Source organism: Micromys minutus (genome assembly GCF_963924665.1).
Source record: "Micromys minutus genome assembly, chromosome: 13".
Lineage (NCBI taxonomy): Eukaryota > Metazoa > Chordata > Mammalia > Rodentia > Muridae > Micromys > Micromys minutus.
In genome coordinates, this window is record NC_137982.1 from 43,763,625 (window position 1) to 43,824,572 (window position 60,948).

General features: G+C 42.2%; 1 protein-coding gene across 1 annotated transcript; it reads left to right on the forward strand.

The window, feature by feature from the left end:
• Positions 1 to 27,806: 27,806 nt before the first annotated feature.
• ERICH2 (glutamate rich 2) lies at positions 27,807 to 60,392 on the forward strand (the record flags this gene model as incomplete). The annotated part of the gene is given in 14 exon segments (XM_080927312.1): positions 27,807 to 28,269; positions 28,360 to 28,405; positions 31,568 to 31,593; positions 31,596 to 31,623; positions 42,173 to 42,208; positions 43,553 to 43,583; positions 44,112 to 44,160; positions 44,390 to 44,426; positions 48,153 to 48,245; positions 51,025 to 51,173; positions 53,551 to 53,732; positions 56,218 to 56,275; positions 59,237 to 59,308; positions 60,232 to 60,392. Coding segments are annotated over 14 exon segments (1,392 nt in total). The 3' UTR covers positions 60,354 to 60,392.
• Between the last annotated feature and the right edge of the window lie 556 nt (positions 60,393 to 60,948).

Consider the following 60,948-nt stretch of genomic DNA (forward strand, 5'->3'; position numbering starts at 1 on the left):
CCTGGGAATGAGCAAGGATAGGCCATGAACATTGTCAGCAGAAGAAATGGAACACTATGAACAGAGGCCAGCTGCCCATCATGTTTGGGAGCCAATGAATGCTACAACAATAGTTTTTGTTTTGGTTTTTGGTTTTTTTTTTTTTTTTTTTTGGCAAAAGAAGAAAACTTTATCACATTCCAACAGACAAATAGATCAGGACTCTGACCAAGCCAGCTCAGTCAGTCAACAGGGTCTCAAGGGAAGGAGGAAGAAATAAAAAGAAAAATACAATTAGACAACACTATAATGTGACTCCAGCCAGGGCTGAGCAGGTTTATTTTTCTCCAGTCTGCTTTTATAGCATTTTAAGTACATGCAAAGAATAAGGTCAGTTCTAGGAAAAGGAACAAACAAGGCAATAAACAAAAACAAACAAGAAACAAATAAGAAATAAAGTCCCATGGTACTCAGGGACTTATCAAGACGATCAAGACCTTGATCCTAGCCCAATGTAAAATTTCTGATAAATTTCTAAAAGCAGCCCCAAAAGCTCTCCACAGGAATAATAAAGTCAAATCTGCCACTGAGATCAGTTGCTATTAGGGTAATGTATAAAGGGAAGGGGAAGTCACATACTGGTTGGGTGGCTTGCCTTTAGATAGGACACGTTGTTTTTTATGGGGTGGTAGGAGTTACCTTCTGCATGAGTTCTTGAACTTGGGATATATTGGCCAAGCAGACGTTTTCTGCTTATCTCCATTCTTGAACTATCAATTTCAAACTGTAAGAAAGGCTTTTTCTAAATAATAATTAAAGACTCTGTTATTAAGATTTTTTTCTGGCTGTGATTTGAACCCAGGCCCTTGCCCATGCCACGCTAGCTCTCCACAACTTTGCTACAGACCCCCACATCAATATTACCCCCGCACACACACACATCATACTTAGTTTTTTACTGTGGGGCTTTACCACTTAGCTTGGCTCAAGATTAGCCTGGCTCTGCCTCCCAAGTATTAGATTGCTGCTATACCTCCTCATACCCTTCTCCTCCTCCTCCTCTTTCTCTTTCTTCTTTAAAAAAATAAAATAAAATAAAATAAATCTTTTTGTAAGTACACTGAAGCTGTTAGACATACCAGAAAATGGCATCAGATCTCATTACAGATGGTTGTGAGCCACCATGTGTTTGCTGGGATTTGAACTCAGCACCTCTGGAAGAATAGTCAGTGCTCTTAACCACTGAGGCATCTCTCCAGCCCCCACTCATACCCTTCTGTGTAGGGGATTTCTGTCTATGTTGAAGCTTTAACCCAATTTAGTGCTTGTCCTTGCTGAGTCTTAAGTCATAAAGAACTGATTACAAGCTGTATGCTGTTGGTCTGTTTTGGGTTGAGGGATGGGTCTCTAAAATGGGGTAATAATCATTAATGGGAGGCAACCATTTGTCTGGTCAATCTAAAGAGATAAGTGCTGCCCAGACTAAAAATTACTGCAGACTCGGAGAATAGAAAGGTTAACCTGGTCTGGTAGAAATCAACTGAAGATAACTAATAGTGAGAGGAGAGACCAACCCAAGGGGCCAGGGCATGGACCTGTTACTGACTTTTCTTATCTTAAAGTCTTAGTAACTGGGTCCTGAACCCCTGTCTTGAAGAATAGGCCGGGCCAAAGATGCCAGGAGGCCCAGCACCATTAAGATGAGCAAGTGAGTAGTGGAAAGAGAAGAATGATGTTTGCACAATGAAGAGAGGCAGAACTGGAGCTGTGAGGAGCAGCCTGATGTCAGAAGCCTACGCTGCCACCTGGGGCCATGTAAGGTCCTAGCCTATGCTGCCACTGAGGATCATGGCTGGGTCTGTGGCCATGTAGCAGTGGGGGATGGGTTGATGTCCAGAGCCCATGTTACTACCCAAGGCTATGCAGACATCCCTGGTCTGGGCTGCCACCTGGGGCCATGTTGATATTTGAGGGCTTGGAAAAGGTGACCCCACCCCTCATTGACTGCATCACTCCAGGAGAACAGGCTACATCTAGTCTAGGCAGTACAGTAGTGCCAGCCCTAGTTGTGGGGGTTGCAGGTGAGACAGCCCCAAGGGCATGAGATTGGGAAAGCTGGCCTGCCCCTTATGGGCCATGAGGTTGCATGGGCTCAGGAGACATGACCACCACCTCCACCACCACCCCCCAACACACAGGGCCTGCAACTGGCCCTGCCCCTTGCAGGGTTCAGCACTAGGGGGTGCAGGCCCTGAACCTTGCCTGGGCAGCATAGTAGAGGAGCCCCTGGTAACATGGGTGCAGGAGAGCCTGCCCTGCTGGCATAAGCGTGGAAGAATTGGCAGTCTGACCAACTCAACTACCACCTAGGCCCAGATTCAGGGCTTTGAGTTGGCCCACCCCAACATCTACCCCATCTGTCCTAGTTACTGCTGTGAACAGACACCATGACCAAGACAACTCTTATAAGGACAACATTTAATTAGGGCTGTCTTACAGGTCCAGTGGTTCAGTCCATCATCATCAAGGCGGGAACATGGCAGCATCCAAGCAGACGTGGGGCTGGAGGAGATGAAAGTTTTACCTCTTGTTCTGAAGGCGGCTAGGAGACAACTGGCTCCTGAGTCATTAGAGGAGGGTCTCATTGCCCACCCGCCACAGTGACATTTCGTTCAACAAGGCTACACTTCCTAATAGCACTTATTCACTGGCCAAACATTCAAACCACATACACACAATAATAATTTAAAAAATACTTGTGGGCTGGAGAGATGGCTCAGCAGTTAAGCGCACTGACTGTTCTTCCAGAGGTCCTGAGTTCAATTCCCAGCAACCACATGTAATGGGTAATGGGATCTGATGCCCTTTTCTGGTGTGGCTGAAGACAGCAACAGTGTATATAATAAACAAATCGTTAAAAAAAATAAATACTTGGGCAGGTGAAAGTTCTGAAAATTAAAGCAAGGATTCTATCAGATATCTAGGCAATAATACTGAGCCACAATTACTAATAATTACTGGCAGCAGTCAAAAGTTAATTAGGTATTGGTCTGAGTACTTGTAGGATTACTCTCTGAAAATATCTGAGAATATTCAGAGCCCAGAAAAGTCATTTGTGACAGTCATCTATTAAGCAATCATATATAAGACCTCTTCATAATTCCCTAGCTTTATGTACTTTTATGTATTTTTTTTGGTCCAAATTAACACACATGACTCCATCTTAATTCTGACAGTGTTCGTTTCTTTACCCATCTCTCTTGTTCTATGAAGACATTTCTGGGAGTTGACTATACCTCACTGCCTGGATGGACCCGACCTGGTGGTAGGTCTGATCTGGCTCCGCAATGGAGGGAAAGTCATTGATCATTTGGAATCATTTGTAGTGATTATTTAATGTCAATCAGGGGTTCATACCCTGCCATTGATCATTCAGTTCCCAGATAACAACCTTTATGCTTATAATAAGCCTTTAAATTAGCACTAGAACTGGGCAGATGTCTTCCCTCTAAGCTAATATGTCTACCTGTTTGCCAATAGCCCAGAGATATGACTTGCCGTATTCTATGTGGGCCACTCTTACTCCGACTGGCCAGCCCACATGGTCAGTTCTTACAATCACTTACCCTATGGCATCTTCTCTCCATCTTTTCTCCTCTCCTTCCGTATACTCTTCTCAGACCCCAAGCTCAGGAATCAAATCCCCACCTACTTCTCTTCTGCCCAGCTACAGGCTGTTGGCATCTTTATTCAACCAATAGTATTAAATTAAGAAACAAGGTTTACACAACAAAAGTTAGTAAAACTTGAGAATTCACCAGTAGGCCTAGATCTTGGGATACAGAATTTAGCATTACAATACTGTGGAGGGCCCTTTTGGGACCATTTGCTTCTAGACACTTGGCCAAAATTTGACATTACCAGGTGTCTTAATCAGGGAGGTCACTTCTCCAGTTCTGCCCTTTGTAGCAAACACCTTCTCTTTTAGGCTCCAGCTGCCTGTTCTCCAATGATGCTGCTGTTCTTGGTGGTCATCTCATGGTACTGGAATCTCCAAAACACTGCTGTCTTCTGCTGCAACTAGGCTTCACCAATAGGCTCTTTCTGGTGCCAAGCCTCAACTCCTTTGCATGAACTCGTTAATCCTGGGGCATTAATTGCAACTGAGGCTTTCCAAGGTCTTCACCAATGTCCTTCCATGGTCTCTCATAGTGCTGGGCCTCAGCTGTTCTTCATGATTCCATCATGCCTTCAAAATCAGAACCATCTGGGTGACAATTACACATTACCAAGTCCAGCTACAGCACAGGGTAAAACCTTGACTATCTCTGGAACACAGCCTCTTTGTGCTCCCAGGAAACATTTTCCAGAAGATTTCACCTCAGTGATGCTGGTCTCTTCCTAATCACCAGTAATTTCTTAGCTCCAGCTGACCAGCATCAATAATCCCAGTAATGCAAAGGTTTTGCTTTAGTAGTTCTGGTATCTTGTTAATCGCAGTTGATTCTTCAGCTCCAGCTAATCAAAACCACAGAATCTTCACAATCAAAACAGCAACAGCCCTGATAAGAGTCTTTAATCTTCCCTCTGAAATTTCACAAGCCAGGCCTCCATCTTCTGCACTGTTCTCAACATTATCTTCCAAGCTCCTACAGACATCCTACAGAGCTCTTAATATCTCAATGGCTCTTCTAGCTCTAAGTTCCAAAGTCCTTCAACAGTCCTCCCCCAAAACATGGTCAGGTTGTCACAGGAATACCCCACTATCCAGGTATCAATTGGTCTTAGTCAGGGATTCTATCCTGCACAAACACCATGACCAAGAAGCAAGTTGGGGAGGAAAGGGTTTATTCAGCTTACACTTCCACATTGCTGTTCATCACCAGAGGAAGTCAGGACTGGAACTCAAGCAGGTCAGGAAGCAGAAGCTGATGCAGAAGCCATGGAGGGATGTTACTTACTGGCTTGCTTTCTTATAGAACCCAGGTCTACCAGCCCAGGGATGGCACCACCCACAATGGGCTGGGCCCTCCCCCCTTGATCACCAGTTGAGAAAATGCCTTAAAGCTGGATTTCAAGTTGACACAAAACCAGCCAGTACACCAGGACAAAAGAAATAAACTCAGGGCCAGAATCAGACTCTGGGCCAGGGCTCAGGAAACAGGCCCAGATTAAGAGCATTTACATTTGAGTTAATGCAAAGCTCGGATTTTGTTTATTGCCTTGCTTGTTCCTTGACTCAGAACTGATCTCATTATCTGCATGTAATTAAAGTGGTGTAAAAGCAGATTGGAAAATAATAAACCTGCTTCAACCTCAGATCTGGCACCCACATTATCAGCCTTCATAGCAGGTACATTGACCTGCTGAGCCATCCGAACTGGGTTTAGCTTTGTCAGAAAAATGCCCATGTGGGCTGGAGAGATGGCTCAGCAGTTAAGCGCACTGGCTGTTCTTCCAGAAGTCCTGAGTTCAAATCCCAGCAACCATATGGTGGCTCACAACCATCTGTAATGGGATCAGATACCCTCTCCTGGTGTGACTGAAGATACCAACAGTGTATTCATATACATATAATAAAATATTTTTTTAAGAAAAGGAAGAAAAGAAAGAAAAGAAAGAAAGAAAAGAAAGTGCCCACAAGTTTGCTCACAAATGCACCAACCTAAACTAACAGCTGAGACATAAGGCTCATGTTTAAATTCAGATGAAAGCTCACCTTAGCCGCTAGCAAAAGACATTCGTTATTTTGATGGCTTAGAAAGTAAGAGCACTTGCTGTTCTTCAAGAAAAAAATCAAAACAAAACAAACAAAAACACTGATTTAGATAAACATAGTGGCTAACAAACAGCTGTAAGTCCAGCTCCAGGAGATCCAGGGCCTCTTCTGTCTCCCAAGATACCAGGCACACACAGAGTGCCAAGACACATATGCAGACCAAACACTCATGCACATAAAAGTTAAAACAAACTTGATTGACAGCTATCTTAGTCAGGGTTTGTATTCCTGCACAAAAAAAAAAAAAGAAAAGAAAAAGAAAAGAAAAAGAAAAAGAAGCAAGTTGGGGAGGAAAGGGTTTATTCAACTTACACTTCCACATTGCTGTTCATCAAAGGAAGTCAGGACTGGAACGCAAGCAGGTCAGAAACCTGGAGGCAGGAGCTGACGAAGAGGCCATGGAGGGATGTTACTTACTGGCTTGCTTCCCCTGGCTTGCTCAGCTTGCTTTCTTATAGAACTCAGGTCTACCAGCCCAGGGATGGCACCACCCACAATGGACTGGCCCCACCCCCTCATACCCCCATACCCCCACCCCTGTTGATCACTAGTTGAGAAAATGTCTTAAAGCTGAATCTCATGGAGGCATTTCCTCAACTGAGGCTCCTTTCTCTGTGATAACTCTAGCTGTGTCAAGTTGACACAAAACCAGCCATTAGATTTTTACACCTTTCTTAAAAATAGGTTAAAATTTCATGAAATCCTTGTTGCTTTGTGTATAAAGACTATAAAGTTTGTTTGTTTTTAAAGGAAACAATGTATGTCACTTTCTAATTTCAGCTAATTTGATCACTAAGTTTTCCTTTGCAAAGCTTGTCTTTTAGAACCTGCTGATGATGGTTCAGCGGGCAAAGGCATTTTCTGCTAAGCCTGAGGTCCCTGGAACTCTTGAGATGGCAGTAGAGAACCTGCACCTTAGGAAGAGAGAACTGACTCCTCCAAGGAGTCCCCTGACTGCCACTCTTGGGGAAAGACTGCCGTGTGTGGGTAAGGCATGCTTAAGGTCTGTCATCTGCTAACCTAAGAGGTGTTAGTAGGCCAGATAAACCATTTTATATGACTTGGAAAACCCCCAAATCCAGGTGTGGGCTCAAGTGTGGGGGGACACAGGTGGGAGGTTAGCACAGGTGTGGGATGACTACCACAGATGTAGAGTGGCTCAGGTGAGTAGCGCAGGTGTGGGGTGACCACTTGCAGTGCAAATCTCCCAGGTGAGTTAGTTATTAAAGACCTTCCACCCCTGGAGCAGAGTGTGCTAAAAACTGCCTCCCATCTTGAGAACTGTCTTCTTTGATGCTCCCATCCAGACGTAGTTACCTGGGGGTGCCTAGAGGCAGCCAGAGGGAGCATTAGTATCTCTCTGTTTTGTATAGCATCAAAAGACCGTCATTGACATTAATTTCTAACAGGAGTATTGCTACAGCCACTAAATTCCTTCACCTCTGTCAGTCATCATAACACAGACTAATAAAACACAAGTAGACCCTAAAAAGCATTTTTTAAAAATTGCTTCAAATCAGAGCACAGTGCAGTCCACCCCGGACTGAATAGCAGATAAACAGTCTGCAAGCATGGGTCTGCCCCTGGAACCCAGGTACAGGAGACGCAACTGGACTCAAAGGGTTTGCTTGACCCCTGAAAATCAAAAGCTGAGGGACCATGTATGTCTCTGAGCGTGAGGTGCAACTTTGAGTTGAGCTGGCTTCCTCACTCAGACCCAGGGAAGCTTCTTTCCGCAGGATGGAAGTCAGAAGTGCTACAGTGGAGAAGCCCAGATCCCAGACTAGCCTCAGCCGATGTGGCCACAGTGGGTCAGCAACCAGAGCCAGGTCCAGCTGAGGAACCCAGAGCATTAGGAAGGTAGAAAGACACTCACTGTCCCATCCTGTTGCCAGAAATTGTTCTGAAACAAGGGTCCATGACCCAACATGCGCAGAAGCTAAGACTATCCTACTGGGATTTTGAAATGGGAAAAAAAAAAAAAAAAAAAACATTTATTTTGTGGCCAACAGGTAAAGAAGGTGGGTGCTGTTAAACCCAGAGCTGCCTGACCTGTTGGTAGAAGGACTGTGAAGGAGGGGGAGGGGGCAGTTGCTGCATGGTTCTTCCTCTCCAAAGAGTGCAGGTTTCATTGTATGGGGAGTTACACTCAGCTCAAGGGAGTTTGAAGTGTGGTATCATTGCCACAGTGACCAGACTGGCCAGCTGCTTCTGCTAATCTTCCTTCTTCAAGGGTTAGTTCAAAACAGAAATACTCGTTAGCAGGATGTCCGGAGGAGTCTGATTTTGTCTACACCTTGATTTTTTTTTCAAAAGATTTACTTAATATTCAATTATATGTTTGTGTCTGTATCTCTATGGAGGTGTGTTCAAGTGAATTCCAGTGCCTATGGAAGCTGAGGTGTAGGATCCCCAAGAGCTGGAGGTGCCGGGAACTGAACTTGGATCCTAGAGAAGGTTGACTGAGCTCTCTGCCAACCTAAGGAAATGAATAAAGTGAGTTATAACTTCAGCTGACTTCTCAGATAGTCTCACGTGGTCAGAAAAAGACACACAGTAGAAGGCAGGTGTTCAGCAGCCCGCCCCTTCACTGTCACAGTTTCAAGCCCAGTCTCTCCCTGTAGAGAGATCATTTTGTGTATGGTATGGATGCCTCGCCTGTCAATTTAAAAGCCCGTGGCCTATGGCTTAGGTAGAAAATAGAGATGGGACATCAACAGGAGAAAGAATTCTGGGAGAGAAGGAGGCAGGAGAGGAGCCCAAAAAGAGGTGAGGAGAAGCACGCACATGATACGTGAACACCAGCAACCAACCACATGGCAAAATATAGGTTAAAAATAAATAGGTGTCTTTAGTTTGGATCTAGTCAGAGTAGAGCCTACTATATGGCCAAGGTATCTGTAAATATACCTGTAAATATAATTTGAGTCTGAGTCTCATTTCTGGAAGCATGACGCTGGGAGGCAGAACCAGGACTTAACTTCAACACCGCCCTTCCTTGCTCGCTTTGCAGGAGCAGAAGTTATCCCACTTACAACAATGGTGCTGGGGCTACTATCACGTGGTAGCCCTGCCTGTACCCATCCACTGGGAGCTGTGGATACCCAACGAGCCTACCCCCATCTGAACCTCCCAGGTGACAACCATGGGAGGTAGCCACTGATGCAAAGTGCCACCATCTCCTGTGCGCTGCCCTGGGAACTGGGAAAGGTCCTGTTAGTGTCAGACCTCTCCAAGAAGGCAGCTTACAACAGGTCTAGCCTCAGCACCAGCTGCTGAGATTCTGTAAACCCCTCCTCAGTTATCTGACAATAGGCGGGTATGCTCTGCCCCGTGACCTGACACTATAAAAGGGGATGCTTGCCCCCTCCTCTTTCTCTTGTGTTCCTGCTCTTTGCTATCCCACTCTTGCTCTCCCCCCTTTTGCCCTCCTCTGCCCATTCCCTTCCCACTTCTCTCTCCATGGTCAACCTCTACTTCTCTACTCTCTTCTCTCTCTCTGCCTCTAGTACCCCTTTAACTCCCCCCATGCCCTGAATAAACTCTATTCTGTACTATACCGTCATGTGGCTGGTTCCTCAGGGAGAAGGGATTCCCACCACGGGTCCCCCAGAGGCAGTCCCCTTTCCCCTAGGCCTCAGTGCACTTCCATGGGCCATATCCACCCCACTCTCTTCATCCTTTTCCTAACATTGGTGCTGGAAACCGAAATGTCATCTTTTAACAACATCAGCAACACTCACAGGGCAGAATTAGGGACAGTCTATTTTCCAATCCATGATTTTCAGACTGCATCTGCTGGCATCACATAAGCCTGCTCTGAGGAAACAGAGGAAGGTCTCATACATGCACCCGCACGTGTGTGTGTGTGTGTGTGTGTGTGTGTGTGTGTGTGTGTGTGTGTGTACTGGCTGGTGTTGTTATCACAGAGAAAGGAGCCTCCCTTGAGGAAATGCCTCCATGAGATCCAGCTGTAAAGCATTTTCTCAATTAGTGATCAAGGGTGGGAGGGCCCATTGTGGGAGGTGCCATCCCTGGGCTGTTAGTCCTGGGTTCTATAAGAAAGCAGGCTGAGCAAGTCTGGGGAAACAAACCAATAAATAGCACCCCTCCATGGCCTCTGCATCAGCTCCTGACTCCAAGTTCCTGACCTGCTAGAGTTCCAGTCCTGACTTCCTTTGGTAATGAAGGTGATGAACAGCAATGTGGAACTGTAAGATGAATAAACCTTTCCTCCCCAACTTCTTGGTCATGGTGTTTCATTGCAGCAGTAGAAACCCTGACTAATACGTGTATTTCATCTCCCATACTGTCTCAACCTATTCTACATTTCTCCTCTCAATGAGAGCCTCCCTCCTAGGACCTAGAGGCAGTCCCATACAAGCCCAGCAGCCCCAGAACCACATAGGCTAAGCACATGCCCCAGAGATAAAATATCCAAGGGAAAGAGATGGGTACACTGAACTAAAAGCAGAAAAGTGACCCTACCCTTTTCTCTCCACACAGACACACACCCATGCCTTTCCACAGACATAAATGTGAAGTTTAAACTATGAAATTACTACCAAAAAGAAAAAGAGAAAGAAAGAAAGAAAGAAAGAAAGAAAGGAAGGAAGGAAGGAAGGAAAGAAAGAAAGAAGGAAGGAAGGAAGGAAGGAAGGAAGATAGAAAGAAAGAAAAGACAATAACAAAATGAACAAGCCCCCCCAAACAAACATGGGGGACACACTTCAAGGCACTGGTGTCAGACATTGTTTTTTTAAACCAAGATTCCCAAAGGCACAGACATTTTGTTAGGATTCAGCTTGGGTGTGTATTTAACATAACAAAGCAGAAGTGGCCTCCATGTTCTCCCAGCATCCCTCAGTTTCTACCTGAACTTTCTAGTCCAGGGGCTGGGCTTTTCCCAAAGGCTCTTCACAATAAAATCCAGACATTTTGGTTCTCTGTCTCTCTGTCTCTGTCTCTCTCTGTGTGTGTCTCTCTGTTTCTCTCTCTGCACATGTTCTTTCTTTCTCTTTCCCCTACTCTGTCTCCCTCCAGGCCTAGAAGACCCTCTTCAAGCCTCACTGGGTACTAGGTACACAAGCTGTGCACAGACATACATGCAAGCAAACATATTTATGTATATGTATAAAATCAGCATTTTTAGAAACAGAGATAAGCTATAAATTGAAAGAAAATGTTTGCAAACTCATTATTTGACAGAAATTAATGCCTAGCTTGTATGAAGAACTCAAAAAGCGAGCACCCAAGAAACACATTTTTAAAAAACTAGACTGAAGAAGTAGACACTTCTTAGAAGAAGACACAACTGGCTAACAGGCACATGGAGGAAAAAAAGCTCAAAGTCACTAACTGGTGAGGGAATGTAAATCAAACACACAATGGACTATCATCGACACCCCACCACCACCCCAAGCCACCCCAGACAAAATGGCTATTATCAAAAAGACAAAGGGCAGTAAATATTGGCAAAGATGTGGAGAAATGAGAACTCACTGTTGGTGGGAATGTGAATTGGTATAAGAGATATGGAAACTTTATGGATGCCTCTAAACTAAAGAGGAAGGAAGAGAGGGAGGGAGGGAGCAAGGACAACCACACAACCCATCAGCGATTCTATCACTAAGTACCAATCCAAAGGATGTGAAACTACATCAAGGAGACACCTTTGTCCCAGCTTTATGGCAGCACCATTCAGGGAAGCTAAAATACAGGCTCAACCTAAATGCTCAGCAGTGAACTAAGGGGTAGAGAAAACATGATGTGTACACACAATGGACTGTTATTCAGCTATGAAGAGAATGAAATCCTGTTGTTTGGAGGTCACTGTGCTAAGTGAAATAAGCCAGGAATAGACAAAGATCACACATTCTCATCTGTTCATAGAAACGAGTAAATCCCACAGAAGAAAAAAATTGTAGTCCTTAGGGCCTGGGAAGAGTAAGGGGTAAGGAGCTACTAAGAAATTCTTTAAGGCGTGCTAATGCAGGGAGAATTAGTTTAGTTTTTGTTGTTTGGTTTTGTTGTTGATTTGTTTGTTATTTATAAGTACTGGTTAAAAGGATTTATGGTATGTTACAAAGTGACAAAATTTTCAGCACTTGAAAATGATTAATGTTTAAGGTCTCATGGTTATTACCTACTGTATAGAGTTATCAGATTACCATAATGTAACCCATAAAGAGGTACAAAAATATGTCTCAATAAATGTCTCAATAAAACACAAGTGGATATAATTAGATTTGAAAGCTCTGGCCCTCCAGATAGTTTAAAGAAACTATCCTTTCCCAAACCCTCAAAGTCAGGCAAGTCTTTATGTTCAATTAACAATATGTGAGCTGTATGCCTAATTTAATTCTGTATGTGTAGCCTTGAATTTTTAGATTTAGAAAACCAGGCCTAAAGCAAGCTCACAACATACAAACATAGCTAAATTCAATTTACCAAGTAAGGATATAATGTTGTCTGCAGTTTGGCAAACAATGAGATAATGTCTGCAGTTGGGGTATAAGATACAGTGAAGGCTCAAAGGTGAAGGGAATCTTTTAAGAACTCTTGTGTGCCAAAAGAGAGAAACCGAATGCACAGAGGACCAGAATACCGGATGAGTATTCTAGAAGCAGCCCTCCTAAAACATACAAATGTCCTCAACCCAAATGGGTATTCTGCTTGGAAGAACAATCCACAAGCCACACCTTCAGGATTCAGAACATAATTCAACTATTACCCAGAGATGACAGTTCAAGATTGACTGCTTTTTCATGCAAAAACATCAGTGGGATTACATGCTAGAAACACAAATTCAGGGGGGCCTGGAGGCATAGCTCAGTAGGGTACATGCCCAGCATATACAAGGCTCTGGGTTCTATTCCCTCCCGAAGACTACATGAAGCCAGATGTCATGGAGCATGCCTGTAATTTCAGCACTTGGATGGGGTGGAGGTGATAAAATCAGAAGTTGAGGCTCGCACTGCCCCAGAAACAACTCACAGACTGTAGGAAGTCCAAGAAATAAACAAAACAAAACAAAACAAAAAAAAATCTTTACACAACAAGAAAACTTTGACTATTTTCATGTTACATTTTGTTTTGCATATACTTTGTGCTCATTGTAACTATTGGGTTTTTGATGCATACTGTCAAACCTTTAAAAAGATCAAGTACTGACTATTCATATAGATGTATGTAAAAATTATTTTAAAATCTGAAAAAAAAGTACTGACAAAAATGTATTGTATAATTTTACGCAAAAAATGCTTGAAATCTGTACATTTATCTTTGTTTTGTAAAATAAAGATGTTTAAAAAAAAAGAAGTTCAAAGTCATCTTCTGCTACATAATGAGTTTGAGGATAGCCTGGGCTAATGAAATCTTGTCTCAGTGAGGAGAAAAAAAAGAATGAAAAGGCAAATCCATAGATCCAGTCTATGGACTTACTGACAGCCCATGTGTCTTAGCAAATCCTCCAAGCATGCTGATTTGCTTAACCAGAAACTAGCCTAACACATTTCTCACAAGTTACTTTGGAAATGGAAAATGAAGAACCTACTTGGCTGAAATGTTCCCTTAACTAAGACAATTGAGATTGGCTGCCAATGAGAAGACAGTAATAAAAGTCTTAATCACAAAATTATTCCTATGAGCACAATATGCAATTACATAGAGAGTCCCTTTATAGTATTTAATGCCAATCAAGGTTAGATTTTAAGTTATAAATCATGTATTTTATGTCTTGTCTTATTTCTTCTTTCTTTTCATTTTAAGTGTATGAAGTCACCTATTTGACACGTTAGTGGCACTTTCTTTATAAAGTGGAATGTGACTTTGTAGCAACATGTGTTTTCTTTAAAGAAATCCTCAACCAATTCATCTAACTCAATGTCACTGGATAATTAATAGCTAAGAACCACAGGGCACACATTAGCTCCACCACTAAGAGGAGAAACCACATGTTTGTCTCATGCCCGCAGAACTCGGTGGCATGCAGAAAGATCAGCACCACTGGGAGCCTCTAGTTTGCTCAATAGCTTTTAAAACCCACCTAAGGGAGCTCAGAGGCCAGGCTCTGCAGTACAGACAAAAACCTGCAGCGATTTTGTAGATAACTGGACAAACCCAGACCCTTCACTCTGTCTGCTGCTATCTCAGCTCACATTAGCCTCTCTTTTTCATGAGATCTTTTCTGAGAGCTAGCTCTGGTCTGTTTCTTCCATCAATGGTCAACGCACAGTTGAATAAAAGTTCTTTGAGAAAGAGTTTATTTCTGACCTTGGAAATAACAAAAAGTCTCAGGAATTACCAGGGTCGGTTTTTTGTTTGTTGTTTGTTTCCAGTCCTTGAGTCCCTCTCTCTGCCCTTAGGCTAAATTACGAAATTACCATTAATTAGAGGTTCTTTCTTTCTTTCTCTCTTTCTTTCTTTCTTTCTTTCTTTCTTTCTTCCTTCCTTCCTTCCTTCCTTCCTTCCTTCCTTGCTTGCTTTCTTATAGGATTATTTACTTATTTTATGTATATGAGTATACTGTTGCCATCTTTTGATACACTGGAAGAGGGAGGGCATCAGATCCCATTGCAGATGGTTGTGAACCACCATGTGGTTGCTGGGAATTGAACTCAGGACCTCTGGAAGAACAGTCAATGCTCTTAACAGTTGAGTCATCTCTCCAGCCCACTAGAGGTTCTTAAGAAGAACCACAGTAAATCACAAAAGGGATGTTGAGGCTGTCTAGGTTGTATCACATACAGACAAAGACACACACACACACACACACACACACACACACAGAGAGAGAGAGGGGGGGGGGAGAGAGACCCCAGAATTCTGAGAGATCTGTTCATGACTAGATAACTATAACCATCAATTCTGGTTGGTTAATTTAACAGATAGGGATTGGAGATCTTGAGGACCATTAATCAAACCTTCTCAATATGCAGCACAGGAAACAGCATGCTGGATTAGGAAAACAGCCACATAGTCTGCAATGCCCTGAGAGCAAGCATCCTAATAGAAACCCAGCAGCCAAGAAAAGGGAGCTAGGTTACTGGAGACAGAGACCAGGAGACACTCAAGAAGTTGTGAGAGGTTTGATCTGACAATGCTAAGGGCCTGGGAAGAGTGATGTTGGCTTGTTATGTGAAGGAAAATTGTCAGTCATACTCATTTAAATATGGTCTTGAGTTATGACACTACAGCTGCTCAAGAAGTTCAGGGGTGAGGCCAGGGCTAGTATCATTATAACCATCTCCCCAGTGATCTAACACAGGCAGCTGTGAGAAACACTTTAACACCTACAGAGGAAGTGTCTACTAGTTGAGAAGATTCCTGGCAGATGCTCAGAGGTGCAGGTGCCCAGGAAACCATCCTTTATGGAATCTTCTCCTTTTTAAAGTCCACGGTGTGTAGGGAGCATGGGGGGTGGGAGACACTGGAGAGAGCTCGGTGGTTAATAGTGCTTGCTGCTCTTACAGAGCAACTGGATTCCACTTTTACCACCTAGACAATGGCTCACTGTTGCCTGTAACTCCAGTTCCAAGCGATTTGACACCCTCTTCTGACCTCTACAGGCAGCAGGCATGCACGTGGTACACATACAAACATACATGAGGCAGATGGTCATATGTGTGATATTTAAAAAGTAATTAAGCTCACAGCTGATGTGCTGGGACCCAAAATAAAAGGTACTGTTGAAGATGAAGAAGTTTTCTCCTATCAGCACACCGTTGCCCAGTGCTGAGCAATCATGAGCCTTTCTCTGTCCAAATGTAAGAATTAAGACACCAAATGGCCACTTCTGTGGCTAAGTGCTCAACCCAAATCCAATACATTCTCAGCAGGAGTCAGAAACATCGATTAAATACCCGTGTCCTAGGCATAAATCTTTTTGACTAGTCAAACCAAGAAGTTATCAGGATTTATGATTAAGGTGATTTCAGAGTCCACCAAACTGCAGCTTCACTGTAGATACGGAGCAGACAGTGCTTATCAGGGAAGGTCAGCAAGCAGGCGTTGGGAGGAACTTCAGCCTCTGTATTCTCATTGGTCATCTAATCCACGATACTTTGCAACCAGGTTGCTCTCCAGCCGTATCTATGAGAGTTTTCTATTATAAATCAGATAGGACATCAAATAGGGAATCCTATGTTCACGTGTGGACAGAAGTTCTAATCAGTCAATCAGCCACAGATGAAGCTTCTTCCCAGCCTCAGCTAGACTTTTTAAAAATGAGAGCTAGAGTGTCTTGTTAAGTCTTGCTCTGTGGTGTCTGTTACAGTAACTAAACACCCTGACTGGTAGATCCCATGGCGTTTCTAGGGCAGCTATTAGCAGGGCTCCTGCTGAGTCTCCTGGGGCAGCTGTAAATTACACCCTTTCAGGAAGCTGGTTTGATAGTCCTTGTTAACCTCCTTTCAAGTCCTAGGCTGGCAGCATCCTTAACTTGAGTTCTCATCCCCCTCCCTCAAAGCATGTCCTTTCAGGATGAGGCTGCACAAAACAGCATTGCTTCAGCCATTGCTCATACTCAGGTGCCTGTCTTAGTTAGGGTTTCTATCGCTGAGGATGAAACACCATGACTCCTCCCTCCACTGCCAAAAACAAACAAACAAACAAACAAACAAAACCCCAGCAAGTTGGGGAGGAAAGGGTTTATTCAGTTCACACTTCCAGATCATAGTTTATCACTGGAGGAAGTCAGGACAGGAACTCCAGCAGGGCTGAACCCGGAAGCAGGAGCTGATGCGATAGCCATGGAGGAATACTGCTTGCTGGCTTGCTTCCTATGGCTTGCTCAGCCTGCTTTCGTATAGAACTCAGGACCACCAGCTCAGAGATGGCTCCATTCACCACCGGGCCAGGCCCTCCTCCATTGATCACTAATTGAGAAAATTACCTTCTGCTGGTTGGAGGGATTTCCTCAACTGAGTCTCCTTCCTCCCTGATGACTTAACTTGTGTCACGTTGACACACAAACCAGTCAGTACAGTGCCGGAGAGACTGCATTCAATTCTTCAGTCCTGCTGCATATTAGAGCTCTTCTCATGAGTCCTCACTGTGTTAGGCATGAGAAAAACAGCCATGAAGGAGAGACAGACACAAGCCTGACCCTTGCAGAGACCAGGAAGTCAGGAAAGAAGAAACAAAAGCAAGAGAGTTTCAGGGAACTGAACATACAATAGGACCACCTGGCATTCATTGGGTTTTTTGTTATTTTGTTTGCTTTTGTGTGTGTCCCTAGCAAGATCTCATGGGAAAACTGAGTGCCATTCATATTCTTGAATATCTTAGGGTCTCACTAGTAGCCAGCCTCCAAAAAAAAGAAAAAGAAAAAAAAAAAAAAAGGCAGCTTTGTGTCATATGTTACTACTCACTCTAAATGAGGGACATACGTGACAGGCCTTCAGTGAAAACCCATTCCATGGATCCTGAAAGCACAGAAGAAATACAGCGGATGGTTACCTGTTAAACCCTGACTGTGGTTATTTTCTGCCAGCGCGATTATCATAAAATTCAGATAAACACAGGAGCCATAAAGGCAGTGACATTATCCTTACCCCTCGTCAAGAACTCCTGTGAACACCCACACACCAAAAATCGTTTTTTAACTTCCCATAGTGTGTGGTAGGGACATGTGCTTGAAGGTAGATATGCTAGATAAGGCTGTTTCAACGTGTCCCCCAAACTTCAAGGTCAAAAACTTAGTCCCCCAAAGCCACAGTGTATGAGATGGGACTTTCAAACAAGTCACCAGGTAACTTAGATGTCACTAAACAAGCAGGATTTGGTGCTACATGCTTTAATCCCAGCACTTGCAAAGTTGAGACAAGAGAATTGTGAATTGTAACCAGCGATACATAGTGAGTCTGAAGCTAGCCTCAGCTACCTAGTGAGTCTGAAGCTAGCCTGGCTGACTTAATAGAACCCTGCCTTAGACAGAGAGCGAAAGGTCATTAGGTAAGGAGAAATCTGGTCTAACAGGGATTAATGTCATAACAGAAGAAAGCTTGTTCTTGTCAAAGAAGGTTTATTATAAAGTATGTTTGGCCTGTTGCCCTGTCTCTCTTGCCTTCAGCAAGAATTTTCCTTGACAGACGCCACCTCCCTGCTTGGAAGTCCCAACCAGAATATTTGTTCTTTATAAATAGCCCAGGTTTTCTGCAAACAAAGTAGGATCAATTCTTACTCATATGGTTCCAGTTAGGTGTGTGTGTGTTTGTGTGTGTGTGTGTGTGTATGTTCCTCATTTTGCATTATGCTTCTATTATACCTCACTGTGTGACTTCAGGCACCTTAACTACTAGAGACTCAGTTTCCTTATTTTCAAAATGGGTATAATAGTGGCCAACTTATAGGGAGGGATATTGTCAGAATTAAATTAGAGAATATAAATTAAAACAAATTTTAAAAAATGATATATAATAAATAATAAGATTTGGGTACTGGGCTGGAGAGATGGGTCAGCGGTTAAGAGCACTGACTGCTGCTCCCGAGGTCCTGAGTTCAATTCCCAGCAACCACATGGTGGCTCACAACCATCTGTAATGGGATCTGATGCCCTTCTCTGGTGTGTCTGAAGACAGCTACAGTGTACTCATAAATAAATATACTCATAAATATAAATATACTCATAAATAAATAATTATTTTAAAAAAGAATTGAATACTGATAGTAACCAATTATCTTATAAAACAATTGTCTTTTAAAATAATATACAGTACTATTTTGTGGTATAATTAATTTTTGAACCCTTTCAACAACACTGCTCTAAATTTCATTTTAAAACATAGATGAAGTTAAATATTTTTAACGTTTGTGTCCACTGGGAATTTATGTCATATTTAGCCCAGAGATTCACATACATGGAGTCCATATATGTTTTTATGAACAAAATGTTTGTGTCACATGTTGGAATGTGACATCCACTATGGGAGCATCGAGGGGGGTATTTGGGGACATGATAAGATTGTGAGCAGGGGATCTTCACAGGTGAGATTAGACCCCTCAGATGAGAGGCTGCAGCCAGGGCTCCAAAGGAGAACAGAACTTATAGGAAGAATGCAAGTATCAAACATGGGTGGTAAATTACCTTACACTATTTGATCTGGGCACCAGCCACAGCTGCCTGCACAGTGCATTAGCACAGAGCCTGGTAGCTCCTCAGTCCACAAGCTGCATGCCTCAGCAAGCTCAGTGTAGTGCTGGAAGACCTGGTGGATTCCTGAAGAGGTGCTGACCCTCAGTCTACTTGGAAGGCTGGAGAAGCTGAGTTCTGCTATCAGTGAAGTAATGTAGTGGACAGGGGCCACCGCAGCAACAGATTACCTGTACCTTTCATCAGGACAGGAAAGCAATTAGTGTTTGATTCAGACCTCCTTGCATCTGGACTGCTATTCAAAAGGTACCACCCAGTAACCCTCCAGAACTGTGGGGACATTTCTGTCTATAGCAGTTCAGAAATGATATATGAAAAAATTATAATGTAAAATTTTTAAAAAGGTTACACACACACACACACACACACACACACACACACACACACACACACACACGAACATGCACACATAATCAGAAGAAATCAGATCCCATTACAGATGGTTGTGAGCTACCATGTGGTTGCTGGGAATTGAACTTGGGACCTCTGGAAGAGCATCCAGTGATCTTAATTGCTGAGCCATCTCTTTGGCCCCTAATGTGAACATTTTAAAAGAGGGTAAACTAATAATGGAATTCTAAAAGACTCAACAATCTCAAAGTGGTTAAGAACTGTGGCTGAAACGAATTAACCGTTTACCTTAAATAATTTTACATTTGTGTTTTCCATCTGTGTTTTTAGTTATTTCTCTGCCTTAAATACGAAGAACTAAAGAGAACACTCAAAAACCGGAAACAAAGCCCAGATTGCAGTCCTAGCTTTAAAACAAATAGTTCATTGCTATTCATATTCTCAGCTCCCCAGCGGGACGTGATACTTATCAACTTCTTTATCCCAGGCAAACAATCTCCCCCTGAATTTAAAAGTTGAATTCCTGCTCTCCTCCTTTGCAACATTATTTTCTTTTTCTATACGATGCGATGCAGAATACAGCATCATATAGTCTCCTTCCCCTTTCTAGCCATTTAAATCAGCATTCCTGGGAAGACTCCTGTGCTCCACTGAACATCCTTTAAATGTGATCTCAGTGCTCTGTTTTATTGTTGCTATCTGCGGAGTCTAAATTTGCAATGGGAAAATGCACTGTGAATAGCAATGAGCTTGGCATTCACTCACCATAGATAAGACTTCTGCAGAGAGAACTGTACACTGTTTAATTCTTGGAGATCCTGTTTCTGAGCTCTACTGGGGGCAAAACAACCAGGTTAAAACAACAACAACAACAACAACAAAAAAAAAAAAACCAACATTTTCTGAGATCAGTTTACACATGTATAACTGGAATGAATTTCCAGAGTTTCTCAAGGCAATTCCTTGGAAGCCCTAGTGACTGATAACCTCTGGAGCCTCTTTGTGGACAGGTACCCTGATGCTCATCTCCTGATTTTCTTGGAAACCTACAGCCCACTGCATGACCCCTTTCTTTAAATCCCAGCACTTGGGAGGCAGAGGCAGGTTGATCTCCATGAGTTTGAGGCCAGCCTGGTCTACACAATCAGTTCTACGACAACAAGAGCTATGGAGAGAGACCTTCTCTCAAAACAACCAAAATGACACACATAACTTCTGCTGTACAGCTGGGTCCTAAGAAGGCCATCTGGGAACTGCACATTCCAGCAGAGGCAGAGCCACACTGCCCTTTCATACTCAGCTGCTGGTTGACAGAGTATTTTGATGCGAAAAATTAAGGAAAAGGGAAGGGGAAGTGGAAATGGCCAGCAGAGAGGGAGAAGTCACAGGGAAAAAAATAGTAGCCACTTAAAACCATTACTTTGAAGGTAGAAGCCACTTTTTAGTAGGAGGTAGGCAACATTTAACAATCTCTAAAACAAGAATTGATTTGATGCATTACATAGCTCATGATATGAATAAAAAGGGTACTGATTAATTAGTTAATAACATATGTCTAGCCTGTAAGACATCACACAGAAGCGTTTGCGGTAACTTACTAAAAACAAGCAATTCTGGAAATTCCAAAAACATTGAAGAATCAGAGTCATGGGCAAGAGAGAGCTCAGTAGAGTAGAGAACTCAGTAGTGTAGAGCTCAGTAGTGTAGAGAGCTCAGCAGTGTAGAGAGCTCAGTAGTGTAGAGAGCTCAGTCGTACAGAGAGCTCAGTAGAGAGCTCAGTAGAGTACTCAGCAGTGTAGAGTACTCAGTAGTGTAGAGAGCTCAGTAGTGTAGAGAGCTCAGTAGTGTAGAGAGCTCAGTAGTGTAGAGCTCAGTAGTGTAGAGAGCTCAGTAGTGTAGAGCTCAGTAGTATAGAGAGCTCAGTAGTGTACTCAGTAGTGTAGAAAGCTCAGTAGTGTAGAGAGCTCAGTAGTGTAGAGCTCAGTAGTGTAGAGAGCTCAGCAGTGTAGAGTACTCAGCAGTGTAGAGAGCTCAGTAGTGTAGAGAGCTCAGCAGTGTAGAGAGCTTAGTAGAGTAGAGTACTCAGCAGTGTAGAGTACTCAGCAGTGTAGAGTACTCAGCAGTGTAGAGTACTCAGTAGTGTAGAGAGCTCAGCAGTGTAGAGTACTCAGTAGTGTAGAGTACTCAGTGGTGTAGAGAGCTCAGTAGTACAGAGAGCTCAGTAGAGTAGAGAGCTCAGTAGTGTAGAGAGCTCAGCAGTGTAGAGAACTCAGTAGTGTAGAGAGCTCAGTAGTGAGAGCTCAGTAGAGTAGAGAACTCAGTAGTGTAGAGAGCTCAGTAGTGTAGAGAGCTCAGTAGAGTAGAGAACTCAGTAGTGTAGAGAGCTCAGTAGTGTAGAGAGCTCAGTAGTGTAGAGAGCTCAGTAGTGTAGAGAGCTCAGTAGTGTAGAGAGCTCAGTAGTGTAGAGTGCTCAGCAGTGTAGAGAGCTCAGTAGTGTAGAGAGCTCAGTAGAGTAGAGAACTCAGTAGTGTAGAGAGCTCAGTAGTGTAGAGAGCTCAGTAGTGTAGAGAGCTCAGTAGTGTAGAGAGCTCAGTAGTGTAGAGTGCTCAGCAGTGTAGAGAGCTCAGCAGTGTAGAGAGCTCAGTAGAGTAGGCTCTCTTCCAGACAGCCTGGGTTTGATTCCCAGCACCCACATGACAGAATCAGTCAACTCCAGTTTTAGGGGATCTAGTACCCTCTTCTGACATCTATGGGCACCAGGCACACACATGCTGCACACATAGACACACAAAAAGGCAAAACATTTATACACAAAATAAATGTAAAAGAAATTTTATTAAGTGCCGTTAACTTACACTGACTTTCTATTCAGTATTTGTTACATTCTAGCTACAGACATAGCTTTAAGGATGAGTCCTGAGAACAGCTAAAAACACCTGCTGTTTAGGTATATCTACAAAACCCCTTTATTATCGATTTTCACTGTCTCCCCACCAACACTCACCAATATTCCTCATTAGTCTTTTCTTTGTTCTCCTGGACTCTCCAAGAAAAGGGCCGTTCTTAACAAAAAAATTAAAGATGGGGGGAAACTAGATCTTTCAACAAAAATTGTCATGTCTCCTGTCTTTCCATTCTAACCATGCATGATGACTGAGGACATATCACGGTGACCAGTGACTTGGTGTCACTTTAAGGAAAGTACACTTAGAAAGCAACAGGAAGTGTGAATGTTCCTGTCTTCTTGATGAATCCTGAGAAGAAAAGTGTGTGTTGACTGTCGCAAGAGGCGGTTAACCCTAGGGCCACTTCTGTGATTGGATACTCTATGAATGGTGAGAAAAGAGCATGCGCACTGTGGATACTGAAGGTATGCACTGTGAATACCAGCACAGTGTCAGGTGTGGGGTGCAGTTAAGAATTCATACAGATGTGGAGGATGGGTAGCCAGTTACAGGAATCGATTTTCTTCTCGAAAGGCATATCCTTTGGACGGAAACACTAGGGCAGGATAGAATGCAGCTGAGCAGCTGAACAGGAATAGTGTGGAGTAGGTTCAGACCATGGGAGAGGCTGGGTAAGAACAGAAATGAGCGCACTGCTGCTGTGTCCTGTCATCCAGCCTCACACAGTCTACAGCTCCTGACTCACACTCTGCGAGAAGGCTTCTCATAACTCCTGATGAGTTCCTTAACCTGCGCAGAAAGGTAAGGAAGATGAAAAGAGGGGGCAGGGTGGGTGATGGCATGTGACGTTGACAAATAAGATGAACTATGGGGACCTGGGATAGGATGGGGATGCTCAAAGGAAAGGTGACCACATTGGTGACCACATCGGTTAGAGGTCCGATAGCACTAAAAAGGTGTGAGCTGTGAGTCTCCTGGGGAATGAGCTGAGAAAGTGCTGGTCAGACAGCAAGAGGCTATAGAAGGTCAGATGCATCATATAGGAGAGTTGCTGCTATTTGTAATAAGCTCTAGGAAACTGCTTTTTTCCACCCTCAAAACAAAGTTTCTCTGTATAGCCCTGGCTGTCCTGAAACTCATTTGTAGACTCAGAGATCCAACTATCTCTGCCTCTTGAGTGCTGGGATTAAAGGCATGCGCTACTACTACCCAGCCTCAGGCACTATCAAACAAATACAAATGAAGTAGCAAGAAAGGCTGCTCAAGATGCTTGCTGCCAAGCTTAACGACCTGAGTTCAATCCCTGGAAAAGGCATGATGGAAGCAAATAACCGATTACGGTATAACCTCCACATAGCACCATAGCACACTCACACCTACACATGTAGGCACATACATAGCAAATGAAGAAAAGTAACTTCTTAACATAGGAATTATGAAGTAGCAAAAAGGGACTGTCTTCCTTTTGTATTCGACAGACAGACATGTCACATGTGAGAAGTGGCCACTGGCTTGGGCTCTGGTATGGGCAGGAGGCATCTTTAACATTAAAGAAAGTCACCAAGTCTTTAGAAGGTGTGGTAATGTAGTAGGTGTCCTCCTAGAATTCCGTAAGCATTCTGTGGGATGACAGAGCTTCCCTGCATGTCTGGGGGGACAATCCACTACCCTGCAGCGCAGTACAGTTAGGACACCAATATGAAGACACTTGAGTCGGAAGTGGGGACTTATTTTCAAGTTCCGACAAAGCTAAGTGTCTTGACAGTATGCCCACAGAAGTGAGAGGGAAACCTACGCTGTGCTCTGAAAAAGGGAGAAAGTGTTGCACAAAATCGACCCCAGTGGGATATAGACTTCTGAGTGGTTTCACCGGGCAGGTCAAAATTCGTGAACTATCGGCCAGCCACCCTCTGGTCTTTTAAAAAGAGATTAGATAAGAAAATCAACTTTAAAGTCATTGCTGCAGTTTACAGATACACCAGTTTTTCAACTCACCCATACATCAAGAACTGGAAGACGATCATGATTTGTGTCTGTGATAATAATCTTTTGGCTCCAGGCTCCCTCTACTGACTCCAAAATAATAAACAAACATTTCACAGGCATCCTCCTGACTAGACTCAACCATATATGAAAGCCAAGGCAAAGGAGCTTGTGCAGTAACAAAGGATATCCTTAATAGGAGAAGCAGGAAGTTCAACATTTGAAGATACATCCAAAATATAAACTGACTTGCAAAGTACCTGTATAGGTAGGACTTTATTCAATTGTCACAATTTAACCAATTCTTAGGCACAAGTGACAAAACTGCATGTGGTTTGACTTAATTTTTTAATTGTCAAAGAGAACACGGGTGTTGTCTGAATCACAGGTATATAGAATGTGCTGTCACGGTGGTCACTGTGGTCAGTAAAACCTCTCTCTAATGAAACTCTCTAACTGCAACAATCAACGTACGTTTCTTAACTAGAACTGACCACGGGATGTATTGAGTCAAGTGCCATGCGAGAGTGTATATATGGTAGTTTTATGGAGAAGTAAGCCTTAGGTTAGGGTAGAGATGCAAAGTGCCTCCCGTGAGAAGGTAAATGAAAGCAATGCTCAGCAGCTCTGTGTTTACAAGAGGGCAGCTGGAAATTAAACAGCACCCTTAGCGAGTTAGCTGTGAGAAGAGGAAGTGGGGTAATTTGCATAGACTTCAAACAGTCTCACAACTATTGAGCAAACCAGCAAATCCTGGAAAGAATTAGAGCAAAAAGCCAAAGTCAATACACTTCAAACCCCCTCGGTGTTTCCCAGCAACTAGCAAGAAAGCAGCTTCTGCTGGTTCACACTTTGGGCAAAATAAATATTAAGTCCGTTGTTGGTGCTTTTCCAAAAAGTTAATATTTTACAGTTCAGAATTTTAGTTTAAGGCTGCCTTTGAAGCTCAAAGAATGTCTTTTTGAAGTTATGTTTTCATAGACCTAGGAATCTGTTCTGACAATGAAAGATGTCATCAAAGATTTATTTACAAAGATGGTCATCAAAACCTTCTTTCCATCTTTCTTTTCTTTCCCTCTTTCTTTTCTTTTCTACTTTCTTCCTTCCTTCTTTTCTTTCTTTCTTTCTCTCTCTTTTTCTTTTTTTCTTTTTCTCTTCTTTCTCTCTTTCTTCCTCTTTCTTTTTTCTCTCTCTTTCTCTCTTTCTCTTATCTTTCTCTCCTCTCCTTTTTTCTTTCTCTCTTTCTCTCTTTCTTTCTTTCTTTCTTTCTCTCTTTCTCTCTCTCTTTCTTTCTTTCCTCCCAAGACAGGGTTATCTTTTGAGACAGGCAACAGGGTTTTCCTGTATAGCCCTTTCTGCCCTGCAACACTGTAGACCAGGCTGCCCTTGAACTCACAGAGATCTGCTTGCCTCTTCCTCCTGAATGCTGGGTCTAAAAGAGTGTGCTAACACCGCCCAAAACCTAATTTCTTACAGTTACTGTTCAGCTCTTGCATCTCATGCCCAGAATACAGCCTCATTCTCAGCTCCCAACAAAGACATTCAGAAACAATGAATTAGCAGAAGGAAAGTTAGAAATTTCCAAATCAAGGACTGTGGGGGGGGGGGAATTAAGTTAGTTGTAATATACATCATATATTTGCCTTTAAAATATTTTGAAGACTAAACACATTGGGAAACATTCAAGAGAAAATGTTAAACAACAATAAACAACAACAAAAAGGATACCAACAACAGAGACCATCAAATACAAATGTCAGTAAGTAAACATGTGGCCCAAAGCAAAAGTTAATATGTACACAAAAGAGGACTAGAAGTAAAAAATAGAATGATGACAGATTACTATTGGGCAATTAGATCCTGGGTGGTTTGTGTTTTTATGATTGATTTTGGTATGTTGAAAATTGTCCATCATGAGTGTATCAACAATACCGCCCTGGGTTTTTGTTTGTTGTGTTTTCAGTACTCAGCTTTAAGCCCAGGGCTGCAGAGTTGCTAGGCAACTTCTTCACCGCTCACCTCCATCCTAATCTCTATATTAGTCTTACACCCAGAAACACTAAGTGTTATTTAAACTTGTTTTTGTTTCATACTCTGCTAACTCAGATCTGTAATTAAAAAAAAAAATTACCCATTAAAAATCGTGGAGATGGGGCTCGGATGGTAGCTCAATAGTAGACAGTTTGCCTACAGTAGGTATACAAAGTCTGGGATCCAGTCCCTAGGATCACCAAAACCAAAGCACCATGGGGTGTGACTTGAGTAGCTTTTGCATGAGCATTAGAACAACTCCTCACTAGGAAGATCCTGTAGGTAAACTTATTCATTGTCTAAATACAGGCCAGAGCTAAACTTCGCTTTATATTTGAGCATTGTGTCAACAAAAAACCTTCTGCCTAGAGGTTATAGAGATGGGTAAATTATTTCTGCTCTTATGCCGATGAAGACAAAATTTAACGCTTTTTCATCAAAGTGAAATATAAGGACCGTTGTGGCATCGAACAGGCACTGGGCCAGGTACTCAACTAGAGTGACCTTTCTTCTCGCCCTTACCCTGAAAGTTGGCGATTTTATTTAGCTGCATAAGACAGCAGAGCGGGTGCTATTACCTGAGTCACCTGTCAGATGTCATTTAGTCTGTAAAAAGTTTCTCTCTCTGTGTTCTGAGAAACCGGAACTACAGACACACCTTGAGAACCCCGCAGTGTGTAAACTGGCTTGAGCAAATCCTTGCGATGTCAGGTCACTTTGATACTGCCCTACACTTCCTTACAGTAGGGCAATGTGTGCAGCAAAGGCGCCAGTACCTATTTAGCAACACCAGGCAAATTTAACGAAACTCAGGACACCTGATAGGTAAAGTGTTCCCTGCCTTTCAATAGCAAAGTCGGGGCTTGCTGGGTCCTTATCAGACAAGGCCTGCATTTATGAATGCTTTCATCGAGTTCATTAAACTTGCATTCTAGCTTAAATAAATAAATAACGGAAACTTTCTGTACTGTTGGTTCAGAAGGATTTGGCTGGTTCTATTTTTATAATAAGGTCATAATTAAATCAGTTTCTAAACACTAAAAAGTACACGTTTTCACCATCAGGTAAAATGCCTGTCCCCAGAGGGCCCTTAAGATAGTGATTGTATTCTGGCCACTATGTGAAATTCGAATCCAGGTTTGATTCCAACAAACGTGTCCCCCTTCAAAACTCGTTGCCTAGCAACAAGTTCTCCGTGTTCAAGGAGAGAGGTTACCCATATTCCCCGTAGAAGATAAGCTTGAGAGACTATTGAAATTTTCTAACAGTGTCCTCCCACCCTCTTTTGTGACGGAAGCAGTGAAGCATCCGACCTCCAAGTGGCTGAGATGCTTCAGTAGCAGCCCGGGAGCAAAAAGGGAACCCAGACTTGCCGGGGCTGGGTGGGAAAGGCGAGCGGATCTGGTTCTAAACACCTGAACCGGATCTCTAGGAGAACTGTTGTCGAGATCCCCAGGAAACGCATAATCTTCTCCGGGCGATCTCGGGTGCAGGGGATTTTTGTTCATTCATATCCAGAGGCACCGTCCCTCCCAACTCAAGGCATCTTTTCCTCCACAAGTTGTAACCCCCCAATGAGGCCACCTCGCCCCTTTCCCTCCGCCATCTAGAGTCAGGATCAGGTATGGCCACCGACCTTCCAGTCCCCCTGTCTCCGGCCTTTCTCAAAGTAACCAGGGTACGTGGTCAAGCCTGCCCCAGGGTGTGCGCCCCCAACTTGTCCCGCAGCGTGGCCCCCAGTTCCTCAGGGCGCTGGGCCACCCGCGCCGCCCGCTCCGTCCCTCGCCTGGTTCCTGCCGCAGGAACGGCTCCCGCCCCGCTCCCGCCCCGCGCTCTGCGCCCCGCCCCGGGCCCGCCGCGCTCCGCCCCGCTCGCCCCGCCGCCGCGACGGGCAGTCCTGTCGCTGGGCAGCTCCCGCGGTTCCCGGGGCTCCTGCCGCAGCCCGTCCTGTCTCCATGGCGACGCGGCGTCCCAGGCTCGCGGCTTGGAACCCAGCTCGTGTGCGGAGCGGGGCTGGCCTTCCTGGTCTGCCCTTCGCGGAAACTTCAGGGCAGGGCGGCCAGAGGGTAAGCAGCGCCATGGTGACTGTGAGTAACTTACCCGCACCGCCCAGAAGTGGCGGGTCCTAGCCCGCACCTCGGACGGCACCTAATCCTGAAATTTATCTGCCACTCCAGGTTGGGCCTCTGGAACCCCACGGCTGTCGAAACATCGCCCGAGAAGGTAGGATGCTCGGCTGAAAGGAGGGAAAGCCTGCCTGTGTAGGGGTATCCTACCCTACTGCAAAATGAAAACGGTCGCTTCCAGTCCTAGGGCCTCCAGCTCCGCCCAGTTGCTCACGATTCTTTGACTTATTTTTGCAAACAACGTAATGGCTTATGGGCATGAGCATCTGCAGGCTTGCTCTCTACCTATAACTAGTTTGGCACTGTGAACTTTGGCCCTCCTGGATCTCCCAGGAGAAAAGTTCGCACTATGAACCGCCCCTAAATCCAATCTGGATGACTTGGAATACTTTTGACTCCTTCAACTACTCTGCACCACACCCCAATCGCATTTAAATGTTGCGCGGTGACACCAGTACAGTAGGTGACATACTTGCAGAAGCAACTTTGTTCTTATCCCAAGAACGTTGCTTTTTTTTAAAAAGGAGATCTGAAAAAACAAAACCAAGATAAGAACGTTGCTTTTTTTGTTTTTTAAAAGGAGATCTGAAAAACAAAACCAAAAAACCCAAAAAACTTTAAATACTTTCATTCTCCTAAAAAAACCAAAGTCAATGGCTCCCAAATCCAAATATTTGTATGTTACTGGAGTTTGGGGGTTTGTTTTGATTTCCAGAAAACAAACCACCTCCCAGAAATGATCTCTGTTAAATTTCCAGTGCTAAATCCCAACACTCTAGGGATTCCTACTGTTCCCTCTCCACAATTCCAGTCTCTCACCCCTCCCTACAGTGAAGCTACACACTTTAGCTGTGCTCCCCGCTTCAGTGTCCAAGTTCAGTTAGAACTGGTTTCATTCCTGAATACTTGGTTCAAGGCTCTCCTTACAAGGCCAAGGCGATGGGTACTGATAACATCCTGAGGAGCTGAGGTGTTTACTTCGGTCCCCAGTTAAGATCTGTTGTTATGTAAGTTCACCTGTACTGGAGTCACGGGGTAAGCGATTGATTGACTCAAAATTACAAGATCTGTTGAAATTTGAACACAGGCTGCCTCCAGCAAACTACCGTCCTGTCAAGGAAGAAAGGCATGCTTTATATTTTAAGTACTTCTTGGTGTAAGTGATGTGTTGTAGAAATTTTTAATTTTAACCTGGGGTTTTTATCATTCAGTTTTTAGACAAAACACACACACAGCTTTATATTTATAATAAGCCTTCATTGGCACTAGAGCTGGGCAGAAATCTACCCTCTACGTTATTAAAACTTATTTTTTATCAATAACCCCAAGTTGTTATTTACTATGTTTTATCTGGGCTGCTCTTTACTCCAATTGGCCATTCCTCAGGGACAATGTTTTTTGACTCTTAAACCGCGGTGTTTTTCTCCTCCTTCCTCCCTTCTTCTCCCAGTCTTTGTGGTCTCCCTCAATTCTCAAGCTGGGAACATCAAGTACCGCCTGTGTCTCTTCTGTCCAGCTATAGGCTGTGGGCATCTTTGTTCACCAATCAGAAATAACTTGGAGATAAGGTCACATGATGTCACTTGGGTCTATGTGCAGACTTTCTTGTCTCTGGGGCAACTAGGTCTTGGTTGGGGACCCACACTTAGCATTACAGTACATACCAAGAGACCAAACTTCAACTTTTTTTTGTCTAATTAAAAAGGTTTTTTAAAAATATGAATTGAATAGTTATAATAATTATGAAAATTATAAGGTCTGATATATATTTATAAAATCCAGTCCATTATATTTGGCAATTTAGATAAAGTATTTTTTATCATTTATCTTATTTTCCTGAATTAAGATTTCATATGTAAATTATTTATTATTTTAATTTGTATTATTTTAAAAACATTTTTTAAACCTAGAACATTTTTTTATTTTAAACAACTTCAGTTTAGTTGTAAGAGTATAATTATTTAGTCTTTAAACCCATCAGAGATTTGAGAAGGAATAAATACGATTTGAGTATGTATGAGACGTTCAGGGAAGCAGCTTTTAAAAATTACAGAAATGACAGAGATAGCTTATCGATTAGACAGTCTCCAATATTTTTTTATAACGTTGGAGCATCTATCTTTAGCCTTTTGGCCCAAAACATTAGACAGATTTTAAGTGAAACAAGAATTATAAAGACTAGTTTACCCTGCCTTGGCAGAGTTTAGTAGTTGATTATTTTGTGTCCATCTGTGCCTTTTTGGACAGCATTTTGTATGTAGATAAGTTTGGGTTTTGTTTTTTTTTTTTCTTCTGTCCAGTAGGTACTTAGCCTGTCACAATTGAAGCAACTCAACTTTCTTTGTAGGTTGTTGATGGTTTTTGGTTTTTTTTGGTTTTTTTTTTTTTGTTTTTTTTTGAAGTGAAATTGGGTTACTATTAGAAGCAAATTTGTCTCATAGTCAAAAGATTTTTTAATAATGAAATAATTTTTAATGTTATATTTTGTGGATCTTTGACACTTTTGAAGACCATTTATCTATTTATAGCATATTTGAACAAATAAACATAGTTTTTTTAGCTATTTATTATATGTATAACCCAGGATGTATATTTTTTGTAATAATTTAGAGTAACATTTAATAAGACTATGAGTTTGATTTTTAACTTGTATTACTTAATGTCTAAGAGTAACAAATTTAATCTTAAATTTTGTATTAATATACAAAGATTTAGATCAATTAAAACTTTAACCCTGTATTAATATATGAAAGTTGTATTCATGTAACAAAAGATAATCTTAATTTTGTATTAAAATATAAAGATTTTTATTAATATAAGATTATGACTATAAAATAGTTTTTATGGTTTTTTTTTGTGACAGTTTCTTTTCTTTTCTTTTTTTTAATCCTAGAACTCACTCTATAGATCAGGCAGGCCTTGAACTCAGAGATTTGCCTGTTTCTGTCTCCCAAGTGTTGAGATTAAAGGTGTGTGGCACCACTGTTTGGCCTCCGACTCAAAAGAAACCTATCTGTCTTTGCCTTTGTCTTCTAAGTATTGAGATCAAAGGCCTGGGTTTATTTATTTATCTATGTATAACTGAAAACATTTTAATCTTTTTTTTCCTTTGCAGCTTAATACCTCTGTGAATAAACTATACCCCCTTTCTCTTTATATAAATTAATTTAATATCTTTCTTTTGTTTAACTTTATTTAAGTTCTCTTCTATTTACTATATAACATATTTTCAAGCCATCATATATGTGTCATGTGCTAGGACAAGAAGTCCTAGTAGTCCTTTGAGGCCACATTGAAGGAAACCAGTTGCTTAAGGTAACATAACATCTTACTTTATTTAATTTTTATAATTTTTGATTGTGGGAGGCATGCAGCCTTGCTTTTTAAAAAAAAATTATTTATTTATTTTATGTATGTGAGCACACTGTAACTCTTCAGACACTCCAGAAGAGGGCATGGGATCCCATTACAGATGGTTGTGAGCCACTATGTGGTTGCTGGGAATTGAACTCAGAACCTCTGGAAGAGCAGTCAGTGCTTTTAGCCACTGAACCATCTCTCCAGCCCCCAACAGCCTTGCTTTTTGTTGTCTGAACAGCAGGATTTTGCCAGCTTCATTGAGTAGTAGGGTCTTCTAGCATCTGCAGTTAATTTGCCTCTCCAAGACAGCACAGAGCAGCATTTGGGAGGACCCCAGGCTGGAGTTTGAGCTGGTTGCTTGTCATGTTGGTTTGGTTTGGGAGTGCACTGTGTCTGTCTGCAAACCCCAGAATCATGTATGCCAAATCAGCATGTATTTTAGCCCTATTTCTGAACCCTACATGGCTTGGGGAAAAAACAACTTTGTTAAGAAACCAGGTCTCCATAGTCTTAAAGGAACAGCATGTGTTTTTTATTGGAGAATCTGAAATTAATATTTTTAAAGTGAGTTTTTGCCCTACATTGGATACCAATGTGTTTTCCAGATTTTTAATTTTAACCTGAGGTTTTTATCCTGCCTTTAACCATTTAGTTTTCAGACAAAACACATGCTCAGCCTTTATAAGCCTTAATCAGCACTAGAGCTGGACAGATATTTCCCCTCTATGTTATTAAAATTTACTTTAAAATCAATAGACCCAGATTATTACTTACTATATTTTATCTGGGCTGCTCTTAACTCCAGTTGGACAGCCCTTAAGGCCACATTTTTTTTTTGACTCTTAACTCATGTTGTCTTCCTCCTCTTGTTCCTCTTCCTCTTCCTCTTTCTCTTCCTCCTCCTCCTTCTCCTTCTCCTCTTCCTCTTCTCCCTCTCTTTGTGCTCTCCCCAAGCTCCAGGCTGGGAACCTCAATCACCACCTATGTCTCTTCTGCCCAGCTCTAGTCTATAGGCCTCTTTATTCTCCAATCAGAAGTAACTTGATGGGCAAGTTCACACAGTGTCACTTGGGTCTATGTGCAGACTTTCTTGTCTCTGGGGCAACCAGGTCTTGGGGACCCACACTTAGCCTCACAGTAGCAGCAGGGCAAAACCTCTACGGTGATGTGTGATCATTTTATGTACATTTGAGGCTGTACAGTAAAATGTGCCTGGGTTGTACTCGGCACCCCCTTCCCCCTCCCCCACAGCCACTGAGAGCCTGAGTGACCCCCCCCCTGCTGTTAGTGGCGTATGCCTAGGGGTGTGTGAGATAATTGACATCGGTTATGGGTGCTACATCTTCTAAATGGGGTGTTAACTGTCAGTTTCAGTTGACCACGTTTCACAGGCTCAAGTCCTGCATGTGGCTAGTGGCTGCCATGTTGAACCGCTAAACTCTAGTTTATATGTTGTGTTCTCTGTCTCTTTCCAGTTCTCCTCATTCAGCAAATGCTTACTGAGCATCATCAGATCATGTGCTATGGAGTGCCCTAGACCCTAGAAATGGGCAAATACCTGAAGTCCCTTCTCTCACAAAACCCCATCTAGTAAGAAGACAAAGAAAGAATAAGGGAATGAGGCTATTATGAGCCCATATGAAAGACCGCTAGACCTCCATTTTTTTCTTTTATTCTGTCTTTCTTTTCTTCATCCTTCTCAACCCTTCCCTTCCCCCTCCCCTCCTCCTTCTCCTTTAGTGTTAGTATAGTATTTAGCACAGGTTGACCTGGCACTCATGGTCAGGATACTCCTGCCTCAGCCTCCTGGGATTGTTGGCATACACCACCATACCTAAGCATGCAAGGGAGTTTTCCTGTTTGTTTGGTGATGCTGGGATCCAGTCCAGACAGTCCCTGATGACAGGATGCTTTTAAGCTGATATAGTTTATAACTAAGAAACAATTTCCCTCTGTGTGCCTCTCTTCCTCTCTCACACCGAAGACTGAACATGGGATCTTGCATATGCTACACAAATGACCTACCACTGACCATTTTTGTTTCAGACAGAAGCAAAGTTCTCCTGGCTGGCCTTAAACTTGTAGCCCAGGCTGGTCTTGCATTGGCAATGCTCCTGCCTCAGCCCTCCTGCAGTTAAATGCATTTTGACACTACCCTAGGCTAAGAACCAGTTTCTTTTCTCAAAATCGTTCCTCTGTGGTTGTGGTCATTCCTGAATTCTCTAGCCACACCTCCATCGTGGGGAAGTGCATATTGGTATGTCTTCCCATCTTCTTCCTGGAAGTTATGAACCATGATTCTGTCCTTGGGCACAGATGATGCAGCCTTGTTCGATTCTGTTTACAGACTTACACAGTGTATCACCTACATGCCAGCACCTTCTCCAAACTCTTATCTGGTCTTCTTGCCTCTGTTCTCTCTCAAATTTATCTTCCACCAAATTTCTGGGGTCAATTTAATCTTCTGGTCTTCCTCAGAGCCTTAAATTTGGTTTTTACTGTGCAATAGTTACAGTCCTAACTCCTTAGCATGTGGCAATTAATGACACTAATATTTCATTCCCACAGACATTTCTAACTTCCTCTGCAGACATTCTCTAGCTCTGAACTGGACAATTGCTACTGCTACCTAACTGTGGCCCCAGTTTGGATAAATGTCACCTTCACAATGAAGCTTGACTCAGAGGCATCCTATGGGGAAAGATTGAATCTTAAACATTGGGGTTCAAGCTTGTGGCTGGGGTTCAAGCTTGTGGCTGGGGTTCTTTCCATGTATTCAAAGTTGACAGGTAGATTTTTTTTTCAGTTGTCAAGATTTTAATGGTCTTCGATTTAAAAAGGAAAGAATCCATTATTCACTCAAGGATATTCAACTTACTGAACACAATTGGACAGGTATACCAGAAATCAGAAGCAGAAGTGAATGGAGTCCTATGAGTTTGAAGTTAAATTTATGAGTTTCAGGACAGGCAGAGCTACATAGTGAAATCCTGTCTTTTCAAGCAACAATAATCATCTCATCTTTTTAAGCTTTCTAAAACACATAAATAGCACAAATAGTTCACTATATCTTATATAGTATAAATTAATATGCTGTTTTTAAATTATAAATTGATTACTTGAAGCATATACTTTATGTCCTTCAAGGAATGTGTGACACTAACAAATATTCTTAACTAAACAAAGAAAAAAAAATAGAATTGAGCTTTGATACTGACCAAAGTTCAAACACCAGGTAAAACCAAGTGTGAGTTAGTTGAACAGCCTTAGTTACGTTGACAGGTAGATTTAACTCTTCTCGCTTGACATGCTCAGAGACTATGCAATTCTGTTATCAAGGCTCTTATCACAGTATACCAAAGAGAAAAAAAGAACCGTGGTTCGAATAACAAAAAACAAAAATCCTTAAAACTCAGATTTGTTTCAGGTAAATAATGAAAAATTAACTTGGTAGGGGCAGAGATTGAGTGGATCAGGGACTCAGATAGTATTAGATATGTATGAGTTTGCCTCTTAGATTCGTGTTTATTCTCTCTACTTTCTCTCCCTTCTGCTCCCTCTCATTCTCTCTCTCCTCCCCCCTCCACCAATCTCTCTCCTCTCCTTATTTCTCATCCTGGAGTTCTAGACTCACATGATCCTAACTTTATGACAGTCTTACTTGGAAACCCTCTGGGAAAGATTGTGACAAACTAAGCATGGGTCACAGACACAGGACTAGGCCTGGCACTGTTAGCTTATGAGTTACCACAGTGAGTGTCCCAGTTAGAGTTAGTATTGCTGTGATGAAACATCACGACTGTTATGGTTTATGCTCTGCCCAGGGAGTGGCACTATTAGAAGGTGTGACCCTGTTAGAGTAGGTGTGTCATTGTGGGTGTGGGTTTTAAGAGCCCAGTCCTAGCTGCCCGGAGGCCAGTATTCTGCTAGCAGCCTTCAGATGAAGATGTAGAGCTCTTAGCTATTTCTGCACCATATCTGCCTGGATGCTACCATCTTCCTGCCTTAATGATAATGGACTGAACCTCTGAGCCTGTAAGCCAGTCCCAATTAAACATTGTCCTTATAAGAGTTGCCTTGGTCATGGTGTCTGTTCACAGCAGTAAAACCCTAAGACAATGACCAAAGCAATTTAGTGAGGAAAAGGGTTTATTACACTTCCATATCACAATCCATCCCTGAGGTTAGTCAGGGCTGGAACTCAAACGGGGCAGGAACCTGGAGATAGAAGCTGATGCAGAGGCCATGGAAGGGTGCTGTTTACTGGCTTGCTTCTCATGGCTTGCTCATCCTGCTTTTTTATAACACTCAGGACCACCAGTCCTGGTACCAACCACAATGGCCTGGGCCCTTCATCAATCACTAAGTAAGAAAATACCCAACATGCTTGCCAATAGTTGGATCTTATGGAGGCATTTTCTCAGTTAAGGTTCTCTCCTCTCAGATGATTCTAGTTCATATTCAGTTGACATAAATCTAGCCAGCACAGTGGGTCGGCTTGGGAACTGCATTACAACCTTTGTAGTCTGACAGCTAGATCTGCCAAAAATCTGGGAACAGATTATATAGTACATTGTTTATACATTCTGGTAGAAAATATGGTTAGGGAGGAAATATAGGAAACAGAGAGCAGGTGCCGTGTCTGGATTGTGGCACTAGAGCGTGGTTTAGGCACAGCTCACTAATGCTCTTCTTCCTCCCCAGTCTTTCACTTGTGTCTCCACTGCATACAGCCTCTTCCTGCATATGCCCTCAGAAGCCTTGGGTACAGCTCTCTGAAGCCTGGGCAGGAGGGGAGAACCTGTTTCTTCCTTGAGATGCTGAGCTTCTCAAAAGCAGGAAATTCTTGTCCTTGTGTCTCCACAGAGTAGCACAGACTTGTGTAAGGCATGGTTGGTGCTCGCTGAAGGCTTTCTTTTCTGTTTTTGTACTGAGGATGAAACTCAGCACCTCAAGTATGCTAACTACATGGTACATTCTTCCCCTAAACTACAGACCCAGCCCCAAGTTTCGTTTTAAATAGATGTTGAATGTTACATGTGAATTGGAGACAGTCTTAATTATTCCCATTGCCAAAGGGATTGTTGACAGACATGAATACAGTCAACCCTTACTCCAATATCCAGAGGGTACTCTGGGCTTCCATGTTCAGCGTTTCATCATTCTTCATGGGCCAGTGATCTTTGTTAGCATGTAACAGAACTCTAGGGCAGAGTTGGCTTTCTTTGTAAGTTAATTTTTAAAAAAAATCTCCAAAGCTAGTTTGCATCTTTTTGTTGTTTGTTTGTTTTGTCTTAGTTTTTTTTTTTTTTTTTTTTTTGAGACAGGATTTCTCTGTGTAGATTTGGCTGTTGTGGAATTCATTCTGTAGACCAGGCTGGCCATAATCTCAGAGTTCTACCTGCCTCTGACTCTTGGATGCTGAGATTAAAGGCATATGCTGCCCCTCCCCCCAGCTAGTCTCTCATCTCTGTCACAACCTGTATTTTGCTTCCCCAAACAATCTTAGCCCAAAGGACCTTTTTTGCTCTTGCTTTTTAAGATTTATTTATTATGTATACAGCATTTTGCCTGCATGTGTGCCTGCAGGTCAGAAGAAGACACCAAATCTCATTATAGATGGTTGTGGGCCACTACGTGCTTGCTGGGAATTGACCTCAGGACCTCTGGAAAAACAATCAGTGCTCTTAACCTCTAAGCCATCTCTCCAGCCCCATGTGTTTGTTTTGTGTATGTGTGTGAATGTTTTTTTTGTTTGTTGTTTTGTAACAGTGTCCCCTCATGTAGTTTACCCTATATAATATCTAGTTATCCAGATAAGTCAGCCCCATTGATAATCCCCATTTTTCAGGTGGAAGAGCTGAAGTTTAAAGAAACTAAGTCACTTCCAAACTCACCCAAGTAATGGAAGGATCAGCTTTGAATCCAGTCTTTTACCAAGAACCCAGGCTCCTGAGTATTACTGACTCCTAAGGAATTCAGTGTTAGAGTGAGACAGGTCAAGTGGACAGACATCTCCTCACAAATGGTAAAAGCTGGACTGAGGACAGTCTGGGTCTCCTTCAAGATCTGAGCTCTGGCCATCCTGATTTTTCTTTCCTCACTGAAATGGGAAGAGAATGGTACGTCTGATAGTGTAGTCCAAATAAGGGTCAAAGTGCATGCAGGTCTGAAGCTGGAGAGGAGGGGAGGGCTCTAATGCTCCGCCTCTCTTACTAGTGTGTCCACAAGACTACGGCAATCTGTGGAGCCTCTTCAGTTCATTGTTGCACTGTCTCATCCTGGCCTGAAAAACTAGAGGAAATATTTGCACTTGTCCTACTGTTTGCCTATAGTTTTCCACAACTGGCTTCCCTCAAAAGATCCTTGTTTTTCTGATACACTGTAGCTCTCAATTAGCTCTGCGGTGGAGAATCAAGTCAATAACCTATTTCATGTCTGTCTTGGTCAGAATTCCCAGAATGCAAAGCCCTGGGTGAAGGTCTCTGCTTTGCTCAAGACTGAGAGTCTGTGTGAGAGAGACAGTAGTGGTGAATAATTAATCTGTCTTAGGCTCCTGGTGGGGGGTGTGCACATTTCTTCTTAACCCCACCCAAGAGCTCTGGAATCATGAATGAAAGACACACACACACACACACACATACACACACAAGCTAATTTTGATATGACTTTACAATTCTTTATTACTAATCAAAGCCAGCTGGGGGCAGGATCCTCTGTGTTTGGAAGTGCAGCTGTTGGGAGCCAAATTAAGATTAAAACGTTGGAACCATTTCCCAACATCTCATTCTTTCTGTCCAATAAAAAAAGGCTCTTTTCTTAAACATAAATTGAGCACAACCATAACAATTATTTAAGTTACAAAGTATGGTATATGATTAATATCTATTCCACCATATTTGTCAATTAGATAAAGTACTCTACCATCCAAAGAGCTTACAATTCTCTACTTGAATTATGTTCTGATTTTACCTTTCATTACCATCTGAAAACCATCCTTTCAAATCTATATCATCTCTCTCAAGGCTAAACAACTTGAGTTTGATTATGAGACTATAATTAGTTTTCAATCCTGTCAGAAATCCAAGAACAAATTATTACCTGAATGTGTAGGAAGCACAAAAACATAGCTTCCAAAACTTAAACAAGAGACAGCAGACTACCTGAATAGTCCCCTATTGCTCAAAACATTGGAGCGTCTGCCCTCAGCCTGCTGGCCCAGAACCATCTGACAGACTTTGAAATGAAGCAGGACTAGTTCACTCTGTTTGGCAGAGCCAATCTGTCAACTATTCTGCCTTGTGTGCCCTTTTCCTGGACAGTACTGTTTTGTCTGTAGATGAACAGGGCAATTTTTGTCCAATGGCTATCTTGCCATAATAGGAGCAACTCCATATAGAGGTTTTGGTGCTCAATTTCTTTTAACCAAGAAGGGGGAACTGTCAGGAACAGACATGTCACTAGTTAAATGATCCCTAATATGAATGAATATTAAATGTCATATTCTTTGGATTTCTGATGTTTTGAAAGACTATAGAAGTATATTGGAATTGTTAAACCTTGACCATTCTTAGCTATTTCTATTTGAATACTGTAGAAAACACTTTAATATAATCAGATCAGAATCTACTATAACCATGAGTTTATTATCTGGCTCTTAACTTGCATTTTTTAATCATCCCAAATAGTTTGTAACAGCAGCTATTAGAAGGTCTGGGTCTAAGCCTTGTATTCTTAAATGAGTTGCATAGACACAATGCCTATCTAAGAACAACAATATTAATTTCAATTTTTCTATCAATATAAGAAATCTGTACCAATGAAAACCTTAAATCTGATTCAACCTATAAATTCTGTATCAATGTAAAAATTATAACCTCATTTTGCATCAGTTATAAAGATTTCTACCAATGAAAAATTGTGGCTATACAATGCTTTTTTAAGAATAAGTTTAGTAAATGTCTCATCTATTTTCTTCTTGTTCAAAATCATGACCATTTTCAAATCATTTTTTTAAAATGACAACCTATCATAATTTATAAAATAATCATAAGCAGACACCCAAATCCAAGGGATTGGGATGACAACTCTCCGCAACTTCTTCCTGTTGTATAGGGGAGATCAGGATTTCTTTAAAGGGATGGGGAGGGGTAGGAGAATTTGAAAATTTGATTAGACTCAAGAAAGCTAGCCTTAGCATCTGTTATTTAGTCTTTCATGTTTAGAAGGCTCAGGAGTTGGAATTCTGACTGGATCCTTCCAAAAGGTTGCATGAAGCAAGAGCATCAGTTTCTGAAGCTGTTTGGGAAGCAGCCTCTGTACAGCATCAGGAAGCAGAGCTGAAACAGCAGGTCAGCAGGCCACCTCAGCATCTCAGGGGATGAATCCTGACAAAGCTGTACATTCTGTAATGTGTGAATCTTACAACTAAAATTTTAGTACTATTCAAATATCTGTATAAATTGTACAATGCACAGATGAGGATGAATTTTGTTCCTTCTTTGAGCAGGTGAAAGAGAGCTAGTCTTTTATGAGTTAATAAGATCAATAACCAATTGTAATAAATCTTTATTTGTGCCATATGAAGAAGAACTCAAAGAATTTTAAGGATTCCATAACCAACAAGATTTATTGTCTAAATTTAGCTGAATGTTTGGCTAGAGATATTTTCATTTTGAAGCCAGTTATTGGGCTGTTCCCATGTCAAGGAATCAGCAGATCAAGTTACCTGTCCTGTTTGATTTTCTCAAAATTTCCTTTTCTGTAGCCAATATCTTCAGGGGGTCTTCCCTGTCATATCTGATCCATGTCACTCTGGAAGGGGTCCAAAGCCTTTTCTCCTTTCCTGTCAACAGAAATATAGAGCCTCTCTCCTAAAATAGCATGTCCTTGGTCCAGTAACCAGAAATCATTAAAGGTATAGAATTAATTAAATTAATAGCTTGACTTCTCTCACAGGATTTTTAATATCATAAATACCACCGAACTTATAATCATCTTTTAATAATCAAAACAGCTCAAAGAAGTTAAAGCAATCTATTAATATTATCTGTTGAGATAGTGCTCTTCCTCCATTATCTCCTGGGTTTTTTTTTTTTTCTTACACACATATTTTTTAAAAGTGAGATCAAAGCCTAAGTTTTACTGTCTGAGATAGGTTAGGCTCACTATCCCCTGCTTTTTGACCTACAGTTTAAGATTTAAAAACTCAGTTATTTATCCATCTATGTATACTTGAATCCTCCCTTCTATGGAGCTATATCTCTGTGGGTAAATGTGTCCCCTTCTCTTTATGCAACTTGAATTAACCTATGTTTCTTTATCTGTCTTGAGATAAGTTTTTTCCACCTATCCCCTTTGACCTATAATTTAAGATCAAAATTTCCAACATGTGTTCATCTATGTATTTAACCTAAATTAAATTTCCTCCTACTTACTATATAAGCCTATTTCCAGGCTCTATTTTTGTCATAGCCGGGTGAACAATCCCAGAATTCCTGTGTAGACCACATTCAAAAGAATTCAAGTATTTGCCTGGACTATTTTCCAAAAAATTTTAAAACAATTTTTAAATTCAATCTCCCTTATATCTGTAAGCTTTTGCTTATCTGTCTGTGAGAGGAGAGCTGCTTCTGTTGTCTGCCTCTCTAGGTCTTCCTGCAAGCAGTCAGCCTGTCTCTTCACACAGCAGGGGTCCCAGCACCTTTGCACTCATGCTCTTTGTATAGGGGAAAAATCCTCTCGTGACTTGGGCAAAATCTTCAGCCTCCTAAGAAGCCAATTCTCCCCAACTCCTAATCTAACATCATGGCGTGTTTGTATTCCATCCAAAAATCTCTAAATAATTTTTAATACTGAGTTCTTGCCTACCACATTGGGCAATCTGTAACAGTGAATGGTTAATCTGATTTAGGCTGCTGGTGGGGGGTATGCACGTTTCCTCTGCACCCACCCAAGAGCTCTGGATTCAAGAATGAAAGACAGACAGACACAGTCAGACACACACACACAAGCTGATTTTGATATGCCTTGACTAGCTCTTGAATGGAATGCCTGGGCACTTCCAAACCGCCCCATGGCTAGTTTGGAATTCAAACTCCAGTATTCCTGTTTTAACACCTTCTAAATCTATATTTTATCTCTGCTGCCCTGTTACCTTCTGGACAGCTCCTCCCATAGGGCTACTTTCCCTGTAAACGACATTGCTGGATGATTTCTCTCTTGCAGCTCTTAAATCTTACCGCTCTGCTTGTGAGTCATGTGGATTCTCCTCTCTCCCTCAACCCCTTGCTTGTGCAATCTAAAAGTCCCACCTCCATCTCCCTGCCCAGCCATTGGCTGTACAGCAATTCTTTATTACCAGTCAAGTCTAGCTGGGCCCTTAGCATCTGGAAGCTCAGCTATTGGGAGCTGAATTAAGACAAAGCATTAGAACCATTTCTCAACAAGAGCCATTTGAAAAGGAAGCATACCAAATAACACCTCTGTGCTTTGTTGTTCACAGTCTTGGCCCTGAGTTTTGTATTCCTGAGATTCCCAGGTAGGTAGTAATAACCATTTTAAAAGTCTGGTTTGAGGCCCCGGGCGTGATGGTACATATCTGTAATCCTAGCCCTTGGGACACAGGTGGATCTTTGTGAGTTCAAATCCAGTTTGCTCTGTGTAGTGAGTTCTAGGTCAGACAGAGCTACAGAGTGAGACCCTGTCTCAGAAACAAAAAGTCTGCCCTGGAATGTGGAGCCAAGTGGAGGGGCCAGTGAATTATTGATGAATGCTAGGATAACACGTGACATAAGTTAAAAAAAATACAATGGAATGACTTATCCAGATATACGAAGGGCTTTATTATGAGGAAAATCAATCCTGTAACCTAGAAAGCAGCAGAGAACTTGGAGAACGTATCATTGGCTAAAATAAAAGATCAATCCGTACATTTACATATTTAAAGAACTCTTTAATAAAATTTCATATCCTAAATGTGGAAGCTTTCCAAACCTTCCTCTGCCTCAGATTTTCTCTAAGAGTTCTCTAGGATAACTGGACAGTGGCAGAGATTTATTCATATTTAGTTTGCTGAAGCTGGAGAGAGAAGTGTTAGCTGCAAAGAAGTTATGATTTCCAGAGTCAGCTCAGTGGGAAGGGGTCCCTAGGGCCTGCCATTGGCTGTAGTGTAGTCTAGACCTAGAATCCAAGACAATGAACTGAGACGACCTTATGGGTTGTTGAACACATGACCACTGTCCCATGCAGAATCATTCCCGCAGCTCTGTTTAGATGGACCCCAAGGTGAGAGGAGAAGAAAGTTGGTTTCTCGAGAGCCGAGGTTCTCAACCTTCCTAATGCTGAAACCCTTTAATACAGTTCCTCATGTGCTGACCCCCAACCAGAACATCACTTTTGTTGCCACCTCACAACTGTAATTTTGTTACTGTTAAGAATTGTAATCTAGGGCTGCAGAGATGGCTCAGCGGCTAAGAGCACTGACTGCTCTTCCAGAGGTCCTGAGTTCAAATCCCAGCAACCACATGGTGGCTCACAACCATCTGTAATGAGATCTGATGCCCTCTTCTGGTGTGTCTGAAGATAGTGACAACGTACTTATAATAAATAAATAAATAAAGAAAGAAAGAAAGAAAGAAAGAAAGAAAGAATCGTAATCTAAATATCTGTATTTTCTGATGAACATATGAGACCCTGTGGAAGGATCGTTTGACTGCCACCAAAGGGGGCACGACACCCAAGTTGGGGGTTGGGAACCACTGCTCCTTCTTAGCTCTTGCTTGACAGCCTCCTCATGGTACTGTTCTGTCTCATTTGCATTTACATTTATTTATACAAGAGTTTAGACACTTACGAAGTAAAACATATCGTGTTTGTTTTTCAGCAACTACCTACACAAGACTGATGTTGTAAAGGTAAAGGATTCGGAGATGGGGTCAGAGCTCAGTTGGTACAGTGCCTACCTAGCATGTGCACAGGAAGCCCTGATGTCAACCCCCAGCCTGCACAAACTGGCATGGTTGCACGTGCCTGTCATCCTTGTCCTTGGTCGTTTTGACTTATGAACCTACCCTTGTTATGGCTAAGCCATTTCTCCATCTCATTCCTAACACTTGGGAGGGGAAAGCAAAAAAGAAAAAAAAGTTGTTCAGGGTCATCCATGGTTACATAGTAAGATCAAAGCCGGCCATGAAAGCATAAATATGCCTTGTCTCAAAAAAATAAACTGTGTATTGCTGGAGGTTTTGTTCTTGTTTGTTTGTTTGTTTTTAGAATGCTTTGGGTCAGCTTTACCATCCATTGATAAGGTTTAGAAACAGTTGCCTTTACTACCTATTATACAATAGAAAAATTTACATAAAGGATCATAATATATTTTTTCCAAATACTTCAAACTAAAATAGTAATGATAATTCTAGTTTTTATTCCTGCTTCTATTTTAGGCACCAAAAAGCAGACAGAATGGCAGATTGCTATTGTATGATCCAAAGGGTAAATGATTTATTACTTAGAATGTGTTTGATCGTGCTCTTGTTCCGGATATTATTTAAGATTATTGAAATGGTTGGATGTCGTTGTATAACTCAACAGTTACATCCTGTGTTACTATCTTTAAAAAAACAACAACAAAACCTTAACTACTTCTCAATTAAAACTTTATGTTAGGGATAACACTGTTGAAAAACATACTAAATGTTTTTTTTTTTTTTTCCTCTTACAGAGAAACTGATGAGTGGCACCAGTAAAGAAAAGTCACAGTAAGAAAATGCCTTTGGCCTTTTAAGTAATTAGAAGTAGATAACGCAAACCACGCATCACCTCATTAAACCTGCAGAGGCAACCGTGCGTGGATGGGCTGCAGTTGTTACTTGAATAGAGGGATGTCTAAAGTGAAAATTAAACTGTGAAAACATGAAATTTATGTGGTGCTCACACCTCTGCCTCCAATGCTTAAACATAGTGTTTTCTGGCTACTCTGTCTTCTGTTTAATCTCCTCTACTCCTTCCCATTTCCCTCTGCTACTGTTTCCTTCTGTGGAACATCTCTGCAAGTGAATACTTACTAGAATTAGTATTCCCAGCTCATTTAACATGCATCATAGTCCTACATAAAGGGAAAAAAATCACCTTGAATAGTTGAAGAGACTGGTATTGAAAAGTCCCAGTGTAGATCAGTTGAATTGCTGACAGTGAGGTATTAGCTCCATTGACAACATCAGTTCCACTGCTTGATGGAAGTCCTTTACAATACAACCATCTCCTACCTTCTGGGGGGAATATGATATTTATTCTATGAAAAATTACAGTTTTTATATTGACCTTAGAACAAATTCCTAGGGCTGGAGATAAGGCTCAGCAGTGAAAAACCTCTTCCTGAGGGACCAAGTATAATATATGATTGCTTTAACACCAGTCTTAGGGAATACAATGCCCTCTTCTGGTGTTTTTGGGCATTCCACACATATTGTGCACAGACACATGCAGGCAAAGCTCATACACATAAATAAAAAAGGAAGGGTGTGTGTGTGTGTGTGTGTGTGTGTGTGTGTGTGCGTGATTATAGCTCTTGAGAGCTCCAGATACATTGTCTATCATGCCTGAAGTTCTGGATCATTTTGAATAGTATTGGCTGGAAAACATTCTACTCTATTAAACATATATATTAATTTTCATACTGCAATAGCTAAAAATGTTCATCTTTTTAAAAAATTACATTTAATAGGTTTTTACAGTCCAGTCATTGTCCTCCTTCTGGTCTGCCCTCCCACAGTTCCTCATCCCATTTCTCCTCCCCATCTCCAAGGAGATGTCCCCATTCCACCCCACCTCACCAGGCCTCAAGTCTCTCCAGGGTTAGATGCCTCTTCTCTCACTGAGGCCAGACCAGACAGTCCTCTGCTGTATGTGTGTTGGGGGCCTCATATCAGCTGATGTATGCCTGGTTGGTGGCTCAGTGTGTGAAAGAGTCTTTGGGGTCCAGGTTAATTGAGACTGCTGGTCTTCCTATGGGGTCGCCCTCCTCCTTACTTCAGTCCATTGGTTGGGTGTAAGTATCTGCATCTGTCTTCGTCAGCTGCTTGTTGGGCCTCTCAGAGGACAGCCATGCTAGGTTCCTGTCTGCAAGCACACCATAGCATCAGTAAGAAAGTTAGGCCTTGGAGCCTCCCCTTGAGCTGGATCCAAATTTGGGCCTGTCACTGGACCTCCTTTCCCTCAGTCTCTTTTCCATTTTTGTCCCTGCAGTTCTTTTAGACAGGAACAATTCTGGGCCAGAGTTTTTGACTGTGGGATGGCTATCCCATCCTTCCATTTGATGCCCTGTCTTTCTACTGGAGGTGGACGCTACAAGTTCCCTCCCCCCACTGTTGGCAATTTCATCTAAGGTCCCTCCCTTTAAGTTCTAATAGTCTCTCACTTCCCAGGTTTCTGATACATCCTAAAGGGTTCCCCGTCCTCATCTTCAGTTTTGCTGCAAACTTTATACATTATATAAATATAGTACTTTTAAAAAACACTTGTAGCTGGGCTTTGGTGGCACACACCTTTAATCTCCGTACTTGGGAGACAGAGATAGGCAAATCTCTGAACTCAAAGGCAGCCTGGTTTACAGAGCTAGCTCCAGGACATCCAGGGCTACACAGAGAAACTCTATCTCCAAATTAAACAACAACAACAACAACAACAAACAAACAACCCCCCCCCAAAAAAAACAAAAGCAACAACAAAGAACTTGTATTAGGCATGAGCCACATATGTGAAGGTCAGGAGACAGCTTCTAGTTGTTGATTTTTTTCCTTCTGTCATTGAGGCCTTGGGGCTCAAACCCAGCTGCCTTTACCAGTGCTACCATCTCACTCCCCACCCAGTATGTTTTGCATCAAAGAGAAAGTAATAAATAACAGATTGGTGTCAGAGGATTTACATTGTTTCAAGTTATAGTCCACCAGAAAAAAAAAAATCCTGTCTATCCATCTACCTACACATACTTTTATATCTCCTGTGATCACACAGTTGAAAGCACACTCCAAAGGAGATACACCATCCAGTACTAATAATGTTCAGGCTTCTGCCTCCCAAGTGCCAGGATTAAAGGCATGAGGTACCACATCCTGCTAAAGTCAGTGGTTTCTAGTTGGAGAAAAGGTTGAATCTGTGGCTTGTGATTCTTCCAGTCCTAATGGGAGTGAGCAGGCCATTGAGGGAAGTAAGTGACTGTTGTGTCAGCCTGTGCAGCTGCATTGGTCCCTTCTCTTGTCGCTGTGACTTAGTGTCTTACAGAAGCAGCTTCAGTGAGGAGGTTTATTCTAGGTCATAAAATACACTGCGTCACGGCTGGAAAGGAGGCATGGTGGCAGTCACACTCTGGGCAGCTGGGAGATGGATGCCGTGCTCATCACCAAGCCGAGATCTCGCCCACGGACTGGTGCTGCTCACATTTAAGCGCTCCATTCACCTTAGGTTTCTTGCTCTAGAAAGCATTGTCTCCTGGATGACCTAGACCCTGTCAAGTTGACAGTCAGAGGAGATTGTGTACCCTAGGGCTTGTATGGTTGTAGACAGCAATGGGAACTAATCCTCATAGCTAGAGTTTGTAGATGATGCTGAACAGGGGTGGGCCTGAAGCAAGAGGTGATCTACATCCCAATGGAGACACAGCCCGGGATGTCAGTGCAGCCTGGACTTGGACCAGAGGCACAGGTCATTCCACTGCTCAGAACTGATGGCACTGGACTATGAAACTACCTTTTGTAAGAACACTGTGCTCAGGTTTCCTGTGCTCATGCAGGGACAAGAGCAAGGCTGGTAAATGTAGCCAGTGAGCCTCACAGTTATGTGGTGTGACCATTCCAGGTCGCTTATCAAAAGTTCAAAGTAAATGAGGTTAGTTTTTGAAGACGGGTCATCACAGTAAAACTGGAAAACTGTAGGGACCAAAACTCAGAGAAGAATGAACTCATTTAACTCAGCAAGTCAGAGGATTCCTCAGTGGACCTTCGCATACAGGCTCATCTCACTGTTGGCTCTGCCTGCTGACTGGGAGGTCTGGTTTGGTTAGGTTAAAGAACAAAGAACTTTAGCCCCTCCCCCCTCCTTCCCTGCCCTCCCTGTTCTGAGTCTACTCCTGTCCCATCTACAGGGCAAAATGCTGAAGCAAATCCACAACTCTGTGACCAAAGTTGAAGAAACTATACCCTAGGGTTGTATTATATGACAGTGTGTGTGGTTGTGTTATATGATGGTGTGCGTGTGGTTGTATTATATGACTGTGGTTGTGTTATATGATGGTGTATGTGGTTGTGTTATATGACGGTGTGTGTGGTTGTGTTATATGATAGTGTGCGTGTGGTTGTGTTATATGATGGTGTGTGTGATTGTGTTATATGATGGTGTGTGTGGTTGTGTTATATGATAGTTTGTATGCTATACAACATTTTCTAAAAATGAATGCTAAGCTGCTTTCTCATTTCTACTTCACTTTTAAGCAAAGCCTCCTTTGGACACAGACCAAGACTGTCAAGCAAGCTTTTTGTTTCTCCAGCACAGATCCTGGGTGGAGCTAATGCATTCTCAGTAAAGTAAGATTGACATAGTTTTGGTTTTTGACCTGTAGTTGATTAATATAAATCATTTAAGATAAAATTTAAATTGGAAGTTTTCTGAAAATATAGCAATTGGGGGACATTTTCTAAATATGCCAGATATAGTCCTATAAAACTAAGGAAAATACTAAATTTTAGGATATTTACTCTTCAGCATAGCCACATTCTACCAGACTGTCTGATCTGAGTAACTTTGTAGCTTCCAAAACTACTTGATTAAATACCTTCTATATCCAAGATGTTGGTACATACTGTAAAATTTTCAATCTTCTTCCTTTCTCAATGTTGTCTCTTAACATTGTTTTAAGTAGTTAGAGTCCTGATTACTGTGACCATCATCATCTCAAAAAGAAGTCAGTGGGTTTTTTTTTTTGTTTTGTTTTTGTTTTGTTTTGAGGAGAAGGGCTAGAGACAGGGTCTCACTAGGTAGCTTGTTGTCCAAGAACTCACTCTGTGAATCAGGCTGACCTCTAATTCATAGAGATCCATCTGCTTCTGCCTCCCGAGTACTGGGTTAAAGGCGTGAGCCACCACATCCTGCTAAGAGTCCCTCCAATCTTGATCCAAAAGCAGCCAAGAGGAGGCTCTATTCTGATTAGGACCTCAGGGCCCACCCCCAAAGTGACACACATCTTCCAACAAGGCAACACCTCCTAACAGTGCCATTTCCCATGGGTCAAGCATATTCAAACTACTACAGTATCTGAGAAAACATTCACTGTCTTGGGCTTATTCCTCTTCACACAGTGATTTTCAATGCATCTATTTTTCTGAAAATGTTGTGATTTTATTTTATTCAATGCTGCACAAGTTTTGTTTTTCTTTAGGCATTGAGACAGAGTTTCCTATGTAGCCAGGCTCTCCTGAAACTCACCAGGCTGGCCTCCAACTCAAGAATCACCTGTCTCTGTCTCCTGATTGCTGGAATTAAAGCTATGCACACCATGTCCAACTTGATGGTGTATAACATCTCATTGTGTATATACACCATGTATTATTTTTACATATTCATCTTGTCTTAGATAGGTTTACTATTGCTGTGAAGAGACACCACAATGAAGGTAACTTAGAAAAGAAGCATCTAACCGAGGGGCTGGCTTACAGTTTCAGAGAGGGAGTCTATAATCATCATGGTGGGGAGTGTGGCAGAAGGAAGGCTATATGGCCCCGGAGCTGAAAGCTCATATCCGATCTATTGAGTTTCAGGCAGAGAGAGAGCAAGGCTGAATCTAGCATAGGTTTTGAAACCTCAAAACCCACCCCCAGTGACACAGCTCTCCCAATAAGTCCATACCTACTCTAAAAAGCCACACCTCCTAATCCTTCTTGAACAGTTCCACTAACTGGGAATCAAACATTCAAACTGTTGAGTGTATGGGGGCTATTATTCAAACCATTACATATCCATGGAAGAAGATTAGACTGGTTCTACTTCCTAGTGATGGAGAATAGTCTAGTAATAAACAAACATGGATGCCAAGTTTGTTTATTGGGGTATGTTGTGGGATATCTCAGTCAAATATTCAAGGGAAACAAAAGCTCCATTATTGTTTCTACAAAGGAATGTAACCCATTTGTAAAGTCAAAGTTCAAGGGCTAGCAAAAGAGAGCAGAAAGCAGAAAGGAACTTGATACTCAGTCTGATTTCTTTTTTTTTTTTTAAACAACTTTATTTTACAAAACAAAGATAAATGTACAGATTTTAAACATTTTTTGCTTAAAGTTATACATTTTTGTCAGCTCAGTCTGATTTCTTAAGTTTGATCTCCAAGACTTACCTGGTGAACAGAACTAACTCTTAAAACCATTGTCCTCTGACCTACACATACATGGCATGACACATGACCACACACCTAACACATGCAAAAGAAAGGAATGTAAAAAGAAAGAAAAAAATACAACCCAAGATAGTTGATTGTTCAGATTTCAGTTTTCTTTGAAAGGGCAAAACCACCTTAATTTTATCATTTTGTATCTTTTTATGAAACTAGAAGCTGATTTTTTTTTTCAAAAAAAGACAATAAAGTTTTTATTGTTACTGTTTGATTGTTTGTTTGTTTTAAGACAGGGTTTCTCTGTGTAGCCCTTCCTGTCCTAGAACTCACTCTGTAGACCAGGCTGGCCTCAAACTCACAGAGACCCACCTGCCTCTGCCTCCCACAGTGCTGGGACTAACTGCTTGTGGAATGCACCTGGCTGACATTGGGAGATCCTTAACACTCTCAAAAGGGACTTGGTTCATCCTCACAACCATGGATGAGTGCTGTATCAAGGACTCGCTTTCTCTATGTGCCGTTTATTGGGATAAAGTTTCTAATGTGAAAGCTAGTTGTTTTATGACTGCAGAGTTAATATTAGTGTTGGAACCTTACTATGAATATAGCATTTGGTAAGAGAAGACATCTATTTACAAACTTCAAAAGCCATTCGAGGCCAATTTTACGGTTTTCTCTCACTACATCATGACAAACCATAAATATTTTCCTAAAAGATTCTCATGTGCTGTGTGTTGGAACTCTAAAAAGATTCTATGGCTTGTTACATTACAGTAAATACCTAGCAGAAATGGTTTTGTATGATCAATAAAAATTATGGTTTTTCAAAGAGCCAGAATTCTATTTAAGTCTGTGTTTGTTTGGTATGTTACATTCTGATTTTCTGTGAGATGTAGTGTGCACCTGTGTATTTTGTGAACCTTTGCAAAATCTGAAGATCACTTCGACTTAGATGTTTCACTGTCTGCTTTAATGGTTAGAAAAGAAGCCTCGTCGAAGAAGATTGAAGATAGAGTCTCTTTTAAAAGTGGTGAAAACAAACTCTCTTCAAAAAGTACTGAAAATAAGAATGTCTTAACAAACCGGCAGTCCAACCTGTGGTCATCTTCCTTCCTAAAAGAAAGTACAGGTAACAAATAGCATTTGTCTTACTGAACTGAGTAGTTGTGGCTTCTGTTTTAGCCCACTGTCCATGGCCTTTGGACATGATCTGACAATGCTGCAGTTCTAAGGTAGTTCAAAGGAACCACTATGTATTCAAACTAATATACTGGATTATTTGATATACAGACAGATAGGACATAGGTGGCTATATATTATATAAGATAAACATTGCAGGGTATTAAATCCTAGAATGAATTAAAATACTATGAAAACTTAAAAAGCTAGCATGTTAAATACCACCTTAAAAACTGGATCCAGTGGTCAAACCAGACACGGACCTTTACCTTAGGATGTTCATCTTCTAGACGGAGAAGGTTGGCCAGTTCTTACCAAGTAAGTGTGGAAAAAGAGATACAAAAGGAAGAAATACGGTTGGGATGTTAAAGATAAATGAAATCCTGTCATTTACAACGTGGATAGAACTGGAGATGTTTACATTACATGAAACTAGACAGGCAGAGAACGACCTTGCCAAAGGGTTCTTATTCGTGGGACCAAAAGTTATGACTGGACAGGTGGTAACCAGAGGGTGGGCAGAAAGAAGGGAGAAAGGAGAGCTGAGGAAAACTGGTCAGTGCAGATTAGAGATAAGAGTTAGAAGTCTGATGTGGTTTTAGACAGTAGGATGACTAGAGACAAAGACAATACAGTTTCAAAAAATTAGGCTGATAGTTTGTTTTCACCATGAGGAGGTGATACATTTGATGAGACATATTTACCCTGCTTTAAACACTATAAAATCTATGCATGTATCAAAACATTACATGGTATTCCTTAAATACATGCAATTTTTCCAAGACAGGGTCTTTCTGTAGAGCTCTGGCTGTCCTGGAACCCACTCTGTAGACCAGGCTGACCTTGAACTCCAAGATCTCCCTGCCTCTGCCTCTGCGCCTCTGCCTCTCTCTCTCTCTCTCTCTCTCTCTCTCTCTCTCTCTCTCTCTGCCTCTCTCTTTCTCTCTCTGTCTCTCTCTCTCTGTCTCTCTCTCTCTCTCTCTCTCTCTCTCTCTCTCTGTCTCTCTCTGTCTCTCTCTCTCTCTCTCTGCCTCTTGGGTGCTAGGTCCAAAAGCATATGCTGCCACCACTCAGCTGAATATATGCAATTGTTATCAATCACTTTAAAAATAAAAAATTTTAAACAGTGATTTAAAACACTAGCATGAAAGATATTTTGGGGTGGTTAGAGGGGCTACAGTGACATTAACAGCACCTAGGAGAGAGTACTTTGGATCCAGAGATCAGGAAACTTCTTCACAATGCTGAGTGTCTGCATTGGATGAGGCCGTCCTTGTGATGTCAAGGGATGTTCTTAATCACCTATTATGACCCTTCCCTTGATGACATCAGTATGGTGAGGTGGTGCACAGGCCGGGTGCACTTTGGAGGTTCACTCATGGAGACTGTGGACAAGACGAAAGCAGGTAGATGGGACTCTTTAGGTCCACTGTCCATTTTCAGGACATTTGGTTTAGAATCCCTTCCTCCCTTCCTTTCTTCCTTCCTTTCTCTCTTTCTTTCTTTTCCATGTTTTCCCAGCATGTCTTCTCTGGTGCTCTCCCCTGAATGTCTTCTTCTTCTTTTCTATATAAGTGTTTCCATGTGGTTCGTCATACCTCATGGCCATGATCCCATCGAAGAAGAGGCTTTATAGACACTCAGAATCTTCTAAGAAGGGGCTGGTCTGGTGACTACACAAAAACAAAAGCACAGTCTCAGTGCTTCCCGAAGGCCCACATTAGAAGAAACAAAGTAAATATTCTTTTAAATTGCCCTAGCAGCTTGTTGCTTTGTAGGAAGGAATAATATAGGATGTTGTTACAAGTATCAACTCCAGCCAAACTTATTCCCAGACGATGGGGTTGCCTTATGAACTTGAATATGGGGTTTACCAGTAGATAGGAACAGAAACACTACCCAGCTAGAGAGATGCTCAGCAGTGAAGAGCACTGGCTCTTAACTGTTTTTGCAGAGGACCTGGGTTCAATTCCCAGCACTCACATAGCGTCTCACAACTGTCTGTATTAACTACAGTTCCAGGGGATCTGATAGCCTCACACATGTGTATAGGTACAGACAAAACACCAATGCACTTAAGACTAATTTAAATTTAAAAGATTTTTTAAAAAATTGTCTTGAAGAGCCCCCCCAAAAAATTAAATTGAAAGGAGCACTAACAATCAATCATATTGGGATGTTGTTAGAGGTAAATGACCAACTATGCACACAGATGGTTTTCTGTGCACTGACTGCTTTTATTAATATGTCAGTGTCATGGATGCTCATAGGATCTGGTCCAACTTAACACCTTAAATTGTTTGTGGGTTATGTGTGTTCTGTTTAAGGTGAAGTGGGCAAGGATTTGGGCCTTGCAAAGCAAGAGAAAAATAGTGAGTATTGCCTTGAGGACATTGAGAAGAACTTGTCAGACTCAACAGATGGTGATGGCGAAGAGGACAGCAACAACGAAGACGACGAAGGCTCTGCCAAGAAGGAGACACGAGCCCCACTGGAGCTAATGGCAGAAGTAAGTCTGTGCCTGAGCATTTTTAACTGAAGAGGCATCCAGACACTGAAACAGTTAAATGGGACACAATCCTATCAGCTAGAGTAAATGAATCAGTACATATTAATTATTCTAAAATTAGCCGGTTGTTTTGAGGCACGATCTTCTCCTAAATCTTGAACTTGCGTTTTCTTTTTTTTTTTTTTTTTTTTTTTACTTCCATGGAGTTCACATTCTTCTCCTAAACTGAGCCCCATAGCTGTGGTGCTCTGCCCTGCTATTGGCTCAAAGAAATGGAGCCAGTCAACCGTGCACTGAGACATTCAGGGGCTTGCATTTTCTTGGCTTAGCTGGAAGCCAGCAAGCCCCAGAGATCCTTCTGTCTCCATCTTACCCCACCCAGACCCAGAGCAGGGGTCTCAGGTGTGGACAGAACTCCCGGCTTGTTTCACAAGTGCTTGGGTCAGAACTCTGGTCCATATAGCTGTGAAGCTGGCACCCGGAGCCACTGAGCCCTCCAGCCAACCCTCAGAACTTAGTTCTAAAGGGTTCAGTGGCTCATAAAAGTGTTCATTAAATATTAACATGAGAAACTGGAAAATTACAAACAAGAACTGAAGAAGCTTGTTAAAAATCAGAAGAAACAAGTTAATAGATCAAGTGCTAGATATTTGAAAAATGGGCAGATAAAACTAGCACATATCATAATTAAAAAGAAAGAAGAACATTGTAGGCCTGATAGTACACACCTATGATCTCAGGCCTCTGGGGGAGGGGTGAACAAGAGTTTAAAATCATTCTTTGCTAGAGTTTGAGTCCAGCCTAGGCTACTTGAGACCTTGTCTCCAAAAAAGAAAGAAAAAAGGAAGGACAGAGGAAAAGGAGGGTGAGAGGGAGGGAGGGAAGAAAAAGAAGAAAAAGAGAAAAGAAAGAAGGGAAAAAAGTAAGTTTTAAAATAAAATGTAGCTAAAAGAAGACTGGAAATAAAAACATGGGTGCTAGAGGGATGGCTTGGTAGTTGAAAGCACTTACTGCTCTTGCTGAAGATCTGAGTTCGGTTCCAGCATGTGTGCACCTTCCTGACATTTCACAACAGCCTGTAATTTTCAGGCACTCACACATACATAAAATAAATGCAAAATTAAATTAAAATCTAAACCTTGGACAAGGATAGAGATTTTTTAAAGCAGTGATGGCATTTATTAATATGTAAGGAAAGAAGGACTTTAATTAAGTTAATGAGAAACAGAAACGTTCCTCAGAGAGTTCTGTTGACATTAAAAACATTTAATTAAAGTCCTATTTTATTTGCTTAGTGGGAGTGTGTGTTTCACAGTGCACATGTGGGTCCTGGGGACCGGACTCAGACCGTCAATCAGCCTTGGCAACAAGCACCTTTACAACTGTGTGGCCATATTACCAGCTTCAGGGAAAAATGTTTATAAACATTAGGATAGAAACTGAGAAAAAGTTACAGAACTACTTCTTACATTGGTAAATGGTTCTTCTTCCCAAGTCTGGGAGTGAGAGAGAGGTGTCTTCTCATTCTGCAGGGAGTTTTGCTCTTGTAGATAGATCCCTGGCTTGTACACAGTTCAAGAGCTGCCTCCCACAAAGAGGGACTGCCATCGGATAGCAGGGTGTTTTGTCTAGTAGAGCAATATAAAGAGCTAATGCTATTACTCCAGTAAAATTATATCCCAAGTAAGGAAAACTTTAAGGGAGACTATTCAGGTCTAGGGACGCCAGTTGGCTGGTAGAAGACATGCTGAGACCACATAAGGCCCCGAGTCAACCTCTGCTTCCCAACTTCCAGCAAGTAGACTGTGTGCCAAAGAGCAAGCAGTGCCAGAGAGTGATCACAATTTTTAAGTTTCTTAACACATATGCACATAATTGTTATATGTGTGTATATGTGCTCACTTATTTAAAAAAAAAAAGAAAGAAAGAAAACACACCTGAAAGGAGTTGTTGGCTCACTGGCTAAGAGCATTGGCTGTTCTTGTAGAAGGTTTAGTTTCCTGCACCCAAAGGGCTGCTCAAATCCATCCGTAACCCTGGTTCTAGGGTGATGCCCTCTTCTGACCTCTGTAGGCACTAGGCATGCACATGGTACACACACACACACACACACACACACACATACACACACACACACACACACACGGGCATGAATAAAAATACAAATCTTTAAATGTAAAAATAAGTGTGGCTAGCTACAGACTCACTCGTAGAGAAATGTGTAAATATTAAAGCTGCTGAGTGAGGTGGCACACGCCTTTGATCCCGTCATTCAAGAGGCAGAGGCAGGCAGATCTCTGCAAGTTTGAGGCCGGTCTGGTCTACAGAGCCAGTTAGAACAGCCAGGGATACACAGAGAAACCCTGTCTCCAAAAATAAAATAAGACTTTAGAAAAGCAGAATAACTAGTCATTAGTCAATATTTTTTACGGAGTTTGTTTAAACTTTGTTCCGAAACCACTTATCTTAAGAATTTGTTTTCTAGTTCCTGAGAGCAGAAATGGGCCGAGACTACCGGCTGGCTAAAAAGTTATGTCAGATGAGTAAGTACGACACACTCTTACCTTCTCCAGCTATTGCTTTGCTTCTAACAGATCCCATAATGTGAAGATGGCTTAGCCATCCCAGTCTAGTGAATTCTCTGCCAATCTCTCAGATCCTTTAGAATGAGTGAGTTCCGTTAATCTGTGAACTTAGCGGGACGCCTAAAGTACCTCTGTGTGTGTTAAATTGACGTAGACAGACCAATTGCTGTCCTGGAAAACAGACTCTACATGGCATAGGAGGCAGTAATCACTATACTGCCAGTGTCAGACAAGAGTCAGGTGGCCCTGGAGTCTATGCCAATCGAACATGTGTTTATTCCATACATGTTCAGCCCCGCCTGTGTGGAAGGCCCTGTGTGAGACCCTGGAAAACCAGCAGTCTACCAAAACCAGTCCCACCATCAGGTGTAGTGTTGGACAAACAATAAAGCAATAAGTAAATGGTGTGTCGTGACTGAGAGGCACCATAGGGAAAGCCAATGTAAGGAAGAGGAGGAGAAGGTTCTAGAAGGTCAGTTTCCATTGCATGGCCTGGAAGGCTTCATTCAGAATTGAGCACAGAACTGAAATGTAGGAAGCCAGTCTGTGGGCATCCGTAGGAACAAGGCACAAAGCAGGATGGACCACGGGTGGGGTGAGAGGGGAGGGGTCTGAGGCAGCACCATAAACCACTGGGGATCAAACTGGGCAGGAGCTAGCACGCAAGCCGGAGACCGGACGTGGACACAGGCTGAGGGGCATCACAGACCTTTCCCCATCCCCTGCTAAAGGTGGCAGCTGGGACACACTGAGAGCTTCTGGTCAGAGGAGAGACAGGGTCTACTTTATCTTTCTAGCGGTGTTTGGTGGTTAGAATTACTCAGAACTGTTGTGGTTTTCTTGGTGTTTAAGCAATGAGCACTTTGCCGACTTCCTTAAATCAGTCCTTGATAGTTTCATCAAGTTCAAATTTTTCTTAGTCATTACTTTTTCACACACCACTTCTGCCTTAGCTGGTCACTCTCCTTTTCCTGGGTCTCCAATTAACAGACAAAATAATAATAATAAATAATAGTAACAATAATAATAACAACAACACTAGTGGTGCCTAACGTGTATCTTTCTCTCAGCCCTGAGTTTTAAATGTTATATCTGGGGGCCGGAGAGATGGCTCAGCGGTAAAAAGCACTGGCTGCTCTCCCAGAGGACCGGGGTTCAGTTCCCAGAAACCACATGGTGGCTCACCACTGTTATTCCAGTTGGAGGTGACCAGACGCCGTCACACAGACATACATGCAGGCAGAACACATCAAATAAGAATAAGTAAATGTTTACATTTTAGTTCTACGTTTTGAACATTTTCTGTTGACCTGCTTTGGGGACTGTGTACCCTCCTTTCCCGTGTCCAGCCTGCTGTCAAAACTATCCAGGGACTGAACTTGAGAGATTCCACTTCCAGCTTTATGATGTTTCTTTAATGATCTGGAAAGTTCCCACTCTCGGCTGCCATTTGATGCATTTCCAGCCACTCTGCCTACATTCCTTCCTCTTAGCTTTTGAAACACAGGAATAGCTGGTGTCACACCTGAGTCCATGAGATAATCCTGATCCTGGCAGGACATTTCCTAAAGTGTCCTAAGAATTGTTAGCATGCTTCACCGAAAAGGGCCCATCATCAGAAAATTTGGAAAACCATGATCTGAACATGTGAATGGTACAGTAAATCCCGTGGTTACTCCTCTGTGTAAACTTGACCTCCTCAACTGTGTTTGACCTAGTTTCCCAAATACACACTAAGAAATGGATGTGTAAAGGAACATGCTCTTGCAAAGGTCTTTGCCTCACTGAAATCTTTAGACTGATAAGCATATTTTAGTCTAACTTAAAAATATAGAACGAAGTAGAGTTTTATGGGATAATATTGGCTCAGAGTACACCTAAGGTCCTTGAAGGGAACTTTTTGAGCAGGCACAGAGTCCAACTCAAGCTGATGATGAGTGTTAGTCACATTTAGTGAGTCAGAGACAGTCACTGGCATGGGGAATTGAGACAAAAGCCAAGGAATTATTTCCTCTGAGTCAATGGAGCCTTGAACCATCCACAATTACCACACACACACACACACACACACACACACACACACACACACACACACGAATAGCACTCTTGGTGTTTCAGTGCCCCCTGAGGGCCACCAAGGTACTGCATGAGTGTGAAGTGGTGAGTAGGAAAAATCAGGAATAGTCCAGGCTGGTGGAAAAGAATTTGAGAGTGAGGTATAAAGTTTTGAAAAAATAAGGTGGCTCTGAAATGAAGCTCTGGCCTCTAGGATATCGGTAGCATATCAACAAGCCCTCCAGAAAGTCATCCAACAGAAGAAACACAGTTACAGCAAGGATCAGCAAAAGGGAAGATTACTTTAAAAATCAGGGGCAGGATGGAAGCAATCAGATGCTGGGGACAGACTAGGGGCAAACGCTGTCAAAAAAAAAAAAAAAATGAGAAAGAAATACCATTGTTCACTCACCTATTTGAAACAGTGGCACTTCTGTCGTGGAAGGGTTGGTACAAGGAAGAAAACTACTCTTTGGGGGTAGACAAGACCTAGACACTGGGTTAGTGAAATTGGAACAGGAGCTGAGTTAGCGGACCTGTCATCCAAGTCTGTGCATTTGCAAGGCTGTTGCCCTTTGGATCTCACTGGCCTGGGGAGGAAGCTGTATTGAAGAGGCTGTGTTCTTCGGACAGGGGGTAGGAAAAATGGAGAGCATCATTTCACCTTTACAACTCCAGAAAGAGAGTTTTCGTTGTTCTCAGATGTACATGCGATATAATTGTGGAAGCTCTTGCCTTGTGCTCTCCCCTGCTCTGATTGACAGCTTCAGGCAGTCTCACTGTAAGGGCTGTTTGCTGACCACACTGGATATCAGTAACATGTATTCTGTTATCAATAACATGTGTTCTGTTGTCCGTTTTCAGTCCTAATCTATGAACCAGAAAATCCGGTGGCCAAGGAATTTTTCTCACTTATTGAAGAGATATTGCTGAAGGGTAATTTTAAATTTTGAAATTCCCCCTTTTTCTCATAGAACTGTAAGTAGTGTCTGAAAAAGATTGTGAAAATACATCTTCAGGGAATGTTAAGGAATGTCTAACTCAGGGGTTCTCAAGCGTCCTGACGTTGTGACCCTTTAATACAGTTCTTTATGTTGTGATGACCCCAAACATAAAATTTTGATGCTATTTTATAACTAATTTTGCTACTGCTATGAATTATAACGTAAGTATCTGTATTTTCTGATGGTCTTAGGTGATCCCTGTGAAGGTTTTGACTCCCAGAGGGGATCAAGACCCATGGTCTAAATGTGTGTTTGAAATGATAAAGTGAATCAGCTTGTCCTCTATGAATGGGAAAGATGGCTCCCATCCCCTCCATGGGCTGGAATGCCCAAACAAGCCAGCCCCCTTGAACATGGAGAAAAACAGAGTGTGTCACCACACCCAAGTGTTACAGTATTATGTGTCTCACAATTCCCAGTGACGCCAGACCCCTGTAAATCACCCCAAGCCAATTTCCCTTATTCTATTTCAGAATTTCCTTTCCCTTTTTACAAAGTTTGGTTAGTTTTTTGTTGAGACAGAGTATCAAAGCTAGTCCTGAAATCATGATCCTCCTGCCTCAGCTTCTTGAAATCTGGGATTATACATGTACCACCATGCCAGGCTTTTTAGGATTTTATTGCCAATAGTGAGAGTTATTTTTACAGGCCTGTGCTTTAAGTTAGTTTTGAACCCACAGACATCTACCTGCTAGTCAACATGACTTCCTTGTTCTATTTTAATTGTACACCAAGTTCAGCTCAGTTTTCACAGACCACAAAATGCACATTTGGTGGTAGAGTTGAGATCTATGAGCTTTGGAAGAGAGGGACCTGGGGGACACGATTACCATCTCTCTCTCCTCTGTGCGGCAGAGAAAGCTCGGGATGAGGAGGACGAAGAGGACAGTGAGGAGGACTCGAGCAGCGAGAGTGAAGTAAACAGCAGTGAGGACGGCAGCCAGGACAGCTCGGACGAGTGCGAGGACAGGTCCTAGCGGGCGCTGCCGCCACTGAGAGAGTTATTTTCAAGAGTGTATGCCATGGAAATCCAAATATAGAGAGCTGCCACATAGCATTAACTGTGGCTTCTTCAGTGCAGAGTTTGTGTTCCGCACTTTTAGTCTAAGCACCTTGCCCGTGTTTAAGGCAGGCCACTTAGAGCGGGAAGCATGGAAGAAATGGAATGGACACTTGTGGAGGAGGGCAAGCATAAAGCATGCGCTACACACCTTATGTAGTCTACACTCCACATCGTATGTATGTTACGATCCCCAATTTACAGGCGAGAAAGGCCACCGCATCAAGCCTTAAAAAAAAATGAAAATCACTGTTCACGTGGCATGTGTCAGAATCACTGTTCATGCGGCCAAAAGTCTGGCTACAAAAGAGGGGTTTTTTTTTTGTTTGTTTGTTTGGGGTTATTTTGTTGTTTTGTTTCTCTCCAGATGAAGTTACCTTAAGACCCCAACAGGTCTTAGAGGCCATGACACTTACAGCACGGGAACATTCCCCAGGGAGAAGAGAGGTACAAAATATCGTTTCAGAGGAAGGAGACCTTGTCTATACTCTTCTGATACCCCAACTCTCTTC